At 46.1% G+C, this 72,089-nt stretch overlaps 3 protein-coding genes and 1 pseudogene across 3 annotated transcripts; 2 read left to right on the forward strand and 2 right to left on the reverse strand.

The window, feature by feature from the left end:
- Positions 1-11,330: 11,330 nt before the first annotated feature.
- Positions 11,331-12,553, forward strand: LOC140905589 (olfactory receptor 51G2-like; annotated as a pseudogene).
- A 21,102-nt stretch (positions 12,554-33,655) lies between these two features.
- Positions 33,656-34,621, forward strand: LOC140905590 (olfactory receptor 51G2-like). The gene has a single exon (XM_073329110.1). The coding sequence runs from the start codon at positions 33,656-33,658 to the stop codon at positions 34,619-34,621; it is 966 nt and encodes a 321-aa protein (XP_073185211.1).
- An 18,697-nt stretch (positions 34,622-53,318) lies between these two features.
- Positions 53,319-54,254, reverse strand: LOC140918162 (olfactory receptor 51G2-like). The gene has a single exon (XM_073361984.1). It carries the CDS (start codon positions 54,252-54,254, stop codon positions 53,319-53,321), a length of 936 nt encoding a protein of 311 aa, XP_073218085.1.
- Positions 54,255-70,032: 15,778 nt separating this feature from the next.
- Positions 70,033-70,968, reverse strand: LOC140918212 (olfactory receptor 51G2). The gene has a single exon (XM_073362118.1). It carries the CDS (start codon positions 70,966-70,968, stop codon positions 70,033-70,035), a length of 936 nt encoding a protein of 311 aa, XP_073218219.1.
- Between the last annotated feature and the right edge of the window lie 1,121 nt (positions 70,969-72,089).

Below are 72,089 nucleotides of genomic sequence, written 5' to 3' on the forward strand. Positions count from 1 at the left end.
TCACCTCCCTAGGAAAGAGATCTTGGAGTCATCATGGATTGTTCTGTCATCAGCTACCACTGAGAACAGTCTGGATACATCCTCTTTGGAACCCCCTTTCAGGTAGTTGAAAGCAGCTATCAGATCCCCTCTCATTCTTCTCTTCTGCAAACTAAACAATTCCAGTTCACTCAGCCTCTCCTCATAAGTCATGTGTTCCAGTCCCCTAATCATTTTTGTTGCCCTCCGCTGGACGCTTTCCAATTTTTCCACATCCTTCTTGTAGTGTGGGGCCCAAAACTGGACACAGTACTCCAAATGAGGCCTCACCAGTGTCGAATAGAGGGGAACGATCACGTCCCTCGATCTGCTGGCAATGCTCCTACATATACCTCCCAAAATTCCATTGGCCTTCTTGGCAACAAGGGCACACTGTTGACTCATATCCAGCTTCTCGTCCACTGTAACCCCTAGCTCCTTTTCTGGAGAACTGCTGCCGAGCCATTCGGTCCCTAATCTGTAGTGGTGCATGGGATTCTTCCATCCTAAGTGCAGGACTCTGCACTTGTCCTTGGTGAACCTCATCAACATTCATCCATCCCATACTTCTTTAAGTTGCTGGCAAGAATACTGTGGGAGACCGTGTCATAAGCTTTGCTAAAGTCAAGGAACAACACGTCCACCACATTCCCCTCATCCACAGAGCCAGTTATCTCATCATAGAAGGCAATTAGATTAGTCAGGCATGACTTGCCCTTGGTGAATCCATGCTGACTGTTCCTGATCACTTTCCTCTCCTCTAAGTGCTTCAGAATTGATTCCTTGAGGACCTGCTCCATGATTTTTCCAGGGACAGAGGCAAGGCTGACTGGCCTGTAGTTCCTAGTATCCTTCTTCTTCCCTTTTTTAAAGATGGGCACTACATTAGCCTTTTTCCAGTCATCTGGGACCTCCCCCGATCCCCATGAGTTTTCAAAGATAATGGCCAATGGCTCTGCAATCACATCCGCCAACTTCTTTAGCACTCTCGGATGCAGTGCATCCGGCCCCATGGACTTGTGCTCATCCAGCTTTTCTAAATAGTCCCGAACCACTTCTTTCTCCACAGAGGACTGGTCACCACCTCCCCATGCTGTGCTGGCCAGTGCAGTAGTCTGGGAGCTGACCTTGTTCTTGAAGACAGAGGCAAAAAAAGCATTGAGTATATAAGCTTTTTCCACATCCTCTGTCACTAGGTTGCCTCCCTCATTCAGTAAGGGTCCCACACTTTCCTTGACTTTCTTCTTGTTGCTAACATACCTGAAGAAACCCTTCTTGTTACTCTTAACATCGCTTGCTAGCTGCAACTCCAGGTGTGATTTGGCCTTCCTGATTTCACTCCTGCATCCCTGAGCAATATTTTTATACTCTTCCCTGGTCGTTTGTCCAATCTTCCACTTCTTGTAAGCTTCTTTTTTTGTGTTCAAGATCAGCAAGGATTTCACTGTTAAGCCTAGCTGGTCGCCTGCCATATTTACTATTCTTTCTACACATTGGAATGGTTTGTCCCTGTAACCTCAATAAGGACTCCTTTCACCCTCATGTTATTCTCCCAGGGGATCCTGCCCATCAGTTCCCTGAGGGAGTCAAAATCTGCTTTTCTGAAGTCCAGGGTCCATATTCTGCTGCTCTCCTTTCTTCCCTGTGTCCGGATCCTGAATGAATCTGAAAGGTGGCATTTTTTCAATGCATTTTTTCAAAAGACGTGGGCTCTAGAGTGGCACAGTTGTCACATTCTCAGAAGACGGTGTTACATGAAACCAGAGAGTATGCTGCAAAAGCCACCGATATATTTCTTTCCCTGGCTAAACAAAGAATTCCACTGTGGGGGCAGGAGGAGAGAGAAGAATCAGCAAACTGTGGAAACTTTCTGGAACTATGGAATATGTTTTCACAGTATGATGAAGCACTCACAAAGAAAACGAAGAGTCCTTTCCATCTCCGAAGCCGCTCAACTCAGAAAGAGCTCTTCCAAGTTGCTGCTGCTGACATTGTGAAAAGCGCAATCATTCAGAAAGTCCAGGAGAATGGGTTTGTACAGTTTTTGTGGATGAAGCCCACAGTTTTAAACCAGAAGAAATGCAGTCTGCGTGAGAGACACAGAAAATCTGGAAATAAAGGGACGATTTCTAGGATTCATTGATTGCTCTGAGCGAGGGGATGCTGGTGCCATCTATCACAACGTTGAGCAGTTCTTACAAAGATCAGGGATTGCTCACTGCTGATCAAAGCCCAGTATTATGATGACGCCACTGTCATGGCAGTTCAATGGTTCCAACAGACATTTCTTGGGCTTTTCCTGGACAATTGCTTTCAGTCCGATCCCTTTAGAGCACCAGTTCTCAAACTATGGGAGGCACGGGAATGTGTAAAGGGAGGCACAAGCTATGTGGTTCTTTTTGTAAGAGCTCCAGCTCTCAGACCCAGGCAGCTGTAACTCAGACAGAAGGGCCGTGTACACCCAGAGGAGGGCATAAAGGGACAGCTGGAGCCTCGGTCAATACAGGGTGGCAGCGGAAGCCTGGGCTGATACACCAGGTGCTGTTGGAATCTACACTAGTCCCATGAAGGGCTCTCTTGTCAACTGTGACACCTCAGATGTCCGTTGTGTGGTTCCCCCAAGTACTTAAAAACAAACTTAAAACCAGTATCAGCAGCGCGCTTACAGGGAGAAACAACTTACCTGAGAAATGGATCATTTTGTGACCATGGGAGAAAAGTGTACAACACAAGCCAAAGTGAGGGCAGCAGTGGAGGTTCCGGCAAAACACAGAATCCAAAAATATGATGAAGCTTATTTCAAACTAGGCTTAACATGGAGCGGGTCCAGCCATGCACCGAGACCTCCATGAGTTGCATGTGGCAAAGTACTGGCAAAGAACAAGATGCGGCCCTACACGCTACACCAGCCCCTCGAAACAAGACACCCTATCTTAGTATCTAAACCCATTGAGTTTTTTCAGAGGATTATAAGAACATAGGAACGGCCATACTGAGTCAAACCAAAGGCCCATTTAGCTGAGTTCCCTGTCTTCTGCCAGTGGACAATATCAGTTCCTCCAGAGAGAAACAACAGAACAGGGAATCATCAAGTGATCCATCCTCTGTCACCCATTCCCAGCTTCTGGGAAACAGAGGCTAGGGACATCATCCCTGCCCATCCTGGCTAATAGCCCTTGACGGACCCAATCTCCAGGAACGTATCGAGTTCTTTTTAAAACCCTGTTAGAGTCTTGGCCTTCACAAGATCCTCTGGCAAAGAGTTTCACAGGCTCACAGTGCGTTGTGTGAGGACATACATCCTTTTGTTTGTTTTAAACCTGCTGCATATTAGTTTCATGTGCTATGTTCTTGTGTTAGGAACATAAGTACATAAGAATGGCCCTACTGGGTTAGACCAAACGTCCATCGAGCCCAGTGTCCTGTCTTCCGACAGTGGCCAGTGCCAGATGCCCCAGAGGGAATGAACAGAAGAGGAAATCATCCAGTGATCCATCCCCTGTCACTCATTCCCAGCTTCTGGCAAACAGAGGCTAGGGACACCTTCCCTGCCCATCCTGGCTAACAGCCATTGATGGACCTATCCTGCATGAATTTTTCTAGTTATTTTTTGAACTCTGTTATGGTCTTGGCCTTCACAACATCCTCTGGCAAGGCGTTCCGCGGGTTGACTATCTGTTGTGTGGCATTTTATACTATATTATAGAGTGGCATTATATATTATAATATTATATTATAGAGTGGCATTATTATATTTTCTGTCTTCTTATCAATCACTTTCCTAGTGGTTCACAACATTCTGTTAACTTTTTGGACTGTTGTGGCACATTGAGCAGACGTTTTTAGACAACTCTCTACCATGACCTCAAAATCTCTTTCTTGATTGGTAACAGCTAATTTAGACCCCAACATTTTGTATGTGTAGTTGAGATTCTCTTTTCTAATGTGCTTTACTGCTGTCATTTGAATCTTTTAAAAGCCACAGAGGGGATTTTTAATTGGGGATTGGTCCTGCTTCTGAGCAGGGGGTTGGACTAGATGACCTCCTGAGGTCTCTTCCAACCCTGATATTCTATGATTCTATGACTCTATGATTCTCCTCATGACCTTGTTGTGACACTATGCCCCATATTCTTCATAGCTGAATGATTCTGATATAATTCTGACATAATTATCATACATTTTGTACAAGATATGTCTTGTCAGGTGTCATTGGAAAAGTTATGATTTGCTGAAAAGGATGATCCTCTTTGTGTGCATGTATCATTTTTGTATGTGGAGTTATGAATATTGACTATGTATCTGTATTTCAAATGTAGTCACACCTGGGTGATGCCCACGAGGCAAAATGCTTCCAGTCTTGACAATGGATTGTTAAGGACCTATTCAGGGTAATGAACTGGCTTTATCCCCCATCTGGTGAGCCTTCCTGAAAACCCTCCAGACTGCCTATGGCTAATCGCTGCTATGACTCAGCAGGGCATGCAAAGGAATGTGAACAGACCACATGACACTGAACTCCATTTTGGGTACCTGTATTTTTCCACAAGCTGGACTGGGAACTGTTTTTGGAACAAAGGATTCCCACTCAATGTTAATTCTATATAAGGTGGGATGTAACATCATCTAGTGGCCTCCCTCCCCACACAAGAGAACTCCTGGAAACACCTGCAAGTATTGGAATTCCACCATGATTGAAACAATTTCCATCTCACCATCAACCTCAGCCTGGAACAGTCCACACAATAGATCCACTTCCTGGACACTAAGTCACATAAACACCACCCTATACCGGAAACCAACTGACCGCTATTCCTACCTATATGTCTCCGGCTTTCACCCAGACCACACCACACTATCCATCGTCTACAGTCAAGCTCTACGATACAACCACATTTGCTCCAACCCCTCAGACAGAAACAAACACCTACAAGATCTCTATCAAGCATTCTTAGAACTGCAATACCCACCTGCTGAAGAAAAGAAACAAATTGACAGAGCCAGAAGAGTACCCAGAAGTCACCTACTACAGGACAGGCCCAACAAAGAAAATAACAGAACGCCATTAGCTACCGCCTTCAGCCCCCAACTAAAACCTCTCCAACGCATCATCAAGGATCTACAACCTATCCTGAAGGAAGATCCATCACTTTCACAAATCTTGGGAGACAGGCCAGTCCTTGCCTACAGACAGACCCTGAACCTGAAGCAAACACTTTCCAGCAACCACACACCTCACAACAGAACCACTAACACAGGAACCAATCCTTGCAACAAAGCCTGTTGCCAACTGTGTCCAGATATCTATTCAGGGGACACCATCATAGGGCCTAATCACATCAGCCACACTATCAGAGGCTCGTTCACCTGCACATCCACCAATGTGATATATGCCATCATGTGCCAGCAATGCCCCTCTGCCATGTACATTGGACAAACTGGACAGTCTCTACGTAAAAGAATAAATGGACACAAATCAGATGTCAAGAATTATAACATTCAAAAACCAGTTGGAGAACGCTTCAATCTCTCTGGTCACTCTATTACAGACCAAAAGGTCGCAATATTACAACAAAAAGACTTCAGAAACAGACTCCAACGAGAGACTGCTGAATTGGAATTAATTTGCAAACTGGATACAATTAACTTAGGTTTGAATAGATATTGGGAGTGGATGTGTCATTACACAGAGTAAAACTGTTTCCCCATGTTTATTCCTCCCACCCCCAACTGCTCCTCGGACGTTCCTGTTAACTGATGGAAATGGCCCAACTTGATTATCACTACAAAACTTTTTCTTCCCCCCCGCCCCTCACTCTCCTGCTGGGAATAGCTCATCTAAAGTGATCACTCTCCTTACAGTGTGTATACCCTTTTTTTCATGTTCTGTGTGTATATAAATCTCCTCACTGTATTTTCCACTGAATGCATCCGATGAAGTGAGCTGTAGGTCACGAAAGCTTATGCTCAAATAAATTGGTTATTCTCCAAGGTGCCACTCGTACTCCTTTTCTTTTTGCGAATACAGACTAACACGGCTGCTACTCTGAAACCTGCAAGTATGGGGGAGTGACGGCAGCCAGAAGAAAAGATCCAGATGTAGAAGTGGTTTGATTCCTTTCCCCTGTGTTCTCACCCTGGCAGGGCACACCTACCTAAAATACCGCCAAACTGAAATGGCTGCAGGGCAAAGATTGGGGAAATTCCATGGCTGTTCCCTTGTAAAATGTGGGATACTGTGTGAGAGGAACGCCATGTGATTTTGGCACAACGAGACACTGACAAATACTGTGGATGGCAGTATCCTGGGAGAAGAAATCCTTTTCCGTGCCCTTTGGCCTGTATTAATTTTGGATCACGTGATTTGGCCTCCACAGGGTGGCAGTTACTTCTCACAGCTAATCGATTAAATATTGCTACTGCATGGGTGGTATGCAGCGCTATGCTGCTACGAGCCATTGAAAATGCTTCTTGGTCCCATAGCTTATGGAATCATTTCCCACACATCGTGGAGATGGCAGTATATTACATACACAAAAGAAGGCCATCATCAGTTGCTAGGCTGTGTAGGAGGAAGAGGGCCTGAAACATAATCCCTTGTAGTCAAGGCCTGGTGTGAGGCCTGAGACCTGGGTTAAAGGAGTCAAAACTTTGCAGCTATAAAGCAAAGTTAAGTTGTGAGCAAGGGACAGGCCCGGCTTACAGAATCTTGCAGGAACAGGACTGATATTGCAGAAACACACATTCCTAAGCAGTGCTCAGCACAAGAATAAACATGCAAACAGTTTTCAGAAAGCTGATACCAGAACACCTGGATGCCAAACTATTTCCCCAAAGATAACAGGAAGATGCTGACCCATCTTAAGGATGAGGTCAGGATAACGGCATAATGGATAGAGATGTTTGATGAAACCAATATGTACAAGGTAATGGATGGCACCTGAACACGTCAATGGGTGCTACCTCAATACATTAGAAGGTGGTACCCTGATACATCAGGAGTAATACTTAACTTGTTTGCATCTGTACATAAAGATGTGTCTCAGAGAGAATGAGGATGAGATGTATCTCAGAGACAATGAGGAGAGAATAGAAAGTCCCGCCATTCATGTAGTCAGTCCATTGTTTTGGCATACATGTGTTAGTGTACATGTAACCACTGATCTGGGGCATTAGCACAGTGCCTCGTTCACAATAAAACTGACCGAGTTCCTTAACTGACAACCGACTCTGTGGATTTATTGGGCAGTTCAATTGGAGCCTGCTGCGTGGGCTATCTGGCCAGAGTCAGTACAGCCGGCAGAAGGAACGAAGGCAAACAGCCAAACATCTGTCAGCAGGCTGAACAATTTGGAAGACTCAGTTTGTCCTGACAATCTGAGCCCCTGGGATCAGAGAATCATTTCTTCACTCCTGGGGGGGTGGGAGGGGGATGGCTCTCCAGCTGAAGTTCTCCAGCGTCTATTTTCTGCTCCTCCTGCTGCTCACGGAGCTGAGGGAATTGTCTGGGAGTCCTGGCCAACCTGAAAGTCCTCAGGGACTGTTCAGGGGAATCATAAAGGTGGCTGTTCAGCACGGCGAGTATCAGACGTGAGATTCATACACTGATTCTCAGGGCTCTGCCTTCCTGGTGCAGTAAGGAGATATCCTCTCTCTGCAGAGTGGAATTTCGGTGAGATGCCTATTTCTGTATTTAAGTTAGTGCTGAGGGCTCAGGAAGGGTTCCAGGTTCATGTCAAGAACTATCTGGGCAGGAATTCAGCAGCAAGTTGACTTGAACTCTTCAGGATTGTCAGGTTTCAGAATGGTAGCTGTGAAAGTCTGTATCGGCAAAAATAACAATGCCATGTACATTGGCCAAACCGGACAGTCTCTACACAAAAGAATAAATGGACACAAATCTGACATCAGGAATCATAACATTCAAAAACAAGTCGGAGAACACTTCAGTATCTCTGGTCACCCAATAACAGACCTAAAAGTGGCAATTCTTCAAAAAAAACCTTCAAAAACAGACTCCAATGAGAGACTGCTGAATTGGAATTAATTTGCAAACTGGATACCATCGGATTAGGCCTGAACTGCTGCAACCCAGTGACACAGACCTATCCAAAGCAGCAGGATTACTTCCCAAATCCACTGATCTTGTAGCTACATTTCAAATTGAGTTCAAAGAAGCCAAACATTCAGCAAATAAATGATCAGGACAATAGAGCAGAGAAATCAAGTGTGAGGAAAGTGCTTGAGAAAGGCAGAAAGACAGGGGAGCAGCTGATTTAGTGGCATACCAGGGAGGAGAGCAACCAGGAGCTCCAAGGGAGATGAGCTGAGGGAAGGCAGAATTTTAACCTGAACAACTGCCCAAAAGAGTGAAATGGAGGGGCGGATGGCCTGTGAGGGGCAGGGCAAATGGCAGCCCCCCTTGTCCTCTCAGGGCAGGGAATATGGAGGGGCTGATGGTGTGTGAGGGCAGAGTGGGGGACAGGCCCCCTTATGCCCTCAGGGCAGGGGATATGGCAGGGCTCATGGTGTGTGAGGGGCTGGGGAATGGGGCTGATGAGAAGTTGAGGGGATCTGCTCATGGGGCTTTGGGGGAAAGATCCAATGGCGGGGAGCAGTTGGAGACGGGACAGGGAGGAGGTGGAAGAGGACAGGAGTAGGAGAACTGGTGTCCAGAATGGAACCATGCAGGAAGGTGAAAACACAGACAAAGGAGGATGGGGGGCTGCAGGGCAGAGCGGAGGGACTGAGAGGGCAGGATGAAGGCTCTGGGGCCAGGAGTGGGGAAACAGGTGACAGGGTGAGGAGGCGATCGGGGAGAGAGGATTACTGGGCTGGAGAAGGCCCTGCATAATGAGTTCATGGTTGGAGCGGGGCTTGATGGAGTAGGGACGAGAATGGATGGATGTGGGGTTGGCTTTGGCTGTTCCTAGGAGGATGTATGTTCTGGCTGCAGAATATACCTGGGGGCTGTGGGAGATTCCCTGGAACTGTGGGGAGATCTGGCTGCTTTGTTTAAGTTGCACAATAAAATAAATTGTTTCAAATCCAGGTAATGGAAAGACTACAAGTTCACTCGCCCACGTGCCTAAGAGTACACCCTTGGTGGTGTCCATCCACAATAGTACATGTGGAATTTTGGCTCCTTATAGCACAGGCATCTCCAGGTCTGTCAAGCTGGCACCTTTCACAAGAACTAACGTCCCTTTGAGGAAAAAACAATCAGGGTCAAATCCTGACTGAAAGCAAGTCAGTGCCATTCCCCTGACTCATGCAGTTACCCCAGCTCTGAGATGGGCGATTGCTGAATTTTGCAAAACATCTTGTGAATTGGGTTACCCCTAAATCCGGGACACTGCACCAGTTGGTTCAGAAATACTTCAAATCATTCATCTTTTAAGTCTTTTCCGTTTGTGCTGGTCGAGCTAAAATGTGTAACAATGTGATCAACGGTGATTCCCAATTGATTATCTGTCCTCCAGAGCTTTTACCCACTGGGCTATAAACATTGCTGCACTGCGTGCCTGACAGAGAGAGGGAATGCTGCTGCCCAGGCTGTTCAGGCTCTGCTTCCTCAGGAGTCAAGGATGAACACTCTCCAGCTGCTACTTTCATGGCTTTGGTAAGTGCGCTGATCACACTGGAGTTATTTCACGGACAGGGGCAGGCAGTCTTAACTGCTTGGAACGTTTAATCTGTAACCAATGAGACCTGCACATTCTTATGATCAGCATCGTTATTCATTGTTGTATACAGGACCCAAACTCCTCGGAAGACAGGTCTCTCCCTTGTGGTGCTTGCAATCTGAGGTCCCAGATAGTGCAAACATTACCCATGTAGCGCAGAATTTCCCATGAGTGAAGAACCCAAACCCCAGTGAAAGCCAGCTTGTGTTTTTAACTCCCCGTGGCACTTTTTTGTAAGTACCATTGACTTGCCTGGGGCTGTGTATGGTAAGAAGGAGCCTCATCATGGCCATATCACGTCCCAGCTGTGGTCTAGCTAGACCCATAACCTGACTGACAGTCACTAGCACCAGACTCTAAACAGGAAAGGGGGCAATTAACCCTGGAGTAGCAAATACTGAATGATCTGACCACAGTTTCTAGACAATGGGAGAGTGTGAGTAACCTCTGAAAGGGTGACTTGCACTCCCTGCATTTCCTGCAGCTTCTGGAGGCATGATGCTTGCTTGGCATATAACACCCCCTGGAGTGTCTGCTCGGATACCATAAGTGGGAAAATGGAACTCTTTGTCTTTGCTCCAACAAAATTTAATATCAATGAGGGTTTTGCTAGCTAAGGGCCTGTTGGGCCCATTAATGTCCCTCGGAGTCATGCGTAGAACTGAGGATAGGGTTTTTCACAGTAAACTTTGCACAAGGCAAAACTCCATGTTGAGGAATTTCTGGCTCTGTCCACAGGGGTGGTGAATGAAGATAGTACACAGCTAACATTCATAGTCTTCAGAGGCTCCTTTTCTTTTCGTTCCCTCCCCCTCCAATAATAACATCACGTACAACAGCCTTATTTACAGCAAAAACACTGTAGAGCTGGATTTTGTTTCCTGTTCTTCTACAGCCTCCTTGTGTGGCTTTGGACAAGTCACTGTCAGTCATCACTGAGCAATTTCTATGAACGCTTCTCAGCCCATTGACCATTCACAATACATATTATTGTTCTCTCACAGGATTTTTAAATAGCTAAACGGTTTACTTTTTTATCATGGACCCAAACTGAAGAGTTGAGATCTGGATCCAGACTGAAATCTTGTTCCAGAATGTTCGAGCATTCTGATCCAGTGTTTTGGTTCAGGTCCATTCTGCTTTTCTTGTGTTCCCTTTAATAATGAGTTCATAGAAGTCTTCATATGCCAAGCTCCATGTAGGGGAGAGGGTGTGGTCTAGTCTAGTGAAGGGGCACTCATCTGAGAGCCTGGAGATCTGACTTCTGTCACTGATCTCCTGCGTGACCTTGCACAAGTTGCTTACCTGTTTTGTGTTTCAGTTTCTCTCTCAGTTAAATGAGGATCTACATCCTCCTTCTCATGAGTGTCAGTGGGCTTTGAATCCGACCCATTGATAATTGTGCTCTTTGGTAAATCACTTGGAGATTTATAAATGCAAATCTCTATATAAGAACAGGATATTTTTAGTAATGGAATGTTCTAACTGATCTGGGGATGTGTGAGTACCACCAGGGTTTTTAATCAAGGTTCTGACTCCAACCTGTCTGAAGAGCGGGGCAGGATGGGCCAGGTTTTCTGTTATGGTGTCATGTATTTTTAATGATGTTGCTTTTAATTGTAGGTTATGTGGTTTAAGAAACTGACCAGAACCTCCCCAGTGCAAGAAACCAACATCAGTCCTGCAATATTCCTCCTGGCAGGCATCCCAGGGCTGGAAGCTCATGGCCCCTGGTTCTCCATCCCTTTCTGTTCCATGTACCTCATTGCAATTTTAGGAAACAGTCTGATTCTGTTTGTGATCAAGACACAACAGAATCTCCATCAGCCCATGTACTTGTTCCTTTCTATGTTGTCTGTCACTGACCTTGGCTTGTCTGCTTCCACCTTGCCAACAATGCTCAGCGTCTTCCTGTTTAACACCAGAGAAATTGGCATTGATGTCTGTCTGACCCAACTTTTCTTTATTCACACTTTCTCCATGATGGAATCCTCTGTACTATTAGCCATGGCATTTGACCGCTTTGTTGCAATACGCCACCCGTTGAGATACGCTTCGACTTTAACCAGTGCGAGGATAGGACACATAGGGCTGGCGATAATAATCAGGGGTATTGGTCTGCATATCCCAGCTATCATTCTTCTCAAGAGGTGGCCCTATAGCAAGATCCAACCTCTCTCTTATTCATATTGTTTGCATCCAGATGTGATGAAGATAGCCTGCACAGACACTGCATCCAGCAGCTTCTATGGTTTGTTTGTTATCCTTTCTTCTCTGGGATTAGACTCAGTGCTCATTGTCTTGTCTTGTCTATTACCAGCAGGACAACCTGGATTTGTGCTGGAAATGGCCCACCTGTTGATCACTTTAGATAAGCTATTACCAGCAGGACAGTGGGGTGGGAGGAGGTATTGTTTCATGATTTCTGTGTGTATATAAAGTCTGCTGCAGTTTCCACGGTAAACATCTGATGAAGTGAGCTGTAGCTCACGAAAGCTCATGCTCAAATAAATTGGTTAGTCTCTAAGGTGCCACAAGTACTCCTTTTCTTTTTGTCTTACATCATGATCCTTCAGACTGTATTGAGTATCACATCCTGGCAAGAGCGTCTCAAGGCTCTGAACACCTGTGTCTCCCACATCTGCGTCACCCTGCTTTTCTAAACCCTGCAGATCAGTTTATCTATGATTCACAGGTTTAAGAAACAGACTCTCCCTCAGAGTCAAATTCTTCTGTCTTATCTCCACCTCCTCCTCCCCCTGGTGCTCAATCCAATTGTACACAACATGAAAACCAAAGAGATTCGTAAACAGATCATGAAGATTTTCAAGGTTCCTTCCCCACTCTGAACTCTAGGGTACAGATGTGGGGACCTGCATGAAAACCTCCTAAGCTTACTTTTACCAGCTTAGGTTAAAACTTCCCCAAGATACAAACTATTTTAGCCTTTGCACTTGGACTTCCACTGCCACCACCAACCGTTTATCTATGTTTATTTTTATTAGGAAAGCGTAGTTTGGAAACGTCTTTCCCCCGAAAATCCTCCCAACCCTTTCACCCACTTCCTGGGAAAGGTTTGGTAAAAATCGTCACCAATTTACATAGGTGACCACAGACCCAGACCCTTGGATCTTAAGGACAATGAAAAAGCATTCAGTTTCGGAAAAGAAGGATTTTAATAGAAGTAAAAAAGAATCACCTCTGTAAAATCAGTATGGTAAATATCTTACAGGGTAATTAGATCCAAAACAGAGAGAATCCCTCTAGGCAAAACCTTAAGTTACAAAAAGACACACAAACAGGAATATTCATTCTATTCATCACAGCTTAATTTCTCAGCCATTTAAAGAAATCATAATCTAACGCATATCTAGCTATATTACTTACTAAATTCTTAGACTCCATTCCTGTTCTGTCCCCAGCAAACGCATCACAGAGACAGCCACAGACCCTTTGTTTTTTTCCCTCCTCCCAGCTTTTGGAAGTATCTTGTCTTCTCATTGGTCATTTTGGTCAGGTGCCAGCGAGGTTATCCTAGCTTCTTAACCTTTTACAGGTGAAAGAATTTTTCCTCTGTCCAGGAGGGATTTTAAAGGTGTTTACCCTTCCTATTATATTTATGACACGCCCCCCAAATCACAGCTAGGGTGAAATGCTGGCTGGGATTTCTTCCTGGAGCTCTAGGAAAAAACAGAGTCGATAAGACACATGCATCTCTAAATGTACTACCAAGTACATAAAGACTAACAATATTTTCCACATCTCAAAGATGATTTTAACCAGCTAATTCTGGGAAACTTTCATGGGAGGGTGCATCAGCCACTTTGTTAGAAGCTCCTGAGAAGTGTTGGATGTCAAAATCAAAATCTTGGAGAGCTAAACTCCACCAAATTAGTTTTTTGTTCATTCTATAGGGTGGAATTCTTGATCCCGTCCTTCCTGCATTAAAACTGCTCCCACACCACACTCGGATGCATCTGTGGTTACTAGGAACGGTTTATCAAAGTCTGGGACCCTTAGTACAGGGTCAGATATGAGTGTCGCTTTAAGCTGGTTAAAGGCCTTCTGACACTCTTCGGTTCACTGAACGGCATTTGGCTCTTTCTTTTTGGTTAGGTCTGCCAGTAGGGCAGTGATTTGGCTGTATTGTGGTACAAATCACCTGTAATAACCGGCCAAGCCTAAGAAGGATTGAACCTGTTTCTTTGACTTTGGGACAGGCCACTTTTGGATAGCATCCACTTTGGCCTGTAGGGGGTTGATAGTTTCTTGACCCACCAGGTTTCCAAGGTAAGTCACTCTGTTAAGGCCTATTTGACACTTCTTAGCCTTAACAGTTCGTCCTGCCTCCCTTATGCATTCAAAGACTTTTTGTAGATGTTCCAGGTGTCCTGCCCAGGAATCCGAAAATATGGCCACATCATCAAGGTAAGCGACTGCATATTCTCCTAATCCCGCTAGGGGATCATCTACAAGTCTTTGGAAGGTTTCAGAGTAACAGCCGTTTTAGTCTGTATTCGCAAAAAAGAAAAGGAGTACTTGTGGCACCTTAGAGACTAACCAATTTATTTGAGCATAAGCTTTCATGAGCTACAGCTCACTTCATTGGATGCATATTGTGGAAAGTACAGAAGATCTTTTTATACACACAAAGCATGAACAAATGGGTGTTTACCACTACAAAAGGTTTTCTCTCCCCTCACCCCACTCTCCTGTTGGTAATAGCTTATCTAAAGTGATCGCTCTCCTTACAATGTGTATGATAATCAAGGTGGGCCATTTCCACCACAAATCCAGGGTTTAACAAGAACGTCTGAGGGGGGACGGGGGGGGGTAGGAAAAAACAAGGGGAAATGGGTTACCTTGCATAATGACTTAACCACTCCCAGTCTCTATTCAAGCCTAAGATCTTCTATGCTTTCCACAGTATGTATCCGATGAAGTGAGCTGTAGCTCACGAAAGCTTATGCTCAAATAAATTGGTTCGTCTCTAAGGTGCCACAAGTACTCCAAGTCTTTGGAAGGTGATGGGTGCATTTCGCAACCCAAAAGGGAGGACATTAAATTCATACAGCCCAAGATGTGTGGTGAAGGCTGACCTTTCCTTGGCGGATTCATCTAGCGGTACCTGCCTGTACCTCTTGGTTAAGTCCAAAGTAGAGATGAACTGGGCCTGTCCCAGTTTCTCTAATAGTTCATCTGTGCGTGGCATTGGATCGTTGTCTGGGTGAGTTACAGCATTTAGCTTACGGTAGTCCACGCAAAAACGTATCTCCCCATCTGATTTGGGAACGAGAATCACTGGAGATGCCCATGCAGTTCCAGAGGGGCGGATTACACCCATCTGTAACATATCCTGGATCTCCCATTCTATCGCAGTTTTAGCTTGAGGAGACACCCGGTAAGGTTGGCCTTTAATTGGGTGAGCATTACCTGTGTCAATGGAGTGGTATGCCCATTCAGTCAGTCCTGGGGTGGCTGAGAACGTCGGCGTGTAGCTAGCGCACAGCTCCTTGATCTGCTGTCGCTGCATATGCTCAAAGGTCATGGAGAGATTCACTTCTTCCATGCCACCCGCACTTTTCCCTTCGTAGTAGACATCTTCAGGCCACTCAGCGTCATCTCCTCCCTGGGCTGTAAACTGACAAACCTTTAATTCTCTGGAATAAAAGGGCTTTAGAGAATTAATATGGTACACCTTAGGCTTTTGGTTGGAGGTGGGGAATGCTAGGAGATAATTAAGAGCTCCCAAGTGCTCCTGGACCGTGAATGGCTCTTCCCATGATACTTCCGTTTTATGGGCCTGGAGTGCCTTTAAGACCATGACCTGGTCTCCTACTTTGAAGGAACACTCTCTGGCATGTTTATCATACCAGGCTTTTTGCTCTTTTTGAGCATCCTTTAGGTTTTCTTTAGCAAGGGCTAAAGAGGTTCGGAGGGTGTTTTGTAGGTTGGTTACAAAGTCCAGAATGTTAGTTCCTGGAGAAGGTGTAAATCCCTCCCATTGCTGCTTCACCAACTGTAATGGCCCCTTAACCTCGCAGCCACATACAAGTTCAAATGGTGAAAACCCTGAACTGGGGTGTGGTAGAGCTCTGTACGCAAAGAGCAACTGCTGCAACACTAGGTCCCAATCATTGGAGTGCTCATTTACTAATTTAGGTATCATGGCCTCCAAAGTCCCATTAAACTTCTCCACCATGCCATTTGTTTGATGGTGGTAAGGAGTGGCAACCAAGTTATTTACCCCATGAGCTTCCCAAAGGTTTTCCATAGTTCCTGCCAGGAAATTAGTCCCTGCATCTGTGAGGATGTCGGAGGGCCAACCTACCCTGGCAAAAATGTCTGCTAGTGCCTGGCACACACTTTTAGCCCTGGTGTTGCTTAGAGCTACTGCTTCCGGTCATCGGGTGGCAAAATCCATGAAATCAGTATGGACTGCTTTCCTCTGAGTGTCTTTTTTGGAAAAAGACCCCGAATATCCACAGCTACTCACTGAAATGGAACTTCAATGATGGGGGTGGCTGGAGAGAGGCTTTGACCTGGTCTTGGGGTTTTCCCACTCTTTGGCATACTTCACAAGACCGGACATAGGTAGAAACATCCTTGCCCATCATCCTTGCCCATTCCCTCCCAGTGGAATGACCCCCCCACCAAACAGTCTTTGGTCCTGTTCACCCCAGCATGGCCACTAGGATGATCGTGGGCTAAGCTGAAGAGCTTGACCTGGTACTTAGTTGGAATTACCAACTGTCTCTGAGGATGCCAGTCTTCCTGGTGTCCACCGGAAAGCGTTTCCTTGTATAAAAGTCCTCTTTCTACAACAAACCTGGATCGATTAGAAGAGCTGAGAGGCAGTGGGTTGCTCCATGCTGCCATCCAAGCTCTCTGGAGGCTTTCATCTGCTTCCTGTTCGGTCTGAAATTGTTCCCTGGATGTTGGAGACATCAGTTCCTCATTGGATTTTGTACCTATGCTTGGGCCCTCTGGAAGCGATGTTGGGGATGGGTCTGTCTCCATTGACTGTGAACCGCTCTCTGCTGGGGCATTATGTTGGGGTTCAGGCTCCAGCTGAGCCTCTTGTGTAGGGTTATGGGCTGTTGTTGGTTCAGGTTCGGTGGGGCCCTCTGGTGTTGAGGTTGCAAGTACTGGATTCAGTGCTGGCAATGGGTCTGGTACTGGTCGTTCCACCGGTTCTGGTTCTGTGACTGGCTCTGTCTGGGTCTCTGGGACTGGATCTTCTACTGCTGTTGCAGAGATTGGCTCTGGGTCCAGGTCCATCACCTCTGACCGGGTCCTGATAGGAGTTTCGGGAACAGCACTAGGCGTGATGGCTGGTTTAGTCTGGCTGTGGGTGACCATTCCCACCCCCTTATCTGACTTCAAATGATTGGTCAAGTCTTCCCCCAACAGCATGGGGATGGGATAATCATCATAGACTGCAAAAGTACGCGTTCCTGACCAGCCCTGGTACTGGACATGCAACTTGGCTGTAGGCAAACTGTCAAGGTTCCTCCCCCACTCTGAACTCTAGCGTACAGATGTGGGGACCTGCATGAAAAACCTCCTAAGCTTATCTTTACCAGCTTAGGTCAAAACTTTCCCAAGGTACAAAATATTCCACCCGTTGTCCTTGGACTGGCCGCTACCACCACCAAACTAATACTGGTTACTGGGGAAGAGCTGTTTGGACGCGTCCTTCCCCCCAAAATACTTCCCAAAACCTTGCACCCCACTTCCTGGACAAGGTTTGGTAAAAAGCCTCACCAATTTGCCTACCTGACTACTGACCCAGACCCTTGGATCTTAAGAACAATGAACAATCCTCCCAACACTTGCACCCCCCCTTTCCTGGGAAACGTTGGATAAAAAGCCTCACCAATTTGCATAGGTGACCACAGACCCAAACCCTTGGATCTGAGAACAATGAAAAAGCATTCCGTTTTTTACAAGAAGACTTTTAATAAAAAATAGAAGTAAATAGAAATAAAGAAATCCCCCCTGTAAAATCAGGATGGTAGATATCTTACAGGGTAATTAGATTCAAAAACATAGAGAACCCCTCTAGGCAAAACCTTAAGTTACAAAAAGGATACACAGACAGAAATAGTTATTCTATTCAGCACAATTCTTTTCTCAGCCATTTAAAGAAATCATAATCTAACACATACCTAGCTAGATTACTTACTAAAAGTTCTAAGACTCCATTCTTGGTCTATCCCTGGCAGAAACCAGCATATAGACAGACACACAGACCCTTTGTTTCTCTCCCTCCTCCCAGCTTTTGAAAGGATCTTGTCTCCTCATTGGTCATTTTGGTCAGGTGCCAGCGAGGTTACCTTTAGCTTCTTAACCCTTTACAGGTGAGAGGAGCTTTCCCCTGGCCAGGAGGGATTTCAAAGGGGTTTACCCTTCCCTTTATATTTATGACACAAACTGAAAGAGTTGGACTTGAAGGGTTGAATCCTCACTTGGATCCCTGGGTTGATTAAATTGGGGTCCACTAAGGAAGCATGGATAGCTGACACTTGTGCTCTGGTGTCCTGCCACGCGATGACCTTCTTCCCGCCCACACTCACAGTTTCCCTGTGCTCCAAGGGTATCTGGGAGGTATCTGGGCCTGAGGACCTCTGGTGTGATTCCGGTGCAAGAACTGTAATCTGTTTGGGTTCTTGGGGCAGTTGGCCTTTACATGCCCTGGCTCGTTACATTTAAAACATCGTCCAGCTGAAGGGTCACTGGGGCGAAGTGGGTTGCTGGAGAATGGTGTGGTGGGACGATAAGGTGGCTGGAGGGTTCCTTGGGGGGTAGGTGGGGCCTTAGGCAGCCCCCAGTAATAGGGTGTGGTCTGAGGTTGTCCTTTCTGGTATCTGCTCCAACTGCGACCAGTTTTTTTCTTCTCTGCCACCTCCACCCATTTGGCTGTAATCTCCCCCACCTCGATTACAGTTTTGGTTTTCCCATCTAGGATGTATCTTTCTATTTCCTCAGGAACACCCTCTAAGAACTGCTCCATTTGCATTAGGAAGGGCAAATCTACTGGAGATTCAACACTTGCTCCGGATATCCAGGCATCCCAATGTTTCACAATGTGGTAGGCATGTCAGGTAAATGACACATCTGTTTTCCACCTTAGGGCTCTGAATCACCTACGGGAATGTATTGGTCTGTAGAGATGCTGTACCCAAGGCAGGACCTTTAGAAGTTTTCTAAGAAGGCCTCAGTATCATCTCCTGCCTTGTAGGTGGGGAACTTTCTGGGATGGGAAGTGGTACCTGGAGAAGGATTGCTGGGGTTTGTTGGTATATTCTGCAGAGCCCTTGCCTTCTGCATCTCCAGTTCATGCTTTCTCTCTTTTACCTTTGCTTCCAGTTCTTTTTCCTGTGCCTCCATAGCTCTCCTGTGAGCAGCTGCTTGCTGTTGTTCTGCCTTTTTTGCTGCCTCCCTTTCTTTGTCCTTTGCCTCCACTTCTTTGTCCTTTGCCTCCATTTCCATCCGCATGAGTTTTATCTGTCTTTCATGTTCCTTTTGTTTTTCCTCAGCCTCAAATATGGCTAATTCCAGCTTTTGTCGAGCCGTGGAGTCTGCCATTCTAACCGCTCTGTTTTTAATTAACTTTACAGCCGAGAGTTAGACAGAAAACCAAAAAAAAAGCGAAAGACTTGGCTTGTAAAATTTTGCTGTGCTCTAATAGGATACCTATTTTCTGATAGTGATTGTCAGCCTACAGAAAAATCAAAAACCAACCAAACAAACAAAAAAACCCAACAACAATAAAAAATTCAAAACAAAACAAAACAAAAACCCAAAAAACCCTAACACCTTTGTCTCAAGGGAAATACGTAGAAAAGCCCTCTAGTTGCTCTTACGAGGAAAAAAAACTTCAGGTCTGTGAAGACTTGTGAATTTCCCTGCAGGAGGTTAACTACTCTGCCTTTAGGAAGAAAACTGCAGCTCACAAAAACAATTCCCTTTTGTCTCTGTTCTGGCCCCAAAGCAAAGCCAAAAAAACCCAACTTCCAACTATTTCCAGTTTGAGACCTGCTTTCTAGAAGCCCAAAGGATTTTAAAAATTTCCTTTTAAAATCTGTTTTACTGTTTCAAAAAATCTCAAATTGATCTCAAAATGATTTCAAGTTAATCCCACCACTCTGCCACCATGTCAAAGTTCCTTCCCTACTCTGAACTCTAGGGTACAGATGTGAGGACCTGCATGAAAACCTCCTAAGCTTACTTTTACCAGTTTAAGTTAAAACTTCCCCAAGGTACAAACTCTTTTACCCTTTGCCCTTGGACTTCCACTGCCACCACCAACCGTTTATCTGGGTTTATTTTTTATTAGGAAAGCATTGTTTGGACACGTCTTTCCCCCCAAAATCCTCCCAACCCTTGCACCCCACTTCATGGGGAAGATTTGGTAAAAATCGTCACCAATTTACATAGGTGACCACAGACCCAAACCCTTGGATCTTAAGAACAATGTAAAAGCATTCAGTTTCTGAAAAGAAGGATTTTAATAGAAGTAAAAAAGAATCACCTCTGTAAAATCAGGATGGTAAATACCTTACAGGGTAATTAGATTCAAAACAGAGAGAATCCCTCTAGGCAAAACCTTAAATTACAAAAAGACACACAAACAGGAATATTCATTCTATTCAGCACAGCTATTTTCTCAGCCATTTAAAGAAATCATAATCTAACACATACCTAGCTAGATTACTTACTAAATTCTAAGACTCCATTCCTTTTCTGTCTCCGGCAAATGCATCACAGGGATAGCCACAGACCCTTTGTTTTCTCCCTCCTCCCAGCTTTTGAAAGTATCTTGTCTTCTCATTGGTCATTTTGGTCAGGTGCCAGCGAGGTTACCTTTAGCTTCTTAACCCTTTACAGGTGAGAGGATTTTTCCTCTGTCCAGGAGGGATTTTAGAGGTGTTTACCCTTCCCATTATATTTATGACACGCCCCCCAAATCAAAGCTAGGGTGAAACGCTGGCTGGGATTTCTTCCTGGAGCTCTAGGAAAAAACAGAGTTAATAAGACACATACACCTACAAATATACTACCAAGTACATAAAGACTAACAATATTTTCTACATCTCAAGGACGATTTTAACCAGTTGATTCTGGAAGACTTTCACAGGAGAGTGCATCAGCCACTTTGTTAGAAGCTCCTGAGATGTGTTACTTCTCCCAAGATACTGCCATCAACAGGATTTGTCAGTGCCTCGTTACAGGTGAAAGGATTTTTGCTCTGGTCAGGAGGGATTTTAAAGGTGTTTACCCTTCCCTTTGTATTTATGACAAAGATCTTTCTAAAATATTCCACAAACTGACTCCAATGGGGGCACTGATTTGCTCTGTCTAATCTGTCTCTCTAGGAACCAATATGCCCCATGGTGTCCAAGTGCCTCTGTCACGCTGAGCCAGCAAGGATTAAGCAACGAGCAGGCCGATTGAACTAAAAGCAACACTTAAGGACATATTAGAAAAGTATTGAAATGGTAAACAGGGCCGTTCCTCGTAGATAGCTAGCAAAGCAACGGTAAATAAACTAGAGTTCTTGAAATATAGAGCTCGACTGTTAGAGAATCAGAAGTAGATACTAATTGTGTTTGTCTGGGGTTACCTATATCTTATTAGGTGTCAACAATGTGACCAAATTAGCTTGTAGATGATAAATTTCAGTTCCTGTAAGTGATGTTTCATGACCTATTCTCTTGATTCAGAGGTCAAAAGGGGATATTACCATTTTGATGAAACTTTTGTTGTAATAATATCATTGTTTTATTTCTCTTTGAAGTTTATAGTAAAGTACCTGTGAACCATTTCAATGGTTAATGGCCTTATGCTAATCAATGCTGCTAGTTATCAGTGCATACATAGGAAATAGAGATTTATTTCAAAGGAAAAATGCACATTTCATATTCTTCACCCAAGGAAGGCCTGCTGTGATCATTTCCAGAGAAGAGGCGAATCAGCTGAACTTCAGCTATAAAGGGCCTTCTGGGCCTTATCCTTACTATCACAGATCTGCTTAAGCTTTTTCAGGGGATGTTCAAGTAACAAGATGGAGGACTTGTGGATTAGCCCTGCATTTCTCATGGAAGAATTTGAAAACACTCTGTATATGGACTGCGTATTGGACTATGACTTTTTCCATTAATTCCAGAAGGATTTCTACAAATCGGCAGACTCACCATTTCTGCTTTCAAACTGACCTGTGGACTGGAGTCATATCTGTATGTAAAACAATCTTTTACGACAATAACTCTCTTTCTTTTCCTTTTAAATAAATCTTAGATTTGTGAATAAGAATTGTCTGTAAGTGTGTATTTTACCTGGTGTGAAATGTGTCCGATCTCTTGAGAGTAGGAGAACTTTACAGATGGTGAATAAGATTTTATATAACCCTTAATAGATGGATTTGGCTGTGTGGGTGGGAGTCAAAGGCTAGAGTGCTTAAAGGAACTGTAATTTGGCTTCTTGGGAACCAGGAAGGTATTATAGAAGCTGTTTGGTTACCGTTTTGGTGAATCAATTATAAGAATAAGCCACCAGTTTTGGGGATTGTCTGCCCTATTCCTTGCAGTTTGCCCTGATTCAGCATTCTCAGTATAACCCCTCCAGTGACCATGGTCACAGCCTCCCAAAAGGAAAGCTTCTATTATTTGCCCCCAAAAATCCCACTTAGCAAAACTGCAGTCCTGTACCCTTAAAGCTTCTCCTTCTTGAATAAAGTATCCTATTTTGTCCAGGGAATTAGGGTGTTCAGTGGAATACGTATAAGGAAGAAGGAGTTTTAAGGGAGGAAGACTACGTGTATGCATTCCCAAACTACTTAGCAGGTTGACTTGTAAATTCTCTGAAAACTCATTCTGCACTCAGAGAGTAACTGTTGCCATGCTGGCTAAGGCTACACCATGTTTCACAGATACAGAATCTCTGCTCTAAGAGCAAAACTTGACTCAACTTTAACTGTGGCTTCACTGTTGATGTACCTGTTCCAGCTCCTTTGCAAGCGAGGGGGCATTTTTGTTCCAAAGTCGAGTTGGAAACCCTTCAACTTTTAAACAGAGAGGGCTCCAACTCAAGCACAGATGATCAACTCAGGACAGATGATCTGTGGGGCCTGAGCCAGGAGAGTGTGTGTCACAAGTAACACGGCCGTGTCACAAGAAACATGGCAGCCAAGCAAAATGAGCAGCTGAGGAGAGCAAGGTGGGGACATCTGCAAGCGGCCCAGCACAGAGAGACGTCACTAGAGAAGAGAGCGTTGAAGGCTGCACTCAGAAGGTGGGATGTGAATCTGCTGGGAGGGCAGATACTGGGGAGAAAGGTCCTGCCACCCAGAGCCTGAGGGAGTGTGGCCACCGCCAGAGCAGGTTCCTTCCCTGCAGTATCACCACAGAGCAGCCAGGGCCTGGGCACTAGTCTGGGGACATGTGAGGAGCAAATTGGGAACATTTCTTACATCCCAGCCTTAGAGGAAATCATTCATCTCTCATATGAAAGCTGGACATGATTGATCCCCTTTATTTGTTGTTTGGACTATCCCAGCTGGGGAGAGCCCTTGGACTGAGCTGGCCCCAGGTGGTTTGGCCATACCAAAGAAAGAGACAGTTGCTTCCCAAGAGAGTAGGAGAATGATCTTGCTACACACAACCACCAGAAAGTGCCTTGGGGTGAGCAGACACCCTTCATGCTGCCTTACCCCAGATGGAGACCTTGGGACATTCGCAGGGCGGTGGTAGGAAGTGGCCCAGGGAGGGCCACCTTACATAGGTGGTGGGTAGAATAGGCCAATGGAGGCTAAACCTCCCCAGCCATGCAGCCCCTGACCCGCCGCCTTTGAGAGTGCGGACACCTGGGCCATGGTGACCTCACCTGTGCTCTGTCCCAAGGACCCTTCTGCTTTTCTCCCATGGCTTTCCCCATGCTCCACCTCTTCCTGTCCCTACTGCACCCTCCACTGAGGACCCTATCACCTGCTGCTTCTCCCTGAGTGCCTCCTCTTCTCCTCCGAGAGACCCTGCCACCCACTGAGTCTCTCTCCTCCTCCAACCCTTGTGACCCCGCACCCACCACTCACTGACTCTCCTCCTCCACAGACCCACGCTTGCCGCTTGCTGCGTCCATCCTCTTCTCCACCCCTATCCCCCTTGACTCTGCCACTCACCACTGACTGAGTCCCTCCTCTCCTCCTCCGCCCACCTCCATGGCCCACCAATCACCACTCGCTGACTCCCTCCTGTCCTCCACGACCCCTCCTCCATGGCTCCCCAGCCTGCTGCTCGCTGATTGCCTCCTCTCCTCTCGTCTACCCCCAACACCTGCTCCACCGAGGCCCCCACCGCTGGCCAGTGAAAAACACCAGAAAGAGTCCCACAGCTGGGCCAGGTAATAGGAGCAAGACATCAAATAAAGAGCAGAGGCATGCAAATGCCAGAGACTATCAAGTGGCGGAAAGTCCAAAGAAGGAGAGAAAGTGAACTTTGGACACTAGGTTAAGCAAAGTTGTGTCTCAGTCTTTCTCATTTACATTGGAATATAACAAAACATTTTTAGAGTACAGTGAGAAGGACGATGCAGTTTTCTGCTTTCCTTGCAGACAGTTTTCCAGTTGAGAGACCCCTGCGTTCACTGAAAGTGGAATAAGAGGCTGGAAAAATAGACAATCTGCCATACACAAGCAGTGATTGGAAAGGTGGCATTTTTTCAAACAGTCAAAAGACGTGGGCTCTCGAGTGGCACAGTTGTCACATTCTCACAAGATGGTGTTACATGAAACCAGAGAGTATGCTGCAAAAACCACCGATATATTTCTTTCCCTGTCTAACCAAGGAATTCCACTGCGGGGGCAGGAGGAGAGAGAAGAATCAGCAAACTGTGGAAACTTTCTGAAACTATGCAATTTGTTTTCACAGTATGATGAAACACTCACAAAGAAAAGGAAGGGTCCTTTCCTTCTCCGAAGCCACTCAACTCAGAAAGAGCTCTTCCAAGTTGCTGCTGCTGACATTGTGAAAAGCGCAATCATTCAGAAAGTCCAGGAGAATGGGTTTTGCACAGTTCTTGTGGATGAAGCACACAGTTTTAAACCAGAAGAAATGCAGTCTGCGTGACATACACAGAAAATCTGGGAATAAAGGGACGATTTGTAGGATTCATTGATTGCTCTGAGCGAGGGGATGCTGGTGCCATCTATCACAACGTTAAGCAGTTCTTACAAACATCGACGACTGCAAACTTGCCAGTCATAACCCAGTGTTATGATGACGCCGCTGTCATGGCAGTTCAATGGTTCCAACAGACATTTCTTGGGCTTTTCCTGGACAGTTGCTTTCAGTCCGATCCCTTTAGAGCACCAGTTCTCAAACTATGGGAGGCACGGGAATGTGTAAAGGGAGGCGCAAGCTATGTGGTTCCTTTTGTAAGAGCTCCGGCTGTCAGACCCAGGCAGCTGTAACTCAGGCAGAAGGGCCGTGTACACCCAGAGGAGGGCATAAAGGGGACAGCCGGAGCCTCGTCCAATAGAGGGTGGCAGCAGAAGCCTGGGCTGACACACCAGGTGCTGTAGGAATCTACACTAGTCCCATGAAGGGCTCTCTTGTCAACTGTGACACCTCAGATGTCCGTTGTGTGGTTCCCCCAAGTACTTAAAAACAAACTTAAAACCAGTATCAGCAGCGCGCTTACAGGGAGAAACACTTACCTAAGAAATGGATCATTTTGTGACCATGGGAGAAAAGTGTACAACACAAGCCAAAGTGAGGGCAGCAGTGGAGGTTCCAGCAAAACACAGAATCTGAAAATATGATGAAGCTTATTTCAAACTAGGCTTAACATGGAGCGGGTCCAGCCATGCACCGAGACCTCCATGAGTTGTATGTGGCAAAGTACTGGCAAAGAACAAGATGCGGCCCTGCACACTACACCAGCCTCTCGAAACAAGACACCCTATCTTAGGATCTAAACCCATTGAGTTTTTTCAGAGGATTATAAGAACATAAGAACGGCCATACTGAGTCAAACCAAAGGCCCATTTAGCTGAATTCCCTGTCTTCCGACAGTGGACAATATCAGGTGCTCCAGAGGGAAACAACAGAACAAGAAAGCATCAAGTGATCCATCCCCTGTCACCCATTCCCAGTTCTGGCAAACAGAGGCTAGGGACATCATCCCTGCCCATCCTGGCTAATAGCCCTTGACGGACCCAACCTCCAGGAACGTATCAAGTTCTTTTTAAAACCCTGTTAGAGTCTTGGCCTTCACAAGATCCTCTGGCAAAGAGTTTCACAGGCTCACAGTGCGTTGTGTGAGGACATACATCCTTTTGTTTGTTTTAAACCTGCTGCATATTAGTTTTGTGTGTTGTGTTCTTGTGTTAGGAACATAAGTACATAAGAATGGCCCTACTGGGTCAGACCAAACGTCCATCGAGCCCAGTGTCCTGTCTTCCGACAGTGGCCAGTGCCAGGTGCCCTAAAGTGGATGAACAGAACAGGGAATCATCCAGTGATCCATCCCCTGTCACTCATTCCCAGCTTCTGGCAAACAGAGGCTAGGGACACCATCCCTGCCCATCCTGGCTAATAGCCATTGATGGACCTATCCTCCATGAATTTATCTAGTTCTTTTTTGAACTCTATTATGGTCTTGGCCTTCACAACATCGTCTGGCAAGGCGTTCCGCAGGTTGACTGTCTGTTGTGTGGCATTTTATACTATATTATAGAGTGGCATTATATATTATAATATTATATTATAGAGTGGCATTATTATGTTTTCTGTTTTCTTATCAATCACTTTAATAGTGGTTCACAACATTCTGTTAACTTTTTGGACTATTGTGGCACATGGAGCAGATGTTTTCAGACAACTCTCTACCATGTCCGCAAGATCTCTTTCTTGATTGGTAACAGTTAATTTAGACCCCATCTTTTTCTATTTGTAGTTGAGATTCTGTTTTCTGATCTGCTTTACTGCTATCATTTGAATCTCTTAAAAGCCATGGAGGGAATTCTCCTCATGACCTCGTTGTGACACCGTGCCCCATATTCTTCATATTTGAATGATTCTGATATAATTCTGACATAATTATCATACATTTTGTACAAGATATATCTTGTCAGGTGTCATTGGAGAAGTTATGATTTGCTGAAAAGGATTATCCTCTTTGTGTCCATGTATCATTTTTGTATGTGAAGTTATGAATATTGACTATATCTGTATTTCAAATGTAGTTACAACTGGGTGATGCCCATGAGGCAAAATGCTTCCAGTCTTGACAATGGATTGTGAAGGACTTATTCAGGGTAATGAACTGGCCTTATCCCCCATCTGGTGAGCCTTCCTGAAAACCCTTCAAACTGCCTATGGCTAATCGCTGCTATGGCTCACCATGGCAGCCTGAACAAAAGATCCAGATGTAAAAGATGTTGGATTCCTTTCCCCTGTGTTCTCACCCTGGCAGGGCACACCTACCTAAAATAGCACCATACTGAAATGGCTGCAGGGCAAAGATTGGGGAAATTCCATGGCTGTTCCCTTATACAATGTGGGATACCATGATTGTGGTGATTTTGGCCACTGGGAGTGGTGAAGGAATCACACAGTGAGTGGAGAAGTCCCCATGGGACTAGTTCAGACACAGGATAGCACAACCTCTTCCTACACACTATTGAAATTTGATGCTTAGCCAATCAAAAGAGAAGATGAATTACAAGAACAAATTGGGAGTTGCCAGATACATATCCACTTTAGACCTCACAACGAGACACTGACAAATACTGTGGGTGGCAGTATCCTGGGAGAAGAAATCCTTTTCCGTGCCCTTTTGCCTGTATTAATTTCAGATCACGTCATTTGGCCTCCGCAGGGTGGCAGTTACTTCTCACAGCTAATCGACTAAATATTGCTACTGCATGGGTGGTATGCAGCGCTATGCCGCTACGAGCCATTGAAAATGCTTCTTGGTCCCATAGCTTATGGAATCATTTCCCACACATCGTGCAGATGGCAGTATATTACACAAAAGAAGGCCATCATCAGTTGCTAGGCTGTGTAGGAGGAAGAGGGCCTGAAACATAATCCCTTGTATTCGAGGCCTGGTGTGAGGCCTGAGACCTGGGTTAAAGGAGTCAAAACTTTGCAGCTATAAAGCAAAGTTAAGTTGTGAGCAAGGGACAGGCCCAGCTTACAGAATCTGGCAGAAACAGGACTGATATTGCAGAAACACACATTCCTAAGTAGTGCTCGGCACAAGAATAAACATGCAAACAGTTTCCAGAAAGCTGATACCAGAACACCTGGATGCCAAACCCATTCCCCAAAGATAACAGGAAGACGCTGACCCATCTGAAGGATAAGGTCAAGATAATGGCATAATGGGTAGAGATATTTGAGGAAACCAATGTGTACAAGGTAATGGATGGCACCTGGACACGTCAATTGGTGGTACCTCAATACATGAGAGGGTGGCACCATGATACATCAGGAGTAATACTTAACTTGTTTGCATCTGTGTATAAAGATGTATCTCAGAGGCAATGTCTTTCTCTGAATGAGGAGGGAATAGAAAGTCCCGCCATTCATGTAGTCAGTCCATTGTTTTGGCATACATGTGTTAGTGGACATGTAACCACTGATCTGGGGCATTACTATAGTGCCTCGTTCGAAATAAAACTGACCAAGTTCCTTCACTGAGAACCGACTCTGAGAATTTATTGGGCAGTTCAACTGGAGCCTGTTGCGTGGGCTATCTGGCCAGAGTCAGTACAGCCGGCAGAAGGAACGAAGGCAAACAGCCAAACATCTGTCAGCAGGCTGAACAATTTGGAAGACTCAGTTTGTCCTGACAATCTGAGCCCCTGGGATCAGAGAATCATTTCTTCACTCCTGGGGGGCGGAGGGGGGGGGGGGTGGCTCTCCAGCTGAAGTTCTCCAGTGTCTATTTTCTGCTCCTCCTGCTGCTCACGGAGCTGAGGGAATTGTCTGGGAGTCCTGGCCAACCTGAAAGTCCTCAGGGACTGTTCAGGGGAATTATAAAGGTGGCTGTTCAGCACGGCGAGTGTCAGACGTGAGATTCATACACTGATTCTCAGGACTCTGCCTTCCTGGTGCAGTAGGGAGATATCGTCTCTCTGCAGAGTGGAATTTCGGTGAGTTGCCTTTTTCTGTAGGCCTGAACAGAGGCTGGGAGTGGTTGGGTCATTACAAACCCTAAATTTAATTTCCCCAATACAAATTTCTCCCTCCTGTTACTCATGTCTTCTTGTCAACTATCTGTAATGGGTCATTCTCTTACCCACCTTGCTCTCGCCAGCTGATGAAAGGGCCGATGCTGGGGAGAAGGGTCCTGCCACCTAGACCCTGAGCGTGTGTGACCACTTTCAGAGAAGGTGCCTTTCCTGCAGTATCAAAACAGAGCAGTCAGTGCCTGGGCAGGAGGCCTGGGACATGTGAGGAACAGCCTGCGATCTTTCCTTATGTCCCAGAGACAGCTGTCTGTGATGTCCCTGTGCCCACTGAGCGATGTTCCTTGTTTCCTTGAACCAATTTTTTCTTACAGTTGCTGTTGAATAACCTATATTTGGTTTGAACTTAATGTAGTGATCAGTGGGTCAGGGAAGTGTCTGGTGTGAAGAGAGTACCACAGAGTGGGGAGAGAGCCTCCCTCCTGCATGGTTGTTTGCCCTCTTATAAGGTGCTGGCCCTGCCACAATGTTACAAATTACACCTGATAGGACACGCACACAAATGCTGCGAATTATATCTGATACTGGGAGTCAAGGCAGGCTGGAGACAAGGAGGAGGATTTTCACATGGATTCAGTATCTAAGGATCACTCCTCCTGGTGTATGATGTGCTGGCATTTAAACAATGGTGGGCCCCAAATCAAAATGGAGTCACATGTGCTAACTTTTCCTTAACACACAATCAGGACACAGCCTATCATGCCCAATTTCCTATTTCCTTACCCAGAGACATCTTCGGGTACACTTACTCTATAGATTAACACATTATGACATATATTCATACATAGTAATATCGATTATCTATTCCCTGAAACCGTTACCCTTGGCCTAACTTATGACTTCCATGTCCTGCAGTGTACCTTGCAGTTACTGGTCTGTTCCAGACCAATGGTAAACATATTCAATTCATTGTTCAGTTCCCTATTGAGTTCCCCAAAGTCAAGCGGGGTAACTGGTAGGCCATTTATCTATGCCAAAGGTTACAAACCCTTATACTAACTTGCTCTAGATAATCATGCAGGATAGAGGCCTGTAGGTTCATTGCGTTCCAGCCAACTATTATGAACAACAATTATGAATAACATGTACTGGAATTCAGCATAAACAACCCCTCCCAAATAATAGAATCAATCAAATTATTGAAAAAAAAACACACTGTAGCAAGCTAGCAAACTGGCCTTATGGGCTAGAGCTCCCCACTTAATTGCGGGAACTGGGACAAACTGATGGGTGGGATTTCAGTGACATTTCAAGAGATGTGTAACTTGTGAAATCTTCAAATACGTGATAAAAGCTGAAATGTGTAACTTTGCGGAGCAGACGTTCTGCATAAGGTGCATGCAACATCACTGCTTCCAAAAAACTGGTATCATATCATACAAATGATTGCAAATGAAAGCTTGGTCAAACAATTGACTACACAATTGATCAACAACCAGTGTGAATCACTCCTTCCTCTCACCTTCAGTGTTTAGAGACAATGAAGGCACCCATGGGGAAATAGTTCTCCTGAGCAAAAGTGCCATTGAAGTTTCCAAGCCTTCAGCATTAAAGAATTGAATGGAAATTCTTAGTTTTGTTTTTCTCATTGTGCTCCAAAGAACTGGAAAGATTCTGGAAATGGTAAATGCTTTTTCAAAACTGCTACAATCCAAAGACACAGACCTATCCAAAGCAGCAGGATTACTTCCCAAAGCCACTGATCTTGTAGCTACATTTCCAATTGAGTTCAAAGCAGCCAAACATTCAGCAAGTAAATGATCAGGACAATGGGTCAGAGAAATCAAGTCTGAGGAAAGTGCTTGAGAAAGGCAGAAAGACAGGGGAGCACTGATTTTGTGGCAGACCAGGAAGGAGAGCAACCAGGAGCTCCAAGGGAGATGAGCTGAGGGAAGGCAGAATTTCTCCCTGAACAACTGCCCAAAAGAGTGAAATGGAGGGGCGGTGGCCTGTGAGGGGCAGGGCAAATGGAAGCCCCCTTGTCCTCTCAGGGCAGCGAATATGGAGGAGCTGATGGTGTGTGAGAGGAGAGTGGGGGACTTGCACTGTTATCCTGGAGTGGGGAAATGGGTGACAGGGTGAGGAGGGGATCGAGGATCGGGGAGCGAGGATTACTGGGTTGGAGAAGGGGCTGCATAATGAGTTCATGGTTGGAATGGGGCTAGATGGAGTAGGGAGGAGAATGGATGAACGTGGTGTTGGCTTTGGCTGTTCCTAGGAGGATGTATGTTGTGGCTGCAGAATATACCTGGGGGCTGTGGGAGATTCCCTGGAACTGTGGAGAGATCTAGCTGCTTTGTTTAAGTTGCACAATAAAATAAATTGTTTCAAATCCAGGTAATGGAAAGACTACAAGTTCAGTCGCCCACGTGCCGAACAGTACACCCTTGGTGGTGTCGATCCACAATAGTACGTGGGGAATTTTGGCTCCTTAAAGCACAGGCATCTCCAGGTCTGTCAAGCTGGCACCTTTCACAAGAACTAACGTCTCTTTGAGAAAAAAATATCAGGTTCAAATCCTGACCGAAAGCAAGTCAGAGCCAGTCCCCTGACTCATGCAGTTACACCATTTACCCCAGCTCTGAGATGGGCGATTGCTGAATGTTGCGAAACATCTTGTGAATTGGGTTACCCCTAAATCCGGACACTGCACCAGTCGGTGCAGAAATACTTCAAATCATTCACCTTTTAAGTCTTTTCCATTTGTGCTGGTCGAGCTAAAACGTGTAACAATGTGATCAACGGTGATTCCCAATTGATTATCTGTCCTCCAGAGCTTTTATCCACTGGGCTATAAACATTGCTGCACTGTGTGCTTGACAGAGAGAGGGAATGCTGCTGCCCAGGCTGTTCAGGCTCTGCTTCCTCAGGAGTCAAGGATGAACACTCTCCAGCTGCTACTTTCGTGGCTTTGGTAATTGCGCTGATCACACTGGAGTTATTTCACGGACAGGGACAGGCAGTCTCAACTTCTTGGAATGTTTAATCTGTAACGAATGAGACCTGCACATTCTTATGATCAGCATCGTTATTCGTTGTTGTATATAGGACCCAAACTCCTCGGAAGACAGGTCCCTCCCTTGTGGTGCTTGCAATCTGAGGGCCCAGATGGTGCAAACATTACCCTTGTAGCACGGAATTTTCCATGAGTGAAGAACCCAAATCCCAGTGAAAGCCAGCTTGTGTTTTTAACTCCCTGTGGCACTTTTTCGTAAGTACCATTGACTTGCCTGGGGCTGTGTATGGCAAGAAGGAGCCTCAGCATGGCCATACAACGACCCAGCTCTGGTCTCTCTAGACCCATAACCTGACTGACAGTCACTAGCACCAGACACTTAACAGGAAGGGGTGCAGTTAACCCTGGAGTGGCAAATACTGAATAATCTGACCATAGTTTCTAGCCAATGGGAGAGTGTGTGTAACCTCTGAAAGGGTGACTTGCACTCCCTGCATTTCCTGCGGCTTCTGGAGGCATGGTGCTTGCTTGGCATATAACACCCCCTGGAATGTCTGCTCGGATACCATAAGTGGGAAAATGGAGCTGTTTGTCTTTGCTCCAACAAAATGTAATATCAATGAGGGTTTTGCTGGCTAAGGGCCTCTTGGGCCCGTTCATGTCCCTAGGAGTTGTACATAGAACTGAGGATAGGGGTTTTCACAGTAAACTTTGCACATGGCAAAACTTCCGGTTGAGGAATGCTGCCTCTCTCCACAGGGCTGGATCTCACCCAGTGTAAGCAAAGGAGGCATCTAGAATGAAGATAGAACACAGCTAACATTCACAGTCTTCAGAGGCTCCTTTTCTTTTCGTCCCCTCCCCCTCCAATAATAACATCATGTACAATAGCGAGGGAAGCCTTATTTACAGCTAAAACACAGCAGAGCTGGATTGTGTTCCCTGTTCTACCACAGCCTTCTCGTGCGGCTTTGGACAAGTCCCTGTCAGACATCACTGAGTAGTTTGTATGAACGCTTCTCAGCCCATGGACCATTCACAATACACATCATTGTTCTCCTCTCACAGGATTTTTAAATAGCTAAACTTAAATAGTTACTTTTTTTATCATGGACCCAAGTTAAAGAGTTGAGATCTGGATCCAGACTGAAATCTTGTTCCAGAATGTACGAGTGTTCTGATCCAGTGTTTTGGTTCAGGTCCACTCTGCTTTTCTTATGTTCCCTTTAATAATGAGTTCATAGAAGTCTTCATATGCCAAGCTCCATCTAGGGGAGAGGGTGTAGTCTAGTCTAGTGAAGGGGCACTCATCTGAGAGCCTGGAGACCTGACTTCTGTCACTGATCTCCTGAGTGACCTTGCACATGTTGCTTACCTGTTTTGTGCTTTAGTTTTCCCTTCAGTTAAATGAGGATCTATATCCTCCATCTTCTGAGTGTCAATGGGCGTTGAATCAGACCCATTGATACTTGTGCTCTTTTGTAAATCACTTGGAGATTTATAAATGCAAAGCTCTATATAAGAACAGGATATTGTTCGTAATGGGATTTTATAACTGATCTGGGGATGTGTGAGTACCACCAGGGTTTTTAATCAAGGTACTGACTCCAACCTGTCTGAAGAGCAGGGGTAGGATGGGCCATATTTTCTCTCATGGTGTCATGCATTTTTAATCATGTTGCTTTTAATTGTAGGGTATGTGGTTTAAGAAACTGACCAGAACCTCCCCAGTGCATCATGCCAACCTGCAATGAAAGCAACATCAGTCCTGCAAGATTCCTCCTGGCAGGCATCCCTGGGCTGGAAGCTGATGGCCCCTGGATCTCCATCACTTTCTGTTCCATGTACCTCATTGCAATTTTAGGAAACAGTCTGATTCTGTTTGTGATCAAGACACAGCAGAATCTCCATCAGCCCATGTACTTGTTCCTTTCTATGTTGTCTGTCACCGACCTTGGCTTATCTGTTTCCACCTTGCCAACAATGCTCAGTGTCTTCCTGTTTAACACCAGAGAAATTGGCATTGATGTCTGTCTGACCCAACTTTTCTTTATTCACACTTTCTCCATGATGGAATCCTCTGTACTCGTAGCCATGGCATTTGACCGCTTTGTTGCAATACGCCACCCACTGAGATACGCTTCAACTTTAACCAGTGCAAGGATAGGAAACATAGGGCTGGCGATAATAATCAGGGGTAGTGGTCTGCATATCCCAGCTGTCATTCTTCTCAAGAGGTTGCCGTACAGCAGGATCCAACCTCTCTCTTATTCATATTGTTTGTATCCAGATGTGATGAAGATGGCCTGCGCAGACACTGCATCCAGCAGCTTCTATGGTTTGTTTGTTATCATTTTTTCTCTGGGATTAGACTCAGTGCTCATTGTCTTGTCTTACATCATGATCCTTCAGACTGTATTGAGTATCACATCCTGGCAAGAGCGTCTCAAGGCTCTAAACACCTGTGTCTCCCACATCTGCGTCAGCCTGCTTTTCTACACCCCACCGATCAGTTTGTCTATGATTCACAGATTCAAGAAACAGGCACTCCCTCAGAGTCAAATTCTTCTGTCTTATCTCCACCTCCTCTTCCCCCCGGTGCTCAATCCCATTGTATACAGCATAAAAACCAAAGAGATTCGTAAACGGATCATGAAGATCTTTCAAAACTATTCCACTAAGAGAGTCCAATGTGGGCACTGATTTGGTCTGTCTAATCTTTCTCGGCGCCAATATGGCCCGCGGTGTCCAAGTGCCTCGGTCACACTGAGCCAGTGAGGATTAAGCAACGAGCAGGCCAGTTGAAGTAAAAGGAACCCTTAAGGACATATTAGAAAAGTATTGAAATTGGAAACAGGGCCGTTCCTCATGGATAGCTAGCAAAGCCACGGTAAATAAACTAGAGTTCTTGAAACATAGGCCTGTATTGTTAGAGAATCAAAAGTAGATACTAATTGTATTTGTCTGGGTTTATCTAAGTCTTATTACAAGTTCAACAATGTGACCAAATTAGCTTGTAGATGATAAATTTCAGTTCCTGTAAACCATGTTTCATGACCTGTGTTACGAATTACACCTGGTAGGACACACACACAAATGCTGCGAATTACACCTGATAGGACACGCACACCAGTGCTGCGAATTATACCTGATAGGTCACGCACAGTTCGAATCTAGGCTGAGGCACAGAAACAAAGTCCACAACTGCAGAGTTCCCAAAAGACACTAAGTTTATTACGCTCGAGCGTGGTGCCCCCCTGCTAGCCAGGAGGGAACCCTGAATGCAGATTATACAAAGGTTATATACCTTTTAGCAAAGCATGTTGCCCTCGTGCATCGGAAACCTTAGCCAATAAACAAACCCTTGTTTTATCTACCACCTATCCCTGCTTGGTGCATTCCTCGTGCTATACCAGTATGTTAATTACACAGCATGGTCCTAAAGCCATGCATCAGTAACTTTTATTATCAGGATGGGAGGCCTCAAATCAAGGCCGAGAAACCGGGAGTTAAAGACTGACAGAAACCAGATCCTGGGAGACAAGGCAGGCTGGAGACAAGGAGGAGGATTTTCACAGGGATTCAATATCTAAGGATTACTCCTCCTGGTGTATGATGTGCTGGCATTTAAACAATGGTGGGCCCCAAACCAAAATGGAGTCACATGTGCTAACTTTTCCTTAACAGTCCTCCCTGGTTTTTTTTTGTACGTCAGTAAGCTATATCGGGGCTGAGTAACCGCGCTGCAGGGTTAGCAACTGCCAACAGCACATACTGCAGCATTGTAGGCATACAAAAAATAACGCAAAAACAATAACAGTCAAAAAAAGTAAATACAAAATACGCCGTCCCCAAGTCCCCACATCTGGTAGCCATGAGGTGAGCCAGTCCCAGACCTCCTGGAATCCGGCACTGGTAGTGTCGAGGCTGATGTGGTGGAATAGGGCTGCCTGTTGCTTGAGGATGTGGATGTCAGTTTCCACCCTATGATGCTGATTTACAAATACGCAACAGCTTGAATTGACCAGAGCACAAACCCCGCCCTGATTTGCAAGGAGATAATCCAGGGCTAGGCGGTTTTGCAATGTAGTTTGGGATAGCTGGGTGACTTCAATTTGAAGGGCAGAGAGAGCATCTGCAGTAGCATTTGCCATTAGTTCCAAAGCAGCTGAAATGTTAACTATAGCTTTTTCCAGCTCACCTTCTTCCAACCATGGCAGAAACCAACGCACAAAGGACTGAAAGCCTTTGGGCCGATAAGAAAGGGGGTTTAAAGGAATACTTCGTCGGTCCCTCCATACTAGATTGCGGATCTCTCCCCGGGTCAGGTTCTGGTGTACTGTCACGGCGGGTACTATAGCCCCTAAGGTACATGGACCACACCATCCTGCTGGGAGAACCTTATAAGCTGTGTGATTGCATAACCAATACCAGCCAGACCCCTCGGGGACCGGCCACGGTGTTCTGGAGTAAGTGGAGGGGCCTCCCGCACCAGAGCTGATTTGGGTGGTGTCCTTGCACCCTACAAAATTCCCTACAAAAACTGTATTTTCCATGCTCTTACGTCGTGACACACATAAAGCATAATTACCCTGGGCCACCATATCAATAGACCATATTTGGATTGTAACATTCCAGTTAAATGTAGTGTTTGCCCATAGCTTGGTTTGGAGCATTCGATTAAGGGGGATAGGTACCCCTACCAACGGGACCCCCTGACCTAAATATGTGGGGGTATGAATACAAATCCAACACTGCATTCGATTTACACCCTGTTTGATAGCACGGGTTAAATTTAAGAAGCTATTGCCCTCCCATCCTTGTACTGGACTTGGGAATAGGGAGAGGATCCCCCAGGCAAACCATACCAATGTCGACATCCTCCCCCGTACCATACAAAAAACACTACCCCCAATGTAAGTCCAATAAACAGGAACACAAAAAGTCCTGGTGGGCTATGAAGGTCCCAGTAGCTGGAAAGCTCAGTCCATGGGTTGGTTGTAGTGTTCATTCGTGAAGTGGCTCGTCTGCTGGCTCGCCAGGGTCAGGTGGGGGTTCTGTTGCCAACTTGACGTAGCTATGGTGAATCCAGGAACCTTTACCTGCAACTTTTAAAGCAGAATAAGTACATAACAGAACCTGATACGGCCCCTCCCACCGGGGTTCCAGGGGGTCGGTGCGGGGGATCTTTTTTACCATTACCCAATCCCCTGGCTTAAAGGAATGAACTTGTAACCCTAAGGGTGCGGTTTGAAACAACTGAGCTTCAGACTGGTTGTCAGTCAGCTCCTTTTGCAGTCTAGCAACATATCTGGCCAAAGTTTCATCTCCATCCAAGAGGCTAGCATGTACAGGAACATAAGTTCCCGGGACCAAAGCTGGTCTCCCAAACAGTACCTCAAATGGGGACAGGCCTAGGGGCATGCGTGGCGTTCGTCTTATATGCCATAAAACTATAGGCAAGGCCTCTGGCCACTTAAGTCCAGTTTCCTTACAAAACTTTGCTACCATTGTCTTTATTGTTCGGTTCATGCGCTCCACCTGACCTGCAGACTGGGGGTGGTACGGGGTGTGTAATTGTCGAATAATCCCCAAGCACCGGTACAGTTCCTCCAAAATCTTTGCAGTAAAGTGTGAGCCCCGATCTGAATCAATGACTTCAGGGACACCAAACCTGGGTACAATGTCTTTCATTAAGAACTTGACCACAGATCTTGCATCTGCCTTTCTGGTTGGTATTGCTTCAGGCTGTCCGGAAAGTTGGTCCACTATAACAAGGAGGTGGTGAAACTCTGAGCATTTAGGCATTTCTGCGTAGTCCATCTGCAAGCGCTGAAACGGGAAGTTTGCCCAGGGTCTCCCCCCTTTTGAGTTGGCATCGAGCCGAGTCTTAGCAGAGAAGGCCAGGCAAGTAGGGCAGGACCCAAGAACTCGCTTTACCACGGGATAAACATGCGGTGCTGCCCAGAACTTTAGTATGGCAGCCACCGTGCCCTGAATACCAGCGTGACCCAGGGAATGAAAATAATGAGCAGCTGCGAGTAGATAACGACGGGGGAGAATAGGTTTGTTCCCGATCCGCCAAACCTTATCGGAGCCCTTAGATCCCTCCCAGCGTTTCCAGTCATGCAGCTCCTCCAAGGATACGTCAGCATACAGCAGTGTCCAGTCAGCAGGTGGGAAGGACACATCCAGGGGGAGGGAAGCTGAAACCAGAAGGGGCTGTAGAGCTGCAGCCTTTGCGGCTGAATCAGCTAATGCATTGCCCTGAGATACAACACTGTTAGACTGCCTGTGCGCATAACAATGAACCACCGCCACCTGACGAGGGGCCTGAATAGCTTCCAAAGGGCAGAGATTAGAGGGCCATTAGCGATTTTTGTGCCTGAGGAGGTTAAAAATCCTCATTGCTTCCAGAGCTGGCCTGTAGCATGACAAACCCCAAAAGCATACTTAGAGTCTGTATAAATGGTAACAGTTTTTCCTGAAGACAATAAGCAAGCCCTGGTAAGCGTGTGTAACTCTGCACCCTGGGCACTGAAGGAAGGTGGTAGGGGGGCAGCCTCGATAACGTCTGCCTGAGAGGTAACCGAATAGCCCGAGACCTGGTGGCCATTTAAATAGTACGAGGACCCATCTGTGAAAAGAAGTAAATCGGGCTCTACTAAAGGGGAGTCCGCTAAATCAGGGCGGGGCTTACCATTCTGCGCGACGACATCCATGCATACATGGTGAGGGGTACCGTCCTCTGGGAGGGGTAGCATTGTGGCTGGATTGAGGATGTTACAGCGGCGTAAAGTAACGTTGTCAGCGGCCAACAGGATTAGTTCATATTTATGAGCCCGCTGTGGAGACAATGCCTGTGTAGAATGCTGTTTTAAAAGAATTTCAACCTCATGAGGGACCCAGACAATCAGAGGGTGCCCCAAAACAATAGGTCATGACCGTTCAACCATGACAGCAGCAGCAGCAACAGACCGTACACAGGAGACAGAGCCCTGAATCACAGGGTCCAGTTGTACTGAATAATAGGCTACGGGGCGTGGGCGACCCCCCAGGTATTGCAAAAGGACGCCGCTAGCCACTCCCTGCCGTTCATGAGTGAAAAGAGAAAATGGTTTACCGTAATCCGGGAATCCCAAGGCGGGCGCAGAGATCAGAGCCTTTTTGACGGATTTAAAAGCATTTTCCATTTCCAGGGTCCAGGAGACAGGATCGAGGGTCAGTGCTGTAGTAGCTTGAACTAACGGTTTTACCAATTCTCCGAAAGCCACAACCCAGGGTCGACAGACCCCACAGCCCCCAGGAAAGCCCGTAACTGCTTTTTTGTAGTCGGACGTGGGTCATTCTGGATTGCCCGAACCCTATCAGGGGATAGTAAGCGCTCCCCAGGTCTAATTACAAAACCCAAATAAATTACCTGATCTAGGCACAGCTGCAACTTGGATGGGGAAGCACGATGACCCTTATTAGCTAATGCAGTAAGCAAAACAACAGAGTCAATTAAACATGCGTTATAATCTGAGGCAGCGATTAGCAAATCATCCACATACTGAACCAGGACAGACGAACTAGGCAAAACAATGTCTTTTAAATCCTCGGTGAGAATCCAGGAAAAAATAGTAGGGGATCCTGAGAACCCCTGGGGAAGACGCGTCCATGTTAGCTGCTGACCCTTCCAGGTAAATGCGAATAAATATTGAGAATCAGGGTGCAAAGGAATACTGAAAAATGCTGCACACAAATCTATGACAGTAAAGCAAGTGGCTGACTGAGGAATTAGCGTTAGAATAGTGCTCGGATCAGGGACAACTGGATGGGGGGCTATAACATAACCATTTATAGCCCGAAGATCCTGAACAAATCGATAGACTGGACGCCCGTCTGGTCCCGGTTTAGGCTTCCTTACTGGAAGAATGGGAGTATTACAGGGTGAACTGCAAGGGACTAAAACCCCCTGAGTCAAATAACTGTCAATAAGGAGTGAGATGCCTTCTTCCGCTTCCCTCGGCAAGGGGTATTGTTTTACGGACGGAGGCGGTCCGCCCCCTGTTTTCAGACTCACTGGAACTGCTGATTTAAGAAGACCCACATCAGTAGGATTTGTGCTCCAGAAAGCGTGGGGAACACTGGACAATTCAGAGGGCACACCAGGAATAGGGGTAACCGATGTCATAAGAGAAGCAACCGCCGAGTCCGGGACGGACATGCGGAGCCCCTCGGGGGCGCAATATATATGTGCCCCCAATTTGCCCAGCACATCCCGCCCGAGGAGGTTTGCGGGGCCCTCCGGCATTACAACAAATCTATGTGATAGCTTTAAAGAACCAAGCTCGATAGGGACAGGGTAGGATAAAGGGGCTGGGCAGGGATTACCTTCTATACCCTGCACCCAAACCTTGGTATCGGACAGAGAGCCCGGAACAAAAGTTAAAGTGGAGAGAGTGGCCCCAGTATCTACTAGAAAAGGCACAAGGTGTTCCCCAACCTTTAAATAAATTTGTGACTGTAATCCCAAGTCCCATTCCAACTCTCCCAAAGTCCCAAAAACCTCCGCCTCTAGTCACTGGGGGTTAACAAGGTTCTGGGGGGCGTTAGGGGGAAAAGAAGGATTAGCCTCTACCTGGTTCTTCCAAGGAGCCCCTCGGGGAAGCCGGGGACACTCCCTCCCCCGTGCCCTGGTTGTTTACAATAATCACAATTCCTGTCCCTCATTCTATCCCAACCTCCCCCTCCTCCTGTCCCCCGTCCATGCCCCCTTCCCCTCATCTCTCCGCGCCCTCGCCAATGCTGGTTTCCCGAAGGAGCCTGCAAGGCAGCAGCTAACATACTTACTTCCTCCTTCTTCTGTTTATGTTTTTCCCGTGCTTTTTCCTCGTCCCTGCCGTTAAACACAAAGGTGGCCAGGCGGACAACCTCCTGGAGGGGTTTTCCTGGCCAATCGGGCACATGCTTAGAAAAATATTTTTTTATATCTGATGCTGCCTGATCAACATAAAAGGAGACCATGATAGGACGGTTTTCCTCTGCCTCAGGGTTTATACTGCCCCCATATACACGAACTTGCTTGGACAACCGGGCCAAAAAGGCGGGGGGTGCTCAGTAAGCTCTTGCCGACATTCACGGATTTTAGACCAGTGAGCCGTTTTATTACCAGCTTTACGTACAGCTTCTAAAAGGCCGTTTCTACCCGCCTTTAAAAGGCCCATCGGAGTAGGCACATTAGGATTCCAATTGGGATCAGTCAGGGGCCAAGAAGCCCGGGTACTATCCTCCCCTGCCCAGCGCCTATTCGCATCCAGAATGGAATATTTCTCGTCAGGGGTAAAAAGTGTGTCCAGGATTACCTGGACATCTCCCCATGTAGGATTAAATGCGGTAAATACAGACCGAATGGTTTGCAGAACCTTCTCTGGATTGTCACGCAGGCGAGGCATCTGCTGTTGCCATGTTACTAAATCGCCTGGGCCAAAAGGGCGGTGAACATAGGGAAAAGCAAACCGTTCACTTCCGTCCGTACCATGAGTAACAAGGGGTTGCTGAATGAGGGGAGCTTGCAGAGTAACCAGTGGGTCAATGGTGGGCCCGCACGGGCACGGGGGTGGCGGGCAAGGAGATGATAGGCATAAGTCAGAAAGCCGAGGGTAAGCCGGGGGAGGGGCAGAAACAGGCCGGGGAGGAGAAGAAACAGGCATAGCACAGAGCGGGGCTGAAGACCCCTGAGATAGATAGGAAAAGGAGGAGGAAAGAGGACGTCCTTTCGCACGCGCATAAGCCCAGTTGTCCCATACATACCAATAATCTATTTGGGCTGGAGCTTTGTCCTCCAGCCTTCTTCTAAGCGTTGTTAATGTATCCCCAGCAAAGGACCCATCCGATGGCCATTCAACAGACGTTTGAGTTGTTAGTGCTGGCCACTCAACCTTACATAAAATAACAGCTTTCTTCCTGCCTAACCCATGGGTGCCAGAGATATTCCCCCAATTCTCAAGAATTTCAGCTAAAGGGGTCCCCTTACTTACACTCTGCCCAGAACCCATAATGGGCTACCAAAAGAACACAAAATGTGCCACCTTATCGCCTAAGCGACGGCTCACACCCCCCCCTCCTCGGAGTTCTCAAAGGTGAACTCACCCTGTGCCGGCTGGAGCTGTCCGAGAGGAGGAGTGTAGTCTTGCTTGTTGGGGCGAGCCTAGAGTCCCATCTGGGTCGCCAAAACTGTTACGAATTACACCTGGTAGGACACGCACACAAATGCTACGAATTACACCTGGTAGGACACGCACATAAGTGCTACGAATTACACCTGATAGGACACGCACACAAGTGCTACGAATTACACCTGGTAGGACACGCACACCAGTGCTGCGAATTATACCTGATAGGTCACGCACAGTTCGAATCTAGGCTGAGGCACAGAAACAAAGTCCACAACTGCAGAGTTCCCAAAAGACACTAAGTTTATTACGCCTGAGCGTGGTGCCCCCCTGCTAGCCAGGAGGGGACCCTGAATGCAGATTATACAAAGATTATATACCTTTTAGCAAAGCATGTTGCCCTCGTGCATCGGAAACCTTAGCCAATAAACAAACCCTTGTTTTATCTACCACCTATCCCTGCTTGGTGCATTCCTCGTGCTATACCAGTATGTTAATTACACAGCATGGTCCTAAAGCTATGCATCAGTAACTTTTATTATCAGGATGGGAGGCCTCACATCAAGGCCAAGAAACCGGGAGTTAAAGACTGACAGAAACCAGATCCTGGGAGACAAGGCAGGCTGGAGACAAGGAGGAGGATTTTCACAGGGATTCAATATCTAAGGATTACTCCTCCTGGTGTATGATGTGCTGGCATTTAAACAATGGTGGGCCCCAAACCAAAATGGAGTCACATGTGCTAACTTTTCCTTAACACCTGTTATCTTGATTCAGAGGTCAAAAGGGGATATTACCATTTCGATGAAACTTTTGTTGTAATAATATCATTGTCTTTATTTCTCTTTGAAGTTTGTAGTAACCTACCTGTGAACCATTTCAGTGGTTAATGGCCTTATGCTAATCAATGCTGCTAGTTATCACTGTAGACATAGGAAATAGAGATTTATTTCAAAGCAAAAATGAATATTACATATTCTTCACCCAAGGAAGGCCTGCTGTGATCATTTGGGGACAAGAGGCTAATCAGCTGAATTTCAGCTATAAAGGGCCTAATGGGCCTGATCCTTACTATCTCAGAGCTGGTTAAGCTTTGTCAGGGGATGTTCAAGTAACAAGATGGAGGATTTGTGGATTAGCCCTGCAATTCTCATGTGAGAATTTGAAAAAAATTCTGTATATGGACTGCCTATTGGACTATGACTTTTTCCATTAATTCCAGAAAGATTTCTACAAAATGGCAGCCTCACCATTTCTGCTTTGAAACTGACCTGTGAACTGGATTCATATCTGTATGTATAACAATCTTTTACCACAATAACTCTCTTTCTTTTTGTTTTAAATAAATCTTAAATTTGTGAATAAGAATTGTCTGTAAGTGTGTATTTGACCTGGTGTGTAATGTGTCTGATCTCTTGAGAGTAGTAGAACTTTATATTGGGATATAGATATTCAGGCCTGTCTGTAAAGGCCTGTACTCTAAGAATTTAGATGTATTCTTATCACTTGGCAAGTTCTAGACGTATAAAAGAAAGAATCAAAATCACTGTCTGCTGGTGTAAGGTGCTTCTCTTACTGTGACAGTCTGAGGCCCTGTTCTTAGGCTAAGGCCTTTGGCTAAGCAGCAGAGGCAGCCATAAGCTGGGAAGCGAACGGTCACATCCTCACATTCCAGCCTAGTGACATTGAAATAAGGTGCTTTTGGACTGTTAGGATACAATCCTGTCCTGATAAATGCCTATCGCCTCCAGAGAAAGGGAAATGCCTGGAAGATGTAAAAGGAAACTTAGTTTGATAGCATCCTGTCTGGCAAGAACTCACTTATCCATAGCTGGGATGTGAAATTTTCACTTCTGTATTGATTTGTCATTATAGTTCCCACTTTGCTATTGTTTGTCTGTGTAATCTCTGTCTGGTTCTGTGATTGTTTCTGTCTGCTGTATAATTAATCTTACTGGGTGTAAACTTATTAAGGTGGTGGGATATAATTGGTTACATAATCATGTTAAAATACGATCAGATTGGTTAGTTAATTTTCAGGAAAATAATTGGCTAAGGTATAGCTAAGCAGAACTCAAGTTCTACTATATAGTCTGCAGTCAATCAGGAAGTGAGTGGGGGTGTGGTGGGGGATGGGAACAGGGAATGGGGTTGGGGAAATTGGAATCATGTTTGGCTAAGGGCAGGAATGGGAACAAGGACACAGGTGTAAGGTCTGTGGTGTCAGAGCTGGGAAGGGGAACACTAAGGAAGGAAACTGGAATCATGCTTGCTGGAAGTTCGCTCAATCAACATTGAATTGTTTGCACCTTTGGACTTTGGGTATTGTTGCTCTCTGTCATGCGAGAAAAACCAGGGAAGTAAGTGGGTGAAGGAATAAGCCCCCTAACACTTTACAGATGGTGAATAAGATTTTATATAAAAAGAAAAGGAGTACTTGTGGCACCTTAGAGACTAACCAATTACCCTTAATAGATGAATTTGGCTGTGTGGGTGGGAACCAAAGGCTAGATTGCTTAAAGAGAACTGTATTTTGGCTTCTTGGGAAACAGGAAGGTAGTATAGAAGCTGTTTGGTTACTGTTTGGGTCAACCAATTATAAGAATAAGCCACCAGTTTTGGGGATTGTCTGCCCTATTCCTTGCAGTTTGCCCTGATTCAGCATTCTCAGTATAGCCCCTCCAGTGACCATGGTCACAGTCTCCCAAAAGGAAAGCTTGTATTGTTCGCCCCCAAAAATCCCAGTTAGCAAAACTGCCGTCCTGTACCCTTAAAGCTTCTCCTTCTTGAATAAAGTATCCTGTTTTCTCCAGGGAATTAGGGTGTTCAGTGGAATACGTATAAGGAAGAAGGAGTTTTAAGGGAGGAAGACTGCATGTATGCATTCCAAAACTACTTAGCAGGTTGACTTGTAAATTCTCTGAAAACTCATTCTGCACTCAGAGAGTAACTGTTGCCATGTTGACTAAGGCTACACCATATTTCATAGATACAGAAGTTGAATCCCTGCTCTAAGAGAAAACTTGACTCAACTTTAACTGTGGCTTCACTATTGATGCCACCATAATAAAATATAATTTTTCAGCATTTTTACCTTGCTCTTCATAGTAAATAATTGTGATTAATATTTACTTATTTGTTGAAATCCTTCCTTAATATGCCCTTCATTAATGAAATCTGCATACCATGAAGCCTTCTGTTACTCTGTTCTGCACAGTCTGCCATACTCTTCTTCATAGATTCAAAGGCCCTCTCTTGCTCACTCTCTCCCTCTCCTGAGAGTGCTGATTAGTGCCCAAGTCTTTTGCAGTTTGGGTGCCTGACTCGGAACTTGACCTATCTCCAAGTTCTGGAGGCAGTGGGCCAGGTACCCAGGCCTGTTCCAGCTCCTTTGCAAGCGAGGGGGCATTTTTGCTCCAAAGTTGATTTGGAAACCCTTCAAGTTTTAAACAGAGAGGGCTCCAACTCAAGCACTTCTTCTGATCACAAGGAGAGTATCTTGTGGGGAAAGAAAGAAAGACAGAAGATCTGTGGGGCCAGCGCCAAGATAGTGGGTGCTAGCCATGTCACAAGGAACACGGCAGCCAAGCACAAGGAGCAGCTGGGGAAAGCAAGGTGGGGAAATCAGCAAACAGCTCAGCACAGGGAGACATAACTAGAGAAGAGGGCTTTGAAGGCTGGACTCAGAAGGTGGGATGTGATCTGCTGGGAGGACAGATGCTGTGGAGAACGGTCCTGTCACCTAGAGCTTGAGGGAGTGTGGCCACCACCAGAACAGGTTCCTTACCTGCAGTTTCACCACAGAGCAGCCAGGGCCTGGGTACTAGGACGGGTCTGGTGTGAAGAGAGTACCCAGGAGTGGGGACACCCTAGCCCCTGTCCTAGGGAACACCCTAGCCCCCACGATGAAATTGGGGGTTCAGCCTCCCAGGAATCCTGGGCCCAGCTGTGTCACCATTACATGTCACACAGGAGAGTGGAAGGCGAGTCCTTGAGGTCAGGCAGGACTCTGGGTAAAGGGAGTGGAAGTGAGGATTCAGAGTCTTCAGTTCGCCCATTCCACCAGGACAGTGCAGAAGCCAGGAAAGTTCCCCATATTAACAGGACCATTCCCCCGCTTACACTGGGGAACTGGGACAAACTGATGGGTTGGATTTTAGTGACGTGTAAAGAGATGTGTACCTTGTGAAATCTTCATATAAATGGTGAAAGTTGAAAGGTGTAACTTTGGGGAGCACACTTTCTGCGTAAGGTTAATGTAACATCACTGCACAAGATGGCTTCCCAGAGACTGGAATCAGATAAATCCTTTTTTCTGCACTATTTTCTTTTGAGTTTAGAGCAGTAAACCAGACATTGTTTATTTGGCCTCTTGAGAAATATTTCAAAAGAAATGAAAACTTGGTCAAGCAATTGACTGCACAATTGATCAACAACCAGTATGAATCACTCCTTCCTCTCACATTCAGTGTTTACACACAATGAAGGCACCCACAGAAATAATTCTTCTGAGGAAAAATGCCATTGCATTTTCAAGCCTTCAGCATTAATGAAATTAATGGAAAATTTTAGTTTTTTTTTTTTTCATTGTGCTCCAAAGAAAGATTCTGGAAATGGTAAATACTGTTTCAAAACTGCGACAATCCAAAGACTCAGATCTATACGAAGCAGCAGGATTACTTCCCAAAGCCTCTGAACTTGTAGCTACACTTCAAAATGAGTTGAAAGAAGCCAAACATTCAGCAAGTAAATTGTCTGGAAAATGGGGCAGACAAATCAAGTCTGAAAAGAAGTGCTTGATGAAGGCAGAAAGGCAGGGGAGCAGCTCATTTTGTGGCAGACCAGGGAGCAGAGCAGACCTGCTACCGGCAGCTCCAGGGGAGGTGAGCTGAGGGAAGGCAGAATCTCCCCATGAACAACTGCTCAAAGGTCCCTCCCTGAGGAAAGGGAGGCGCTGCAGGGACAGCCTGAAAGGAAATCATTCATCTCTCATATGAAAGCTGGACTTGATTGATCACCTTTATTTGTTGTTTGGACTACCCCAGCAGGGGAGAGCCCTTGGATTGAGCTGGCCCCGCGTGGTTCAGCCACACCATAGAAAGGGGCAGTTGCTTCCCAAGAGAGTAGGAGAATGATCTTGCTACACGCAACCACCAGAAAGTGCCTTGGGGTGAGCAGACACCCTTCATGCTGCCTTACCCCAGATGAAGACCTTGCGACATTCGCAGGGTGGTGGTAGGAAGTGGCCCAGGGAGGGCTACCTTACATAGGTGGTGGGTAGAATAGGCCAATGGAGGCTAAACCTCCCCAGCCATGCAGCCCCTGACCCGCTGCCTTTGAGAGTGCGGACACCTGGGCCATGGTGACCCCACCTGTGCTCTGCCCCAAGGACACTTCTGCTTTTCTCCCATGTCTCTGCTCAGGCTCCACCTCTTCCTGTCCCTGCTCCACCCTCCACTGTGGCCCCTGCCACCTGCTGCTTCTCACTGAGTGCCTCCTCTTCTCCTCCGAGAGGCCCTGCCACCCACCGAGTCTCTCCCCTCCTCCAACCCTTGTGGCCCACCATCCACAACTCACCGACTTTCCTCCTCCATGGACCCATGCTTGCCAATAGAAAGTCTCCAGCCAATTCTCCAAGTTTCCCAGCTTAGGACCCCAGAGCTGTACCATCTTGCCCTGGTCAAAAGTCTGACCATTGGAAGTTTATTACCCTGTCCACCCTTCCCTCAATGTGGAGAGTGCAATGCACCAGCTCCTGCTCCTGAGCAGATTTCCCCATATTCTTCACACAAAATACACTAGTTTAGATAAAATATAAAAACAGATTTATCAACTACAGAAAGATATATTTTAAGTGATTATAAGTAGTAAGCGTCGAGATCAAACTTGATTACCTAAGAAATAGAAGTAAAAACACAGTCTGAGTTTTATAAACTAGACAGGATATGAATTAAGCAGAGTATCACCCTGATAAATAATACAAGCAGGTCACAGATCTTCCATGCTCAGGCTGGAAATTCTCTTCAACCTGAGACCACCTCATGCAAGGGTCTGTAAATATCTGCCAAGTTACAAGCTAACACAGACAATTACTTCTGTTGGGTGGGGAAGGGATTGGCATCACAAATAGGTGAATAGTGCAAACACTAGGTTGGCAAAATATCCAGTTTAGTGTGCAAGTTACTTCAGCCATGCTCGTCTAACAGGTAATGGGTGTAAATTACGTACAACCACTATAACAGTCCCCTTTCCTGCACCTCAGCTCTACTCTTTGCTGAAACACAGACCCATGGTTCTGTTCTCTCATGACTATTTGGAAAGTCTTCCACAGGTATTGCACAGGGATTGGGTTCATGACTCTGAATGTAAGTATTAGAAACAGATTCTGGTCAGTTACCAGGGGACAGTATCATACACCTCTTCTCTGAGCAAAGAGTTAGTAGTACAAACCCAGTGCAAACAGTCTGTGGAACACTTCTGAAATACTTTCTTAAGCAAAAGTCATTAAGCAGTAAAGTTACCACTGCTCCTTCCTGTAGAGACTTCAACAACTCTGCTGCTGGCTTTTGATATACAGGCATGTCATGAAAGTTTGGTTTGTAATATTTGTATTGCAATGAAAAGTTTTGGCAGAACATTTACACCTCTGTACTTAGGTACACACACATTAACCCATTCTTTCCCCTCTCAACTACTTTCATTGCTCATGGAGAGGGTGGGGGTTAGGATCTGACCAATGGGCTGACCAGCAGGTCTCTGTCCAGCCAGGCAACACTCTCCAGATCCTTCGCTCTCTGAAATCAAGTTGTGGTTCTACCTCTTACTGCCGAGTTGCAGGAGGGGCCCAGAACTCTCTCGTCAAAGGGGGCTGTGCTGATGACAGGCCTCATCACCAAGGGGTGTTGGGAAGAGTTCAGGTTCTCCACGCAGTGCCTCAGATCGTCCTTAGGAGGCACACAGAGCTAAAATCTCTGTTAGGCACTTCACTGTGGCCCCAATTATTGCATCGTCCAAGCCCCTCGCAATCTGTAACATATTTATCAGTACAACACCCCATGCTTTAAGGCAGTGCTGCTAAAACCACTGGTCAGATCTGAAGGCCAGAAGGTAGCACTGTGATCACCAAGTCCAACCGCCCATAGAGCACAGGCCAGAGACCTGCCCCACAATAAATCCTAGGGCAGAGCTGTTACAACAACCTCCTGCCTTGATTTAACAATTGTCAGTGATGGAGAATCTACCACGGCCCTTGGTAAATTGTTCCAATGGTCAATTTCCATCACTGTTAAAAAATTACACCTTAGTTCCAATCTGAATTTGTCTGGCTTTAGCTTCCAGCCATTGGAGCGAGTTGTAAATTTATCTGCTCGACTTAAGGGCCCATTGTTAAATGTTTGTTGCCATGTAGGTACTTACAGACTATGATTAAGTCACCCCTTAACCTTCTCTTCATTAAGATAAATAGATTGAGCTTGTTAAGTCTATCACTATAAGGCAGATTTTCTAATCCTTTCTATCATTCTCTGGGCTCTACTCTGAACCCCTCTCAAATTTATCATCTTCCTTCTTGAACTGTAGACACCAGAACTGGGCAGAGGATCCCAGCTGTGGTCGCACCAGGGCCAAATACAGAGGTAAAATGACCTCTCTGCCACTACTTGAGGTGCACTAGCTTTTTCATCTGTAGCAGTGCACTGGGAGCTCATGTTCAGCCAATTCTGGCCTCCGGGTCTTTTTCAGAATCACTGCTTCCCAGCACTGGGTCCCTCATCCGGTAAGGATGGCTGGCATCCCTTCTTCCTAGATACACACATTTACATTGAGCCGTATTAATGCACATATTGCTGAAACACCAAGTGTGTTGCTCAAGGACACAGAAGAGGTCTGTGGAAGAGCCTGGAACTGAAGCCAGTTCCTCTGAGTCCTGGGCTAGCACGTTAACCCCTGGACCATCCTTCCTCTCTGGGGCTAGTGACTGGGGAGGGGTCAGCTGGCAGCTCAGCATGCTGAGATTACCAGAAACTTGGAACTAAACTCGTGTGACATCACTAAACAAGAACCCAAGAACCATTCCTTTTATAGACAATAACACTGAGTCATGCTTGCAAACACCAGTCCAATGACTGTGCTGAGCCTCTCAGTATCCCCATGATGCTCCAAAAATCCCCTCAGAAATCCCACTAATCCCCTCAGAAATCCCCTCAGTGTCACCCCAAGCACCCCCATATCCACCAGAGAAACCAAGGTGCTGGAGTCATGGGGCTTCCCAGAAGCCAGCTGTCACGGCATGCCATGGTAAGAGGCCTTTTATAGACAACTGTTGGGGTGTTGCTCTGTGGAACCCTGACACAGCCCTGATCTTAGGTTCTCAGAGTATCTGAGCATCTTGAATATATTTATCCTCTCGCCACTGCTGTGAGGCAGGGCAGGGCTGTTACCCACCTGTGCAGAGGCTCAGAAACAGCCAATATCTTGCCCAAGGTAACACATCTCAAGGGACGTGTCAAACCCAGCTCTCTTGAGTCACAGATTCTCTGCTGTGCTAGCCCTGTGCTCTAGAACATGGAGATGACAAGGAGCCAGTTACAGAGGTTTGATTCTCTGGCCTGTTCTCCCCCTATCTCAGTGGAGTTTAGAGCAGCCTGGGGGCTGGGATGACCTCTGCCCATTGGTAATGGCTTTCAAGAGCACAGCCCACTCTGGCCAAGTCCCTGCAGATGGAAGCCACCCATGAGTGCCCCCTTGGGGCCTGAGGTAGCATAACAGGCACCCTGTCCTTCCCTCTAAGGTCCTTGCAATGACTTACTCTCAGCCTGGGATACTTGAAACAAGAGTCCCCTTTGTGAAGTCACATTTATGAGGTCTTCTTCAAAACACGGGCTCTCCTACCTTCCAGCCCCACCCTCCTTTTCTCAGGAACCCCAACAAACCCCGTGTACCATCCTGTTTGCTTGGGTTAGAGTTGGTTCAGACTTGCTGCACTCTCTGTTCCTCCCCAGAGGCCCTGTCCCCTGCCCCATCTATTCCCACTAGGCCCTTCCCACTGCTCCTCCACTTCCCAAGAGGCTCCGCCCCCGGCCAGGCCAGAGACAGGCCTTGGTAAGAGCTACCCTATGAGCCCAGGTGGCTGTGGGGATGCCTGAACTCTCTATGTTCTCTGGGGATGCATCCTGGGGGGCAGGGACACAGGCTGGGTGATTCTCTTGACCTCCACAGCCCCCTGCCCAGGGACGGTGGATGATCTTGGGCTCCTCACAGTGGCTCTGGCTCCCTGGGCAGCTCTTAACATAGCCTGCCTCTAGCTTTTGGCCTGGAGAGGGGATGGAACCTGGGGTAATAAGGAGGAGCATGGGTTGAGTCACCAAAGGGAAGTGATGCCTGACCAACCTGATTGCCTCCTATGATGAGATAACTGGCTCTGTGGATATGGGGAAAACTGCGAAAATGATATATCTGGACTTTAGCAAAGGTTTTGATAGGGTCTCCCAGAGTATTCTTGCCAGCAAGTTTAAAAAGTATGGATTGGATGAATGGACTATAAGGTGGATAGAAAGCTCAATGGGTAGTGATCAGTGGCTCGATGTCTAGTTGGCAGCTGGTATCAAGCGGAGTGCCCTGGGGTCTGTTCTGAGGCCAGTTTTGTTCAACATCTTTATTAATGATCAGGATAATGGCATGAATTGAACCCTCAGCAAGTTTTCAGATGATACTAAGCTGGGGGGAGAAGTAGATATACTGGAGGGTAGGGATAGGATACAGAGGGACCTAGACAAATTGGAGGATTGGGACAAAAGAAATCTGATGAGGCTCAACAAGGACAAGTGCAAAGTCCTGCACTTAGGACAGAAGAATCCCATGCACCGCTACAGACTAGGAACTGAATGGCTAAGCAGCAGTTCTGCAGAAAAGGACCTGGGGATTACAGTGGATGAGAATCTGGATATGAGTCAGCAGTGTGCCCTTGTTGCCAAGAAGGCTAACAGCATATTGGGCTGCATTAGTAGGGGCAATGCCAGCAGATCGAGGGAAGTGATTATTCCCCTCTATTCGGCAATAGTGAGGCCACATCTGGAGTATTGCATCCAGTTTTAGGCCCCCCACTACAGAAAGGATGTGGACAAATTGGATAGAGTCCAGTGGAGGGTAATGAAAATGATGAGGGGGCTGGACACAGGACTTATGAGGAGAAGTTGAGGGAACTGGGCTTGTTTAGTCTGTGGAAGAGAAGAGTGAGGGGGGATTTGATAGAAGCCTTCAACTACCTGAAGGGGGGTTCCAAAGAGGATGGATCTAGACTGTTCGCAGTGGTGGCAGATGACAGAACAAGGAGTAATGGTCTCAAGTTGCAGTGGGGGAGGTCTAGGTTGGGTATGAGGAAACACTATTTCACTAGGAGGGGGTGAAGCACTGGATGGGTTACCTAGGGAGGTGGTGGAATGTCCATCCTTAGAGGTTTTTAAGGTCGGGCTTGACAAAGTCCTGGCTGGGATGATTTAGTTGGAGTTGGTCCTGCTTTGAGCTGGGGATTGGACTAGATGACCTCTAATCCTAATCTTCTATGATTCTATGAGTCTTGGGAGAAGAAGAGGAGCAGAGGGTGGGGCCACAAGGGGGAAGAGGAGGAGTAGGGGTGGGGTCTCAAGGTGGAATAAGAAGGCAGGTTCGGGGTTACAAGGGGATAGGGCTCCTGCCTGTGCCATGCTCTCCCCTTTTGAACAGATGGTCATCCCTTTGCTGGGATAGGAGCTGGACGTGCCTCCCTGGCGAAGCTGCAGACTATTTCCACCCCTTTTCAAGCAGCTGGGGCAGCACAAATGGAGGGGATGAGGAGGGACTCTAGGCCAAAATCTCCTGACAGGACTCATGTGTGTCAGACCCTCACTCACACACGTAGCCCTGCTCTGCCTCGGTGGGAAGTGGGCCCAGCAGGTGTGCAGTGTGCAGAGCCATTAATGGGAGTGAGGTTGCCTGAGTGGCTTCTCCTGGGGCTCCTGCATTAATCATGTCTCTAACACAGCTCAGTCACAAGCGCCTGGCTGAGGGCACAGGGGCCCCAGTGCACTGTCCTCCTTCACCAGCCCTTCTCCCATTGCTCCAGGCCTTAGACCCTGTCTGAACCTCTCTACAGAGTGGAGATTGGTAGCTTATGTCATCTTTTATGTAAGGGTTCAGAATGGAACTGGAGGCCCATGTTTTTCATCTCTTGGGTTACCAGCGCTGAAGCTGGGTGAGGAGCTGATCCGTCACTGGAGGAACACCCTGATTATCTTGTCACGAAGGTGTCTGCTTTTCACACTGTATACTATAGGGTTCATCAGAGGCGGGACGAGCAGGTAGACATAACCCAGAAGAATCTGCAGCAAGGGAGAAGATCCTTTCCCGAATCTGTGTATCACAGACAAGCTGATCTCAGGCGTGTAGAAGAGCAGAACGACACAGAGGTGGGAGACGCAGGTGTTCAGGGCCCTGAGGCACTCAGTGTGGGATGCGATGCTCAGCACTGTCTTGAGGATCATCACATAAGAGAGGAAGATGAGCAGCGAGTCCAACCCCATAGTTAAGAATGTAACAACCAAGCCATAGATGCTGTTGACTGTGATATCCGAACAAGCCATCTTCATGACCTCCTGGTGTACACAGTAAGAATGGGAGAGGACATTGGCTCGACAGTATCGGAACTGTTTTAAGAGAAAGGGGAGTGGGGCTGTTAGGGCAAACCGTACTAGGACAAACACAAGTCCCATCTTGGCTATTCTTGGCAGGGTTAAGATGGAAGCATATCTCAGTGGGTTACAGATTGCGACAAAGCGGTCAAAAGCCATCAGCAAGAGAACGGAGGATTCAATGCATTGAAATGAGTGGATGAAGAACAGCTGAGCAAAACAGGTATCAAGGCTGATCTCCCTAGAGTTAAACAAGTATATGCCCAGTATTGTCGGCAAGGTGGATATCAGTATGCCAAGGTCTGTGATGGCCAACATGGAAAGGAAAATGTACATGGGCTCATGGAGGCTTGGATCTGTTTTTGTAATGAACAGAATGACTGAATTTCCTACTATCGAAATAGCATACATAAAGCAGAAGGGGATAGAGATCCAGAGATGCACATCTTCCTGCCCAGGGATCCCGGTGAGAAGGAACATAGCAGATTTGAATTTGGTGTCATTGACAGCTGACATAATGGACTGGGCAGGTCCGAGGAGTTCTGAACTTTTCTTCCTGAAAGGAAAAAGAACAGGAGACTAGATAATATTTAACGAGACATCTTTCTGCTCTCCGTGCAAGTCTAGAGACTCCCAGACACTCAGGCAATATCAGCAAAAAACTAGTCTTGGATTTACAGCACCAATAGGAAAATGGGCACTGCCACACTGGATCAGACCTGCAGCCCATCTAACCCAGTATCCCGAGCCCCATACACAACGCTGCAGAAGAAGGTGGAAGAAGCCCTGTGTCATAAATATAATGGGAACTGTAACCACCTTTCTGTGTACAGTGCTATAAAATCCCTCCTGGCCAGAGGCAAAGTCCATTTACCTGTAAAGGGTTAAGAAGCTCAGGTAACCTGGCTGGCACCTGACCCAAAATGGCCAAAGAGGGGACAAGATACTTTCAAATCTGGAGGGGAGGAAAAGGCTTTTGTCTGTCTGTGTGATACCTTTGCCGGGAACAGATCAAGGATGCAAGCCCTCCAACTCCTTAGATGTTAGTAAATAATCTAGCTAGAAAATGCGTTAGATTTTCTTTTGTTTTTGGGCTTGGAAAATTCATTGTGCTGGAGGAAATGTGTATTCCTGTTTTTGTGTCTTTTTGTAACTTAAGGTTTTGCCTAGAGGGATTCTCTGTGTTTTGAATCTGATTACCCTGTAAAGTATTTACCATCCTGATTTTACAAAGGTGATTCTTTTACCTTTTCTTTAAATAAAATTCTGCTTTTACGAACCTAATTGATTTTTCATTGTTCTGAAGATCCAAGGGTTTGGGTCTGCGTTCACCTGTACCAACTGGTGAGGATATTATTATCAAACCTTCCCCAGGAAAGGGGGTGAAAGGGTTGGGGGAATATTTTGGGGGAATAGAACTCCAAGTGGTCCTTTCCCTGTTCTTTGTCTAAATCACTTAGTGGTGGCAGCATACTGTTCAAGGAGAAGGTGGAATTTGTGCCTTGGGAAAGCTTTTAACCTAAGCTGGTAAAAATAAGCTTAGGGGGTCTTTCATGTGGGTCCCCACATCTGTACCCTAGAGTTCAGAGTGGGGAGGGAACCCTGACACCCTGCAATAGGAAGCTATGAGAAAACCCTTCTCCCAGGGAAAGTTTTCCCCCTACACCCACTAGTTAGACATATTTTGTGGTGTAAATCAGGAAGGTTCATAGCCCATGAAAGCCTTTTTTTAAAAAAAGCCTCATTACTCTAATTTGATTTTCTGGTTACCCATATAAACATCCAGTCCCTCTTTGAATCCTGCTAAACTCTTGGCCCCATGGGTATCTTCTGGCTGCGAGTTCTGCAGCATACTTGAACACTGTGATTTTATATGATTTCTCAGGTTATGATTTCTTAGGTTAGAGCTGGACTTAAAATGTAGTGTATGTAAACAGAGTCTGAAAGAACTCTCCCCTGATAGCCAGCTGGGAGGAAGAGAGACTTCAGGAGCAAACCGTTCTTACATGAACACTCCTACTCTGCCTAGATGTCCAGCAAATTGAGCTCAAAGTGTTCAGCTTTGGATGGTGTACAAATCACTTTAGTACTGAATGCAGGGATAGTAAAATGCTGTTACCAATGTTGTTGTCTTTATTGTATAAGTAAAGGGGAGCAGAAGTGTGCTTAACCTGTCCCAGATGAGGGGGTTACCCTGAGGTGAATAGACATTGTTAAGCTTGGGGCTTAAATACCAGAGCCCTGTGAAAGTAAGAGGCGTGGGGACAGGTGTCCCAGGTAGGAGTTATGGACTCTCCCGAAGGGTCCCCATTGTGGTTTAACCTTTTCCTGCCCATTGTTCAAAGATAGAACTGAATAGGCTTTATTAGGAACCTTTGTTACTTTAAGTGCTTAAATGAGATCTGAAATCACTTGTGGAGGGCCAGCATTTCTGCCCAACCTGCCAATACCTAACAGACTGACCTGCAGAGGTCACAGCAGAAAGGCAGGTGGCAGCAGAAGGTAACTGACAGTCAACCAGATGAATCAGAGCAGAATGACTGGCTGGCAGGGTGGCCACTAGAGGGGAGCCGTGGCTGACGGGGTGGCCAGCCTGAGCAAGTGCTCAGATTGCAGAGCAAGTAAGGTGACTTCTTCCCTGGCTGGGAGGTGAACTCACATAGTTGCACCTCTCAACCCTGGGTCCTCACTGACCAAGGACAATCACAGTGAGTGGGGTTGGGTGAGGCAGCAGAGAGGGGCATGATAAAGGAAATTCTGGTTGTAGAACTGAAGAGCATGAGGCAGAAGTCACTGCCCCAAGCACTCTGGGGTGGGTGTCCTGGTCACAGTTTTAGGATTATGAATCCTGCTTGTGGAATTTCCCCTAATTAATGACAGTTGACTTCTCTCCTGTCACTAAAAGTTTCTTTTCTAATCTCAGACTGCACCTCCCAGAGGCGCCCAGGAGTGGTGTATAATTTCCCAGGTTGCTTGGGCCTCTTCTTTGTTGTACTGCTGAAAAGGAACCCCTAATTACAGAACCCAGCCCTGGTTGCTGCCAGCTCCATCTGGTGGAAGGATTACATGTAGGTCATCTGGACTTGTTCAGAACTTGAAAAGGTCACAGTGTCACAGCCCCCAGTCAATCAGTTCTCAGCAAACTAAACTCTAGTAGCTCCCCTGTCCCTGGGTTAATAGCTGACTGGTTCTCCTCAGGTTCTGTTCTGTCAGTCTGTAGCCTGTATCCGGAATGGTAACAGGCATTGGGATCAGCATAGAAAATATACATTCCCTGAGCTCTCACTGTCTCATACATAGTAACCTTAGCACCTGTTATTCAGGCATGATGCTGGTTTTCAGGAAGTGCATTTAAAAGTCAAATGCATGGGGGGAACTTCATTTTCCACATGAAAGTAGTCTATTGCTCTCTGACTGCCTGTGTCCTATATTCATAAAATCTGTAGCAACCTGGAAAGGGATTGGGACAGACATGGAACTGAGCTGGCATAATGAATTTGTATGTTAAACCTTGTTCTTGACATGTTTACATTATGGCTATCTTGGTTAACTATTTTGATATTTATGTTATGGCTATATTGGGTGAAACCAGTTTGGCTCTTCTTAATTTAATAGCAGGATTCTGGAAAACAAGCAGGAAGAGAAGCAACAGCTGAAGAAAAGCCATTGCTCAGTAAGCACTTCAGGGAGGCTGAGAGAAAACACTAGAGCTACAAGCAGGGAATTGTCTGATCCCGGGCTCCAGCCATGTTACACAGGTTGTTTTGCCAGTTCTGGAAGTCTGTCCAGAGTTCTGGCAGTTGTTGCTGAGAAGCTCTTCAGACTGTCAGGCACAGAAACTGCTGGGGAAGTCAGAAAGCCTTCAGACTGCCTGGGTGCTCATCAGAGAGGGAGTGCTTGGGGTCAGAGAAATGTACAGACTTTTTTTTTTTAAACCTTCTTATTCTCCCATATTACACTTTATTCCTACTGTTCAGATTAAACAATATTTTGGTTCAATAATGTTGTCTGCTCACTCGACTCACCACTAGTCACAGCCTTCCTGAGGGAAGAACCAGAGTTTCCAAACCCACTCGGACCTGCTTGGCAAGCACAGTCGACCCGCAGTGTGTTGTAGCCCAGGGCTCCGTCTGAGGGTGGGAAGTTTGCGAGATTCCACCCCATGAGAGGGCAGGGTCCGAGGCCTGACATCTGGCACTCAGAGACCAGAGAGGGGGCAGAGATGCCAGTAGCCCTGTAATTCTGAGGGATCTCTACAGGGCAGAAAGGCTGGAGCCCTCAGCCAACCAGGAGATAGAAATATGCCTCATCGGACCTGTTACCACAGAGCAACGCAGCTCGGAATTCCTGCGTTCACAATTAAACCAGAAATTAAAACCTTTGAAAATGCATTTGCCGATGAAATTTCCAGGAACAAATAAACATGAGGGGATTTGGGAACTCGTCACTGATATTCCGTGGGGCCTCCTCTCACTCAGCCCAGGGCAGGATCGGGCCCAGAGCTCACGGCACCTCTAGAAATGGGACCCCTGGAGAAATCCTGACTCGGGGCATCGGGGTCCTAACGTTCCGAGCTCGCTTTGATTTTCAGGTTTCTGTGTAGCTTGAATAACTCACTGGGGAGCATGGGCAGCTGTAGCCGAGGGGTTCCCTAGCTCCCTAGTGCTCCAGCCAGTGGCGTAGCTAGGGGGGAGCGGGGCAGCGGCCGCTCTCCCACTGAGCACAAGTGGCGCCTTTTTCATTTTTTGATGCCTTATTAATTTTTAGTCACCGTGGGGCCTAAAGCAACTTCCCGCCCCCACCCCAGCTCCACAAGCTGCTGGCCGGGGGTGCACGGGCTGGAGCCCGGGGAGAAGGCGGCGGCTCCCGGTCTTCAGCCGCATTTCGGCGGCAGGTCCTTTAGACACAAGCAAGTGAAGTGACCTGCCACCGAAGACCCGGAGCGCCGCCCGGAGAGTACAAGCGGGTGCCACCTTTTTTTTATGTCCGCTCCCCCTGTTCGCTCCCCCTGGCTATGCCACTGCATCCAGCCCTGTCACTGAGTCACCCCGACAGCCCAGCTGAGTCCTCTGCTGCTGCACAGAACATCTGCCCATGGAAACGGCTTCCAGCCTTTCCCCTCCACTTCGCATTTTAAAGATACTAAAACCTGCCAACGTACCCAGTTCCTGCTAGGCGTGGAGCTGCTGACACCAGAGGTCTTCACCCTAAAGGACAAGGAGTCACTGGAGAGGTTGCAGGGGCAGCAGGCTGTATCTGTTGAGATAGGGAGGCAATTGTCTTTATGAAGCCTGCCGGCACAGTCCCTTGGGGGAACCTCAACTGCTTGGCTTAGTGTGCACCAGCTTTAACCCCTGTCACGGCCAATGGCAAACTGCAGGAGACCAATCACAGGGGACGTGTGGTGATGCTGCCCAACTATTCTGCAACACAAGCCCTGCTGCAGGCTCTTCTCCTGGAATCCGGGCTTGTCATCATTGTTCTGTATGGTTCTGATTACTCACATGGCTACATCAGGGGTGGCTGAATGGTAACAATGAAGCTGTCACAGCTGTGGTCTTGCTGAAATAGCATAAAATAGCATAAAAATAATATAGAACCAGATTTCTCCCCAGTAGCCCCCTTTCCTGCATTACAAACCCAGGGTGCAGGCCAGTGAAGGGAGATTCCACAAGGCTCCCTACATGGAAATTTCCCTTGGATCTTTCCGGTCGGGGAGAACCCTTCCCTTCTCCATGAGGAAAAGTTGGCAATGGACTTTGTTGCAAGGGTAGGTTCCTAGGTTACTGTTTTTGTTGTGTGGTGTGTGGTTGCTGGAGAGTATTTGCTTTAGGTTGGGGGCTGTCTGTAAGCGAGGACTGGTCTGTCTCCCAAGATCTATGAGAGTGATGGTCGTCCTTCAGGATAGGTTGTAGATCCTTGATGATGCACTGGAGAGGTTTTAGTTGGGGGTTGAAGGTGATGGCTAGTGGCATTCTGTTACTTTCTTTGTTGGGCCTGTCCTGTAGTAGGTGAATTCTGGGTACTCGTCTGGCTCTGTCAATCAGATTTTCCACTGCATGAAGTAGGTTTTACCCCACAAAAGCTTATGCTCAAATAAATTTGTTAGTCTCTAAGGTGCCATAAGTCCTCTCGTGTTTTAGACTAAAGTTAGTAGATCTGCAATTTCACATTTGAGTTCCTTCAGAACTCTTAGGTGAATATCAACTGGTCCTGGTGACTTCGTATTGTTTAGCTGATCAATTTGTTCCAAAAGCTCCTCTAATGACACCTGGAACAGTTCCTCAGATTTGTCACCTAAAAAAATGGTGAGTCATGATTTCCCTTGGAGAAGCTGTGTTGATTCTTCCTCAACAAACTGTGTTAATCTTTGTGTCTGATAATTCTGTTCTTTACTATAGTTTCAGACAATTTGCCTGGCACTGAAATTAGGCTTACTATCCTGTATTGCCAGGATCACCTCTGAATCCTTTTTTAAAAAATCAGCATCACATTAGCTATTTGCCAGTCATCTGGTACAGGGGCGGATGTAAGCTATAGGTCACATATCACAGTTAGTAGATCTGGAATCTGGTACTTGAGTTTCTTCAGAACACGTGGGTGAATCCCATCTGGTCCTGGTGACTTAATATTCTTTAATTTATCAGTTTGTTCCAAAACATCCTCTAATGACACCTCTGCCTGGGATGGTTCCTCATGTCTGTCACCTAAACATGGGAATATTCCTCTGCAATGAAGCCCAAGGCAAAGAATTCATTTATCCTCACTTTCCTTGAGTGCTCCTTTAGCACCTCAATCATCCCGTGGCCCCATTGATTGTTTGGCAGGCTTACCACTTCTGATACACTTTGATAAAAACTTGCTGTTATTTTTTTTTACTTTTGCTAGTTGCCCTTGAGATCATTTGAGCTAGATACACAATATCACCATGCCCCATCCAACAAGTATGAGTCAAACCCTGAAAAAATTATGAGATTGGTTTAAAAATACTGAGATTTAAAAAGATCTCTCTTGGACCCAAACAATCATAGAATCATAGAATCTCAGGGTTGGAAGGGACCTCAAGAGATCATCTAGTCTAGCCCCGTGCTCAAAGCTGGACCAATCCCCAACTAAATCATCCCAGCCAGGGCTTTCTTTGTCAAGCCTGACCTTAAAAACTTCAAAGGAAGGAGATTCCACCAACTCCCTAGGTAACGCATTCCAGTGCTTCTCCACCCTCCTAGTGAAAAAGGTTTTCCTAATATCCAACCTAAACCTCCACCACTGCAACTTGAGACCATTACTCCTTGTTCTGTCATCTGCTACCACTGAGAACAGTCTAGAGCCATCCTCTTTGGAACCCCCTTTCAGGTAGTGGAAAGTAGCTATCAAATCCCCCCTCATTCTTCTCTTCTGCAGACTAAACAATCCCAGTTCCCCCAGCCTCTCCTCATAAGTCATGTGTTCCCACCCCGTGATCATTTTCATTGCCCTCCGCTGAATGTGAAAAAATTTGAAAGCGTCCTTCTTGTAGTGTGGGGCCCAAAACTGGACACAGTACTCCAAATGAGGCCTCACCAATGTTGAATAGAGGGGAACGATCACGTCCCTTGATCTGCTGGCATTGCCCCTACTTATACAGCCCAAAATGCCATTGGCCTTCTTGGCAAAAACGGCACACTGTTGACTCCTATCCAGCTTCTCATCCACTGTAACCCTTAGGTCCTTTTCTGCAGAACTGCTGCCTAGCCATTTGGTCCCTAGTCTGTAGCGGTGCATGGGATTCTTCCGTCTTAAGTGCAGGACTCTGCACTTGTCCTTGTTGAAACTCATCAGATTTCTTTTGGACCAATCCTCTAATTTTCCTAGGTCGCTCTGTATCCTATCCCTAACCTCCAGCATATCTACCTCTCCTCCCAGTTTAGTGTCATCTGCAAACTTGCTGAGGGTGCAATCCATGCCATCCTCCAGATCATTTATGAAGATATTGAACAAAACCAGCCCCAGGACTGACTCTTGGGCACTCCAGTTGATACCGGCTGCCAACTAGACATGGAGCCATTGATCACTACCCGTTGAGCTCCACAATCTAGCCAACTTTCTATCCACCTTATAGTCCATTCATCCAGCCCATACTTCTTTAACTTGCCGGCAAGAATATTGTGGGAGGCCATGTCAAAAGCTTTGCTAAAGTCAAGGAACAACACATCCACCGCTTTCCCCTCATCCACAGAGCCAGTTATCTCGTCATAGAAGGCAATTAGATTAGTCAGGCATGACTTGCCCTTGGTGAATCCATGTGGACTGTTCCTGATCACTTTCCTCTCCTCTCAGTGCTTCAGAATTGATTCCTTGAGGACCTGCTCCATTATTTTTCCAGGGACTAAGGTGAGCCTGACTGGCCTGTAGTTCCCCGGATCCTCCTTCTTCCCTTTTTTAAAGATGGGCACTACAGATCCAGCTACCCCCAATTTGGTGATGTTGGAAGTTTGGATGCAAGTGTGAGGTCTGTCTCCAGTGCAAGAGGAGCTCTCACTGCTCATGGAGTGGGTGGGGTCAGGAACAGATGGCGAGGCAGCCCAGGAGGGCTCTGTTTGGCTAGGCAACACTCTCCAGATCCTTCACTCTCTGAAAGCACGTCCTGTTTCCCGCTCTGACTGACAAGCTGCAAGAAAGGCCCAGAACTCCCTCATCAATGGGTACTGTATTAATGACAGGCCTCACCACCAAGGTGTGTTGGGAAGAGTTCAGGTTCTCCACCCACTGCCCCAAATTGTCCTTATGAGGCACACAGAGCTGAAATCTCCTGAAGGCACTTAGCTCTGGTCCCAATTATTGTAGTCTTTCAATCTGTAACACATTTATCAGTACAACACCCTGTGTGGTAGGGCACTGCTATTAACACCACTTTGTTGAAGACACCATTATGATCCTTTAGTCTGACCCCCTGCATAGCACAGGCCAGAGACCTGCCCTGAAATAACTCCTAGAGCAGAGCTGTTAGGACAATATCCTGCCTTCATCAACAATCATCAGTGATGGAGAATCTACCACAGCCTTTGGTAAATTGTTCCCCTCATTGTTTAAAAAAAACAACAACCTGAGTTCCAGTCTGAATGTGTCTAGCTTCATCTTCCAGCCATTGGATCCTGTTATAACTTTCTCTGCTAGATTGAAGGGCCCATTGTTAAATGTTTGTTCCTCAGGCAGGTACTTACAGACTGTGATCAAGTCACCCCTGAACCTTCTCTTTAGGGGTGTCATTTAGGGGAGAAGAAGCCGCCCTTCCCCTGCCCCCGAGTTTCATACAGGAGGTATGGGAGCTCCCAAGTGGAGGTCCCAGATGGAGGTTTTAACTACATATAACCCTTCTGCCTGTCAGAGTTGGCAGCAACAAGAGCCAGGTTCAGTATCTAGGGGTTCCATTCCAATAACACAATGCAAAACCGGCTCGAGCCCCCACCCATTGACCTGGGACAAATATATACCACCCCCACTGGGCGCCTCCAAGAGGCAATACTTCCCCTCTCGCAAGCACATAGTCTGAGTGTAAAAAAAGCCTTTTAATAACAGAGAGAAACAATGTGGCATTATATTGGGGAAACACCACCAACAGGATTCATAACACAACCCATGAGCAAAAACCCACCCCAAGCAAAATGGGGGCATGTCCTTTCCCTTTGGTTCTTGAGTCCAGCAAGCCAAAATCACCCAAAGTCCCAAAAGTCCAATGACCCAAAAGCCTCTGTCCCTGGTCAGGGCAGCCCCAGAGTTCAAAAGTTTACCTGCAGAGTTTTACCTCCCAACCTGGGTGGAGATGGGGGCGGGGGTTTAAGGGGCACCTTACGTGGTCCAAAGCTGATGGCCCCACCTCTCCATGGGGCTCCGCTCTGCCAGCCGCCCCATGAGCTGCTCTAGGCATCCAACAAACTGCTCTGCTCCACCAGCCGCTCTGCTCCGCTCGCCGTCCCGCAAACTGCTCCACCATATCTCTTCAGGCTCCCCCACTACTTAACCCAACACTCAGTGATTTCAGCTCTTAGTCAGTTCAGCTCTTTTGTGATTTCAGCTTGTAGCAGGGGAGCCCCAGTGCTGGTGCACCATTAGCCCAAAGCGAATTCAGCTCAGCAGCCTGTAACTAGACTCCTAATGGAATCAACATTAGCTCTGATATTCCACAGTGGAGAGAGGAGGAAGTGCAATTAGTATGTAAGACCCTCACCAGGGAGCCATACCACCAAATATTAATACCTGTCCCCAGCCTCTCTCAAGTCACAGAGTTTTGGAACCCATGTCCCTTGCCTAGTGAGTGCTACTTAGTTGATGGCGAGTCCCGCCATCATAACAAAAGGCCAAGTACAGTTCCACTGTCCTTGATTCCTATAATCAGGGTAATAACAATTTATTCTTCCTGCCCCAATAACAGAGACACTGGGGATCCCACAACAGCCAAAGTGACCATTTGGGCAGCTATGGCCTCATTCTAGGTGGGGTGGGTGTGCCTATACAAATGAGATCAGCCCCTGAAGTTCTTTTCCACAACTTGCCACACCTCTCCACCAGATGTCAGGGTGGAGCTCATCCTGACTCTGCCTACATACAGCACAGCATTCGTGTGAAATGTAAGTTCTGCAGAGGAGATGTGCCCCTCAGGCAGGGAGCTGTGTTCCCTTTAAGCTGTGATGTCAGGCAGCCACCCTAGAGTCATTCATGTGCCACACACTTGATTAGCAGAGCCATGCAAATCTGGCAGTGTGTGTTCAGGTGCCCCTCCACACGACTGCTTTGCAGCCACGTTGATCCTGCAGCTGCTCTGGGGACCCTTCTGCTGGCTGTTCAGAGCGTGGGGTGGGGAGAGGGTGCTCATGTCAGGGTTTCCCCCTCCCTGTTCCCCATCTCCACAGAGCAGGGGAGAGGGGGCTCAGGACTTGAGCAGGAGAGAGCTGCTGTGATCCCAGGTCTGAACCAGCCTTCCAGATGCATGAATGAGTGCCTTAAAGAGACAGCGCAGGTCTCTCACAGACTTCCCCAGCAGCCAACTCTCTCTCTCTCTCTCTCTCACACACACACACACACACACACACACACACAGTCTCTCCCCCTCCCCCACCATGCCATATCTCCACAGAACAGTGGAGGGCAGACAGAGCACAGAAGCAGGATAGCTTTCAGTGAGTGACGTAAAGAGACAGCGTCATGGCATCTCTCAGAAACTTCCCCAGCAGCCAGCGCACACAGTGTCTGTCCACACACACGCTCACGTCCCAACATATACTTGTGTTATTGGTGTTGTTACTTCTTGGTACTTCTTGGTTACTTCCTGCAATGCACATATAGTCTCTGTAATTTCATTCTTTCAAGGTGTGTTATTTTAGTTTTCTGACTAGTCAATACAATTCATAATTTTTATTTCTCTCTTACGCTTAAATTTAATTCTTTGAGTAGTGAATTCTAAAATGCCTAACATGTCCGGGCTGGAGTAATTATCCCTATGGTAATTTTAAAAAATATATAAGATATAAGAGTGATACATTTATACAAATAGGATGACCACACTCAGTAGATTATAAGCTTTGTAATGATACCTCACAAGAGACCTTTTGCATGAAGCATATTCCAGTTACATCATATTCACACTCATTAGCATATTTTTATAAAATCTTATAGAGTGCGTCACATATATTATATCTAGGTTTTTTGTTTCTATTGGTGGCGCACATCCACCCATACCTCTGCACACGTAACCATATTTATTCTGCACATGGATGAAAAAAAATGAGGGAACCTTGGCAGGAAGTCAGTATTTTGTTTACAAACAGAGTCAGGGTGATTAAGATCAGAAAGGGCTGGTAACTAAATTAAAGGAGTACTTGTGGCACCTTAGAGACTAACCAATTGGTGCCACAAGTACTCCATTTCTTTTTGTGAATACAGACTAACACGGCTGCTACTCTGAAACCTGTAATTAAATTAAGGATCTGGAAGTTCTGCCTGTAAAACAAGATTTCCGCTGTGGAGGGGGGAGGGGTTGTTTGAGAGAGAATATAAAGGACTCAGAAAAAATACAGCAAAGCCCTCTAAGCCAAGGTTACTTTCGGAAAAGGGGGAGCTTTGGGGGCATAGGTGGAAAGAACGGGCCAAAAGCAAGGAAAGGGATAGCAGTGGGATAGAGAAGTTCCCACTATACCTGTGGTACTTATATGGCCCCATCACTGTCCTATCTGAGCGCCTCACAATGTCTAACCAATTTCTCTTCACAGCCCCTCAATGACATAGGGCAGTGCTGTTATTCCCATTTTACAGATGGGGCATTGAGGCACCCAGAGACTAAGGGCCAGATTTTCAAAGGCATTTAGGTAACTAGTGGGATTTTTAAAAGTGCCTAGAAGGTCAGGTGCTTTGTAAACCCCATTAGATGTCTAGCTGAATCTATGGGTGCCTAAAAGGGTTGGAAGCTCTGTTTTTAAGGCACTGGCCTGAGGTCATACAGGAAGCTCAAGGGGGAGTAGTACCCAGGTCTTTCAGGGCTAGGTCCCTATCCAACAGATCAGCCTATGTCTCTGCTGCTGTCAAGGTTCCTCCCCCACTCTGAACTCGAGGGTACAGATGTGGGGACCTGCAGGAAAAACCTCCTAAGCTTATCTTTACCAGCTTAGGTCAAAACTTCCCCAAGGTACAAAATATTCCACCCGTTGTCCTTGGACTGGCTGCTACCACCACCAAACTAATACTGGTTACTGGGGAAGAGCTGTTTGGACGCGTCTTTCCCCCAAAAATACTTCCCAAAACCTTGCACCCCACTTCCTGGACAAGGTTTGGTAAAAAGCCTCACCAATTTGCCTAGCTGACTACAGACCCAGACCCTTGGATCTTAAGAACAATGAACAATCCTCCCAACACTTGCACCCCCCCCCTTTCCTGGGAAATGTTGGATAAAAAGCCTCACCAATTTGTATAGGTGACCACAGACCCAAACCCTTGGATCTGAGAACAATGAAAAAGCATTCAGTTTTCTTACAAGAAGACTTTTAATAAAAATAGAAGTAAATAGAAGTAAAGAAATCACCTCTGTAAAATCAGGATGGTAGATACCTTACAGGGTAATTAGATTCAAAACATAGAGAATCCCTCTAGGCAAAACCTTAAGTTACAAAAAAGATACACAGACAGAAATAGTTATTCTATTCAGCACAATTCTTTTCTCAGCCATTTAAAGAAATCATAATCTAACACATACCTAGCTAGATTACTTACTAAAAGTTCTAAGACTCCATTCCTGCTCTATCCCCGGCAGAAACCAGCATATAGACAGACACACAGACCCTTTGTTTCTCTCCCTCCTCCCAGCTTTTGAAAGTATCTTGTCTCCTCATTGGTCATTTTGGTCAGGTGCCAGTGAGGTTACCTTTAGCTTCTTAACCCTTTACAGGTGAGAGGAGCTTTCCCCTGGCCAGGAGGGATTTCAAAGGGGTTTACCCTTCCCTTTATTTTTATGACAGCTGCATACTGCAAAAAAGAGAACTCTGGTAGATGGGAGCCAAATCAAGGTGGCCAGTTCTCTGAGATGCCAGAAAATGGTCCCAGGAGGTTGGGATGGATGTCGTGGTTGGCAGCATGAAAAGCAGCACAGAGATCAGGAAGGATGGAGAATGAGAGTCAGCTAAGAAGAGCTCATTTAACTCCCAGGGGGTGGCAGGTTCTGGGTTGTAGAGCAATGGCTGCTGTGGAATTTTACATTTTAACTGAAAACCATTTTGTTTTGTCATTTTTTGTTCTGAGTTCAAGAAAAGGAAGGAATCAGAGAGTGTCATATAAGTATCCGATGTGTTTATGCCTCAAATTCTTAGGGATTCAGCTGCATTCAGGCCAATTCCAGAGCAGAGAACAGAAATTGCATCCACAGAGTCCATAAAGTCGAAGATTATTGTTATGATTTGTATTATTCATTGGGTACCATCTTTGTGCTCAGCACTGTCCAGAGTGTGCCAGAAAATGTAGTCCCTGAGCCAATGTGTGTAAAATGTGTAGCCCTGGATAAGATGGCTCAGCTACTTAAGTATGAAGCATATAGTTATTAAGCACATGTTAACCTCTATGAGCGAAGGCACTGATAGTAATAGAAGTTTTACTGGATTAAGGACTAAAAGATTTGACCCTCCAACTTTCTTTCAAGAGGAAGAGCTGTCTAGAGCTCCTGTGCCTGTGTATTTTCCTTTCTTGCCTGCAGTGGCCCTGACATACCTCAAAAAGTCTCAATTTTTTTCTCAACTTTAAAATATGGCATTTTCTTCTTGTCTGCTTTTAAATATTCTCCTGTGAGAACTGCAACTCAGTCACTGTAGTGTTGTGTTGAAGAGCCTTCTAGAAAGTAACTAGGCTTTAATCAGAAGTGAAAGCAATGTTGCCAACTCTCATGATTTTGTCACGAGTCTCATGATAATTATTGTTTTCCTTAGAGCCCCAGCTCCTAGAGACAAGTGGAGATGTGATGATTTCAGTCTTCATTCTTCAAGAAAAATGAAGTTTCTAGTCCTCGTGGCTGTGGAGAAAGCGTCAAAATGTGACCCTAGTACACCCTAAACACTCAAAAAGCAGAAGGCAAATAAAAAGAACTCCAAATCTGTTATTTTTACACAATCTCATGATTATAAAGCCAATCTCATACTTTGTGGTGTGCCGGATTCATGAGTTTTGAACATTTGGGATTGGCAGTGTTGTGAAAGTGTCTTGAAAGTGTCAGTTTCCCTGCTGCTTAAGGTCACTTTCTAGTCTATTATTTGTAGTGGGGTAACATCCCCAGAGCCCCAGGCAGGTGCAGTATAAAGCCCTGGGGCCTTGCCTTCATAGGGTTTTCCAAAGTTAAATGATCAATTCGAAGCTTAGTTAACTGCAAACAAGTGATAGAAAGTAAACTAGATTTTTCTACAATTGTTGTATTCAAGAGTTTGTAACAAACTAAGAATATACATTAAAATTTTAAACCTAACCAGTGGCCCTTAAGTCATTTGACAGAATATGTGAGAACATGTTAGTATTAAAGCTGAGTGGGTCTAATATTTATTTAATTCTCTTTTTTATATATAGGAGTTAGATACAGTGCTCCTATGACTTAATTTCTAAGTTATTATCTGCAAAAAAACCCTACAGTTTTCAGGTGCCTAAGGAGCCCCTGGAATCACGGTTAGAGTCCCCCCACCCCAATCTGAAATGCTACCCCTGCCTTTCTTCATTAAAATAAAGAGATTGAGCTTCTTGAGTCTATCACACTAAGGCAGGTTTGATAATCCTTTAATCATTCTTGTAGCTCTTTTTTGAACCCCTCTCCAGTGCATCAACATTCCTCTTGAACTGAACACACCAGATCTGTACACAGGATCCCAGTAGTGGTCGCACCAGTGCCAAACACAGAGGTAAAATATGTTGTTCCACAGTTTGGCAGTGTCATAAATATAAAGAGAAGGGTAAACCCCTTTGAAATCCCTCCTGGCCAGGGGAAAGCTCCTCTCACCTGTAAAGGGTTAAGAAGCTAAAGGTAACCTCGCTGGCACCTGACCAAAATGACCAATGAGGAGACAAGATACTTTCAAAAGCTGGGAGGAGGGAGAAAATCAAAGGGTCTGTGTCTGTCTGTATGATGCTTTGGCCAGGGACAGAACAGGAATGGAGTCTTAGAACTTTTAGTAAGTAATCTAGCTAGGTATGTGTTAGATTATGATTTCTTGAAATGGCTGAGAAAATAGCTGTGCTGAATAGAATGACTATTCCTGTCTGTGTGTCTTTTTTGTAACTTAAGGTTTTGCCTAGAGAGATTCTCTATGTTTTGAATCTAATTACCCTGTAATGTATCTACCATCCTGATTTTACAGAGGTGATTCCTTTTTACTTCTATTAAAAGTCTTCTTGTAAGAAAACTGAATGCTGTTTCATTGTTCTGAGATCCAAGGGTTTGGGTCTGTGGTAACCTATGCATATTGGTGAGGATTTTTACCAAACCTTCCCCAGGAAGTGGGGTGCAAGGCTTGGGAGGATTTTTGGGGGAAACTACGTGTCCAAACTACGTTTCCCAGTAAACCCAGATAAAGTTTGGTGGTGGCAGTGGAAATCCAAGGGGAAAGGGTAAAATTAATTTGTACCTTGGGAAAGTTTTAACCTAAGCTGGTAAAAGTAAGCTTAGGAGGTTTTTATGCAGGTCACCACATCTGTACCCTAGAGTTCAGAGTGGGGAAGGAACCTTGACAAGGATAGAAAAGGTGGCCAATGTTTTTTTGTCTCCCATGTCACCAGCACTGGGGTCAGGTGATGAACTGACCCTTCATTTGATGAACACTCTGATTATCCTCACACGAAGGTGTTTGCTTTTCACACTGTACACAATTGGGTTCATCAGGGGTGGGACCAGCATAGAGATGTAGCCCAGGATAATCTCAGGCATGGGAGAAGAGCCCTCCCTGAATCTGTGTATCACAGACAATCCGATTGCTGGTGTGTAGAAGAGCAGGACGGCACAGAGGTGGGAGACGCAGGTGTTCAGGGCCCTGAGGCACTCTGTGTGGGACGTGATGCTTAGCACTATTTTGAGAATCATCACATAAGAGAGAAAGATTAGCAGCGAGTCCAATCCCATCATTAAGAGTTTAGTAAACAAGCCATAGATGTTATTGACTGTGATATCTGAACAAGCCATCTTCATGACCTCATTGTGCACGCAGTACGAATGGGAGACGACATTGTCTCGACAGTATCGGAACCGTTTCAGGAGAATGGGGAGTGGGAGAGTTACAGCCACTCCTCTTAATACACACACCAGTCCCATCTTGCCTATTCTTGGCAGAGTTAAGATAGAAGCATATCTCAGTGGATAACAGATCGCGATGAAGCGGTCAAAGGCCATCAACAAGAGCACAGAGGATTCAATGCATTGAAGTGAGGGGATGAAGAGTAGCTGGGTAAAACAGGCATCCAGGCTGATCTCCCTAGAGTTAAACAAGTATATTCCCAGTATCGTCGGCATGGTGGCTATCAATAAGCCAAGGTCTGCGATGGCCAACATGGAAAGGAAAATGTACATAGGCTCGTGGAGGCTTGGATCTGTTTTTATAATGAACAGAATGACTGAATTTCCTACTATCGAAATAGCATACATGAAGCAGAAGGGGATAGAAATCCAGAGATGGATGTCTTCCTGCCCAGGTATCCCAGTGAGAAAGAACACTACAGAGTTGAATTTGGTGTCATTGACAGCTGACATAATGTACTGGGCAGGTCCAGGGAGTTTTGAACTTTACTTCCTGAAAGGAAAAAGGAGAGGAGACTAGATGAGATTTAATGAGACATCTTTCTGCTCTCAGTGAAGTCTAGAGACTCCCAGAAGCTCAAGGAAGATCAGCAAAAACATAGTCTTGGATTTACACCATTGAAAGGAAGATAGGCACTGCCAAACCTGTTATCCCAGTATCCAGTAGCCAGTTCCAGATGCTGCAGAGGAAGGTGGAAGAAGCCCTGCAATACGCAGCTCTGAGATAACCTGCTCCAAGGGAAATTTTCCCCCTGACACACACTAGTTATACATATTTGTGGTGTAAATCAGGAAGGTTTATAGCCCTTCCAAGAGTTATTTTTTTTAAATCCTCACTACTCTAACTGGATATTCTGGTTACTCATATAAATATCCATTCCCTCTTTGAATCCTGCTAAGTTCTTTGTCTCTTTGATATCTTGTGACTGTGAGTTCTGCAGTCTACTTGAGCACTGTGTGATTTTATAATTGTGATCTTGACACAGACACCGTGTCTGGCCCTCCTCTTCTGAGTGTAGCCCATTCTATCATGACATGTATGTAAACACAGGCAAGTGCATGGTGAAAATGGTATTAATGTGTCCTGCATTCAGGGTATTTATACACGTTTCATTGCCTCATGATATCTTTTTTTATTTTCTCCACTCCTGAGAGTTTAAGTTATACCACTGCCTCTTTGCAGTTTTGGGGGATAAATTCTTAGGGCCAGGTTCTTAATTCAATAACATTGACTTCAACTGCACCACTCTAGATTTGCATGTGTAAATTCAATCAGAACCAGGCTCTATTATCTTTCTGTTACCAAATGCTCCTGGTGATACACTCTGACACCCAAAAATCCCTCCAAGAGAAGCGCTTTGCCTGGCCAGCGTTGACTAAATCCAGGGAGTTCAATCATCCTACAAGTCTCTCTTCATAGAATATCAGGGTTGGAATGGACCTCAGGAGGTCATCTAGTCCAACCCCCTGCTGAAAGCAGGAGCAAGCCCCAAATCTCCCCCTCAAGGACTGAACTCACAACGCTGGGTTTAGCAGGCCAATGCTCAAACCACTGAGCTATCCCCTCCTCACAT

This window comes from Lepidochelys kempii, chromosome 1 (genome assembly GCF_965140285.1).
Source record: "Lepidochelys kempii isolate rLepKem1 chromosome 1, rLepKem1.hap1, whole genome shotgun sequence".
NCBI lineage: Eukaryota > Metazoa > Chordata > Testudines > Cheloniidae > Lepidochelys > Lepidochelys kempii.

Excerpts from the sequence above, each read along its gene's own strand:
- LOC140905590 (XM_073329110.1), top strand. The coding sequence starts at position 33,656 with ATGCCAACCTGCAATGAAAGCAACATCAGTCCTGCAAGATTCCTCCTG.
- LOC140918162 (XM_073361984.1), bottom strand. The coding sequence starts at position 54,254 with ATGTCAGCTGTCAATGACACCAAATTCAAATCTGCTATGTTCCTTCTC.
- LOC140918212 (XM_073362118.1), bottom strand. The coding sequence starts at position 70,968 with ATGTCAGCTGTCAATGACACCAAATTCAACTCTGTAGTGTTCTTTCTC.